General features: G+C 41.3%; 1 pseudogene; it reads right to left on the reverse strand.

The window, feature by feature from the left end:
* Window positions 1-32711: 32711 nt before the first annotated feature.
* Window positions 32712-51123, reverse strand: LOC139014356 (RNA-binding E3 ubiquitin-protein ligase MEX3C pseudogene; annotated as a pseudogene).
* Between the last annotated feature and the right edge of the window lie 20966 nt (window positions 51124-72089).

Consider the following 72089-nt stretch of genomic DNA (forward strand, 5'->3'; position numbering starts at 1 on the left):
ACTGCATCTCATATTTCAGGGTGCCCTCTCAACACTTTGGTTTAAACCATAAAGTCCTATTTGGGGAAGATAACTTTGTGTGAAATGAATTTGATCAGCACTACTTTGGCATTCTTATAAAGGCCATTTGATTAATTCAGGGGGAAAAAAGAGAATTTCCTACAGACTCAGTCATTACTCTTGGCATTAACGCACCAGGATTGCAAGTGTTGGGTGTCATAGTAAAGTCTTTGAGAGATCACTCTTAAAAGAGTTTGGAGAACAATATTAAACAAATAATGTTACAAAAAATGTAAAGTAACTACTATGGTAAGAGTTTGCAGAGAGGGAGGTACTTGCCTAAGAAGGGTTAGGACAGGGAAGGTCAGGGAATATGTCACTGAGCAAGGATTGAACAAGAATTATTAAGCAAGGAAGCCAAAGAGAAGTAGGTGTGAGGTGGGATTGGGACTTGGGTTGAGAAACAGATGCTTAAACTGTAGTTCGAAGGCTTGATGGCCATTGGAATCCCCTGGGAACTTAGAAAGTACTGATACCTGATCTTAGCCCAGAGATCCTAATTTAATGAATCCGGAGTGTGGTCTTAGAACCTCCAAGTCATCCAAAATGTACATCCAAGCAGAAAGAAGTTCATGTGCAGAGACCCTGTGGCCTGGGGTTCCAGACAGATTCTAGGAGCTGAAAAAATCCTTGGCTGAAGGAGTCAGGACCTCTCAAGGTTTTCAACAGCCACACACCCTTACATTGGGATATGAATATGCCCCCTCTGGGATATTAGCACCCAAAGTATATCCAACATTTTACCTTGTGTTGAAAAGTACTCTATAGGAATTCAATATATATGAAGAGAGATTTCAGCAAAATTCAAAGGACCATCTCAGATGAAAAATAAGGAGTTTATAACTCATTTTTGCAACCCCTTACTCCCATCCTGCCCTGAGCCTTGGCCCAGACAGAAACATGTTTCTAATTTCTAACGTAATAATACGAGAAGGGCAAGAGAGCATTCCTAAAAGACAGGAAGAGGGCATCATTTAACCGCCTGTGCAATTTTCGTTTGGCCTTGTCCAATTGTGTGGTCGATGTTACATTCCAGACAGCATATAAAGAGCTCACTATTACTGACAGAGTGTGAATCATTCTCTTAATGGCATTTTGGTATCGGCTGCATACTTTGCATATAGCTGAGGTAATAAAGCTGATTGATTTGGGGTAATGCTGAAAAGTCTCTTTTGTCATGAAATGAGCTGATTGCTCCCAAATTGCCAAATCAGACAGGTTTATGCTACTTAACTCAGTCACTCTCTTCTATTGCTCAGCTTCAAATGGGCATAATTGCTGTTTTTCTAAAGCACCCCCCCCCTCCACCTCTGCATGTTCCTGCCTCAGGGACTTTGCACTCTCATCCCCTGCCCACCCCACCCCCCCACTCACCCTGGATCTTTTTCTCCCATATTCCCACCAATCACTTCCTCATTTCCCTCTGTCACCTTATCAGAGTCTCCCTGAACACTCAAGTAACAGCATGCTTTGATTTTATTTACAGCATTTATCACTCTGTGACGTATTATATACTGTTTATTTTTTGTCTGTCTTCCCAACCCAGCTTGTAAGCCCCTGAGGATCAGCAACTGTATCTGATTTTTTAAAATATGTTTTTATTGATTTTGGAGCCAAAGGGAAAGGGAATGAGAATCATTGATGGGCTGCTTTCTGCACGCCCCCTGTAAGGAATTGAACCCACAACCTGGGCATGTCCCTTGACCAGGAATATAACTGTGACCTCCTGGTTCATAAGGGGACGCTCAACCACTGAGCCACACTGACCGAGTTGTATCTGATTTGGCTGCTAATTCATTCTGTAGATTTGGAATAGTTGCTGGCACGTAGTTCGTGCTCAATATTTGCTTGTTAAGTAAATATATAAATATCAGTAGTAACATAAGAGAACAAAAAATATTTAAACAAAGAATACACTTTTCTGAAGAAGTTAAGTGAAAACTCAAAAATAGTTTATAGCTATTCTCTGGATAGTTAGTGATTAAATTTTATAGAATTTCAACCTTTATTGAAAATTGCTCTTTTATAGATGTGGCCACTAGAATAAAAGTTAAATTAGTTTTATGTAGTCTATTCCATTAAATTTTACAGGCATTTTATTTCATCAAGGCAAATAAAAATATGAATTGAAGCTGAACAGTTTTTCATCCTTCTGTGAGAAATCTCTGTGGAATAGACAGTGATATATATGTTGTGTATCAAAAAAGAAGTATATAATTTTAAATCAAAAAGTAATATACTGTACAAGGTATAAAGATGTTCAAAGTATGAAAATAAAAAGTGTGAATAAATATAGTTTTCAGTTCCATTTTTAGTTCTTCAGTTTCCCACTTTGGTATTGTATTAAGCTGACTACTGTAAAAGAAAATATATTTCAGTGCGATAAGAACTGAAATCCCTACCTCAGATACCCCATTTCTCAACACAGGCTTATGGAAACCTCCTGTAACACTTCTCGTTGATACTGGAGTAATCACATGTCACTACTATTTTGTGGATACAGTCATTGCTTAGATGCACTTAACTGTTAATTATTTGAAAAGAATCGTGGCAGTGTTTTTCAAAGTTGGGCAGGTGTGCACTAGAATTGATTGAAGGGCTGCTTACAACACAGATCGCTGGGCTCCACCCCAGGTATCTTGATTTAGAAGGTCTTGGGCAGGGTCTGAGAACCTGCATTTCTCTCAAGCTCCTGGAGGATGCTCCTGGTCATGGACCATCTTTGGAGTAACACCCAGTTGGGTTCTGAGGTGCCATTTCCTTCTTCTACCCCAGTTCTATTTCAGAGCCACTCCAGAAGGTGGAGCCACCAAATTCAATTGAGTTTCAGATATGCACATAACTACACATGAAAAGTATTTACTGTCATTTTTATGAGTGACAACACTTCTACAGAGATATTTTTTACACTCACTTTACCTATAAGTAGACCCTCTCTTGGTTTTGATTAGAGGCTGGCCTTCTTTGACAATTTGCTTGAACACTGAACAGGAGCCTCCTTGGCCCAGTTCACTGGGTTACTTGCTGACATTACCAACCCTGTTCTCATGACATTCCAAGAAAATGTCAATTTATTTGCATTGGTCGATGTAGTAACTCTCACATATGCACTTCTTTATTAAATGGTTAAGAGTTCTTTCTCATGCTTTTCTAGATAAAACTCACTGGCTATTTCATGTGTACAGAATATTTCTCATGAAATATTTTGAACTTGAGAAATGGTTACCAGACATATATCTCTACTACCCATTCCTTAAATAGATAATCCAAACACAATGGAATCCAGTGCTTTTCCACCCCCTCCCCTCTCACTTCTTCTTTCCTCTTCCCCCCACCTTCCCATAGGTAACCACAGGAGCTGGTAAAGGATATTTTATTGCATACATTTCTCAAACAAAGAATTTACTGTGTGTGTCTTCTTTACTTTAATTTTCATAAATAATATCATGTTTTATATATCTTCTCTCAACTTGCTTTCTTTTACTTAATATTTGGTTTTAAAGAACATTACTTACCCTATTTTTTATTATAGTATCTGGTGTATGATTCTACTAAATTTTCAGCTGATCTCTTGGTGAACATTTAAGATCTTTCCAATTTCTTTTCAATATGCCTATCCATGTGTCCTTGTACATATGGGCTAGAGATTTTATGAGTGGAAATATTGGGTCATAGAATATATGAATCGTCTATGTTACTTAATGAGTCAAATACACTGGACAAATGGTCCCAATTAATGGCCTCCCTTTATCCACACTCCTTTTCCTATAAAAGTGTAATCCTGAGGTTGGCCATGTGTTATTTGCTTCAGCCAGTTGGACAGTAGCAAATATAAAGCAAATATAAGCTTGAAAGTGATTGTGCATTTCTGCTTGCATCCTTGCATGACTAAACTTGCTCACTATTGTTTCTCTGAGACTTGCAGGAGAATGTGCCTAGCTTTCTGGAGGGATATAATGGACACATATGAGAGACATGTGGAGGAGAGCCCAGGCATCTCATCAGCCATCCTAGATCAGCTGTCAACCAGCCAAAAAGCAACCATGTGATGCTGCTAGACTTATTAGACTTGTCTAGCTGACCACACATGCATGAGTGAGTGAGCCCATCAGAAGCAATAAATGGTTCTTGTTTTAAGACACTGAGTGGCCCTAACCAGTTTTGCTCAGTGGATAGAGTGTCAGCCTGCAGACTGAAAGGTCCCGTGTTCGATTCCGGTCAAGGGCATGTACCTTGGTTGCGGGCACATCCCCAGTGGGGGGTGTACAGGAGGCAGCTGATCGATGTGTCTCTCTCATCGATGTTTCTAACTCTCTATCCCTCTCCTTTCCTCTCTGTAAAAATCAATAAAATATATTTTTTTAAAAAGACACTGAGTATTGGGTGGTTTGTTATAGTATCATTAAGTAATGATTAAATTGAAAGCAGTTGAACCAATATATGATCCCCTCAGCAATAGTTTCCCACATCTACGTAATACTCGATGATAGTAAGAGATAATTGATACACCTGATATTGTTAAATATTTCCCCAAAGTGAGTGACTGCTAATGAGTAAAGATTTCTTTTTTTGGTGGTGATATAAATGTTCTGAAATAAGATAGTGCTGGTGGTTACCCAACATTGTGAATATTCTAAAAACAACCAAATTGTACAATTTGATTAGAGGCTGGCCTTCTTTGACAATTTGATTAGCCATTGTAACTATTTACGTAATTATTTAGTAACTCTTATCTCAATTTAAAAAAATTTTATCTCAATTTAAAAAACCTTATCTCAATTTTAAAAAAATTTTAAAACCCTTATTTTAAAACCTTTAGAAAGTAGTGAGAAGCAGTACAAAATAGAATTAAATACATATGACTTAGAATCCATCAAGACTGGTTTCAAATCTGGGCTCCATTCAGTTGAGCTGGGCCACTGGACATAACTGCTTTCACTCAGTTTCTCATCTAGTGAAGTGCCAACCTCACAATATGAAGGTGAAGTGCAAGCGTGTGTGCAAGAAGCTATGCATACTGCCTGATACATGATGCACATTCAATAAATAATGATTAAATTGAAAGCAGTTGAACCAATTTATGATCCCCTCAGCAATAGTTTCCCACCTCTACGTAATATTCGATAGTATCAAATTTAAATGCCTTTGCCAATAACATGCTTGTGAAACTATACCTTATTACAGCTTTAATTTCATCCTTATAATTGCTGGTGAGTAAGAGCATATTTTTGGCCATCCATCCCTTTGAATTTTTTTTTTCTTTGCCTCAGCATGAATTAACAAGAGTTGAAACTGCTCTAAAATCTTTAAAAATTAGACTTTCTGATAAAAGAATTGGAATATAATCAATGGGGTCATTTTCCTAAAGACCCACTGGATTGTCAACAATTACTGTGATTGGTAGTAACAAGAATTGTGTGTGTGTGTGTGTGTGTGTGTGTGTGTGTAAGACAGATGTAACTACGATATCTAATTTAAATGTGGGGTAACATTGTAAGATTTTCCATACACAGTGCCGACAATAACATTCTTAGTGTTTATCTAAAGCAGACAATTGCAAGCTGATTCCACTTATTTCAATATTCTTATTTTGCAATTGCAAGAATTGAAGTACTATACCCAGTTAGTGACAAAAGAGCCAAATTCTCTGACTCTAGGACTAGAAGCCTTGTCACTGATTGTGAACGGTTACCTTCATCTGCTCCTTAATAGACCAATTTGCAGTAGCTCCATGTAAAAGCATTATCCAGATATATAACGGTCACCCATTTAGACATCAATGCTTTTTGTTTTGCATTTACTATATTAAAGGAAATATTTTTAACTTACATATACATTATTACTTTTATGGATGTATAATTTTTAAAAATAGTATTTTCCAGATAACCCAAGGGCCCTTTTCTCAGTGAAAATTACACTGATATTTCTTCAAAGACTCTGAAAGTATTTAGACATTTTGTTCCCTCACGGAACCATAAAGCATTATTTATTCATGTTCTTTCTATGGCACACATCTTGGACAGTGCCTCACATTTATTCGATGGCCAAAAATGGCAATAAAAGCAGTAATAGCATTAGAACAGTGGTATCAGAAGGGGGGGAGGGGCAAAGAACAACACTTATGATTTCATTTTACAACACCCCCGCCCTTACAGCATTGCAGTCACTTTTGCTTTCTATCACTTCACTTTCTGAGGGAGGGCTTTGGTGTGTCCCCATCTTTCTGGTAGAATAGCATGCATGTCTCCTATGACATCTGTCTGTTGTTCTGAAGTCTTCACATTTCTGACCCTATTGCTGGTTAAGGATTCAGGAAGTTCAGTGTGCAGTGAAATGGAGAGGTGGTGCATGTCAATCAGGAAAATTGTTTCAGTGGGTGCCAAAGAAAACTGGGAAATGCCCAGAGGTATAGCATGAAAGAGGTCATGGGAAGATGTCATAAATGTTTCCTTCCACGTCCTGCGTGGTTGAGGGTTCAGGATCTGGAAGAGGAGCCGCACACAAATGAAAGAGAAGATACAAGAGATAATTTGGAAATATTGGGGGGCCAGGTGGGTAAGTCCAACTGAAGAGGAAGGACTTCCCCCCGTGCTCAGGCCGCACCGACCTTTTATAGTCAGAGGTAAACAAGGCAGTGGTTACCATAGTTACACAGTTCCTGTGAGTTTCACCTGTTTTGACCATAGTTACACTCCCTGCACTTCCCTTAGCCCATTAGCTTCCCAGGTAAGATCTGGGGAGTGTTATAAGGTCAAGCCTAATTATGCTAAGAGGACTGAGCCCTCTAAGCTGGGACTTGTTTGTGACTTTGCCGGCAAGTCAGTCCGAGGCTCAACCCTATATCGGTTTCCCACAGGAAGAAGCTCAAGACAAATAGCAAACCCTTAAATGTCATGGTGGGCATTTTTCTGAGAGCTTTCCATAAAGTATCTTATTTAATCCTCACCGAAATAAATAATCAAAACAGAAACTGCTATTATCTCCATTTTACAAACAGGGAAATGGAGACACAGAGGTATTAAGAAATGTGCCAAGTTCACAATGAACAGGATCTGAGTGGGGCCAACTCACTGTTTCTCCCTGTAGAGCACTTTCTAACCCTTTACTCCGTGCATGGAGTCCCCAAGATCTTTGTGTGTGTGTGTGTGGGGGGGGGGGGGGGGGGGGGGAGGGGAGGGAGTGTTGCTTAGTTTTGAACCACTAGGACAGTGCTGAATTGCTAAATTTTGATAAATCTCACTCACATCAGACATAGAACAAGATCAGCACTCCTGGCTACCAATAATAAACAGCTAACAATGGTGAGCTTGATTAGTGCTCACCATTTGCATTCTGCTCACAGGGCTTCTAGGGGCCTACAACACCTGGAGGCAACGGGTGTGGCAAAGCCATCCTTTACCTGGTGAGCTCCCTGCAGCTAGTCCTCAGCGTAGTCACACTACCCCTCCTCAGGCCAGGCCTATCTTCTGCAAAGATTTGGCTACCAAATGCCAATGAACCTTTCCATCTATGTAGCGGAATGATACTTTCCTGAATCAGTTGTAAGCAATGCCTCATAGGGGATGCGCATTTTGTAGACCACTCTACTTACTACACCTATGGGCCCCTTACCTACCCCACCTGCTGGTGTTGAGTGGGAAGTAGAAGATCACATTCTAGAAACACAGTGATTACAGCCTAAAGAGTTCAAGAGAAGAAATGGTTGGAAGATGAATTGTTCTATTTTTAATCTATAAAATTCCAAATTGTAAACTCAACCTGACCAGAAAACAGTGATCATGCATATTTCCCTGCATTCTCTGGGTATGACTTAAAATTGTGGTTGTCTTCGATGAAGCACAACAACCTTTGAAAGAGCCATTGAAAACACAATGGATGATGCAACACAATGGAGTGAAGAAGTAACCACCAGTAAATAAATGGTATTAGGAAACTGCAGAGTCAAAAAGGGCCTATATTGTTTCAAAATGTCACTAACAAGCAGATCCTAAAAAGCAATGGTTCTCTGAGAGTTGCTACCCTTTTTTTTTCAGCGAGAAATACAACACACACACCCCAAATGGCACATCTAACAATAAAGAACAGGAAGAGCTGGTTTCTGAACCTGAACAGAAAGAGATGGGTTATGCAGACTCTTTCCACGCACTGAGTGGACAACAAATACATAAGAACCTCTTCTCCACCTATTAATCTAAATATTCATCAATATATTACTATAACTGTCACATGGAACCATGAATTTTATAACCCATTTTATAATCGAAATGTCTATATAGACAGAGACCCCGCAAAAAAAAAAAAAAAAAAAAAAAAAAAAAATTGCTGGGAGTCCTACATACTCTTGGCACAGTTTTGAACCATCATTTTATTGGCCCCAAAAGAAAACATTGTTAAACTCATGTCAAAGAGAGAAACAAGTCACTCACACATGGTCTAGAGAGAACACTGCAAAACCATATGGGGGGAAGAAAAGGATAAAGGGAGGGATAAAGATTGGGGATGATTATTGCAATTTAACACAGTTTATATAGTCCCAGTCTATTTGACTTCTTCCTGATTACACAGTTTCTTGAAATTTTGCATCTCCAAGTTGCTTCACTTGTTTTTGGTACTTCTTCACTAGGTATTGGGTACAAAATTGTCCTCATGGTACTGAGCCTCTGGAGTATCTGTTTCCAAAGTCTCTCCGTCTCCCCCCCTCCCCTCTCCCCTCAATCAACAAATATTTATTAAAGGTCTACATGTGCCAATACTGCAGTGAAGACACTGGCCATAGCTGCTATCTTGTACCTACCACAGAGAAAGACATTTAACAGGTAATTGTAACTTTTCTGGCAATTACAGTAGCCAGCTATAGTTTTATGATCACATCAAGTACCTTGGAACTTAAGGCACAACTTAATATATTTAAGTTGCTATTTTTAAGGTTAATATTGATTCCTGTCCTTGGTCTAGAGCCAAAGCCACATTTTCTATTTCTCATTCTCTCCACAGTATAGATGAACACATACACATTTAAAAAAATAATACATTTAATTGTGAATCTGAACATAGTGTCACATTCATTTTAATCTTGTGGAAAACCTGGTTAAACCTCTGTGTCATAACATCATCTTCCATGTGAGAGAGTTCACATTTCTTTTATGTTATGGGGTTATGAGTAAATAGCTGCTCAGGAAAATGATATTTAGTTAAAGGGAAAAAATATTGGTGCAAGAAAGATAGATTTGTGCAGTATAAATGCCTAGGCCAATTTCTGATCTGAAGAATAGAATATAAATTATGTAATGAGCAGAAAGGAAAAGGGGCTGGGGAAAATCCCAAATGAGAAGTAATGTAGACACCAAGGCATGGAAATTTTAATTATATGTGTCCCCTATAGCAGAAAAGGGAAGGTGCCTTTTATGCCTAACATATATCAGATAATGACATATAATGAAATGCACACATCTTCTGGGGAAAAAAGAGAAGCTATTATATTCAATTGAGAGACATAATGTATCAAAGAACTAAAAGGCTCCCTTCAATGCCATAATTTTCTGCAAAAAAATTTCTGGAAGCATTTCACCACTGTAAAATATACCCATTAAGACTAATTTGTCTACAATCATTTGGAAGACTATAGATTGAACTTGAACATAATCCCTCACGTATATTCCCTTGCATACTGATAAGAAGAGAATGACAACAAATTGTGTGTGCCATAATACATACTGCCAGAAATTCATAATAGTTCCACATTTCTCTATGGATGCTTTATGGTCACTTATTTTATCATCCATCCCTCCACTACTATTCAACGTGTACTAGTATATATTAAAAACCTACTGTGTGTCAAGCATTTGTCTAGGATTAAAGATAAATGGTGAAAAGAAGGATAAAATTTTAGGCTTTGTGAAGCTTAAATTGATTGGCTAGAGAGGTATTAAACTTATCAAGAAATAAATTCAAGGAGTAGTAAGTGCTCCAAGGAAATAAAATAGAGCAATGGATAGAGAGTGGGAGATGGAGATTGAAAGGGCCGGGGGGGCACGTGGCCCCGCAGGCATCCGGCAGGGAGGATGACGGGCAGCCATGGCCGAGGCAGCGCCTGACCAGATAGGCGCAGGCCCGCGGATGCCCAGAAGGACCCGGGCCACCCTCCTCGGCCTCCGAGTCACTTTCGGGCCGAGCAGCGGGCAACCCAAGGGCCAGGTGGGGTGGTGGGCGGCCCGCCTCCCGGTGACGCCCACGGCGGCAGGCCTTGCATGGGAGCCGAGTGGCTGGCTTCCCATCCATTAAGGGACCTCCATTTTGTATGGAACCATGTGCTCAGCGAAGGCTCCTTCCCCCTCGGAAGGAGCCTCTGCTAGCCACACCCACCATTTCTCTGGACTAACCAATGGTAATCAAGGGAAGTGCACGCCATCGCTATGACCACATCCTGTGTAATGGGTCACCAGCTCGCACCTGGCCAATCGGCGGGGGGCACAGCCCCCTCTCCCGCCCCTACTCCAACCCTCTATGAAACCCCTGGTTCGAGCAGACTGTTTTCTCTTTGCCACCTGCTGCTGCGTCAGTAAGGAAGGTAGAGGAGCTAAGCCCGGGCTTAAAATAAAAGACTCTTTGCTTTTGCATCGGATTGGATGGCTCCCTGGTGGCTTCTTGGGAATCTTGAAATCTGGGCATAACAGAGATGAGCCTACATTGGACAGGGTGGTCACAGAAGGCCTCTTTGAAGGGGTCAGATGAAGGATGAAAGAGGCAGCTATGTGGACCTGTGGGGAAGGAGTATTTGGAACTCAGACATGGAATACACATGTGGCTGTGAAAGGTTTGAGAAAATGTATTCCTTCCAAGACCTATTCACTGTAGTGGTGAATGTGGGTAACCTGCCCTAATACCAACACCAGCTTCCTAAATTCCTTTTTTTTAAGAATTGGTTTCTATTAGTTTCTTATTTTTTTTTTAAATGGTTTTATTGATTTTTAGAGAGAGGGAAAAGGAGAGGGCTAGAAAGAGAGAAACATCCATGAGAGAGAAACATCATTGATTTACTGCCTCCTGCACACACCCTACTGGGAATCAAGCCTGGAACCCAGGCATGTGCCCTGACCAGGAATCTAACCTGTGACCTCTTGGTTCCTGGGTCCATGCTCAACCACTGAGCCACACCGGCCAGGCAACTTCCTCCGTTCTTTACCTCTAACACTTTGTACCTACAGTTTTACTCAGAGGTCTTAAGGCACAAAATCAGAAGTTTATGTCTCCTGAGAGGAGCAGAAGATAGTGACTGACTAATACAGGGGCCTGAAGGCCCAGTCCTGTGGCCCTGAAGGGGGAAGTCTCCCAGGGTAATTTGCATTCCTGAGATTCCCCCCTGGAATCAGGCTCAGGCTGAAACTTTGCCTGAAGTCATATCCTTGCTCAGTTCCCTTCTCTTCTTTGACCTGCTTCTCCTGTACCCTCACTGTTTTCCCCTGGGAGCACATTTTAAATGAATCACCTTCACTCAAATTCTCATTGTAAGAAGTAACCTAATACCTCCTGCACTCCAGCATGAACAACTGAAACCATGTCATGGCATATGGTGAATTATCCTGGTAATTTTGAGTGGCAGTGGAGTTGTGGAAAGAAACATGGATGATGACGGTGGGTTCCATCATGTAATTGCATCTCCCTGGACAAAGTCTCAACTCTGGATTTCAGTTCTTCATCTATAAAATGGGGATGTTGAGCCTAAGATGGCCTCCAGGGAACTTTTTCTAGTATAAAAAAGATGCTACATGTATGCATGGGAAGAGATGACATATTGATACACAATCACATAAGCTGCATGCATCTAGAGAGATAATCTCATGCCCGATGGGATATGGAGGGGTTAGTGATTTTTTCCTGTAAGTGGTCTTCACTGGGTTTACTGCTATGAACAGTAGTGAAGAGCAGCTGGTTGAAGCCAAGGGCAATGTTTAAAGGAGTTTCACTGGGAGTCAGATGTTGTGGTGCATCGGTAGTGGTTTTACCTTCGACCTGAGTAAAACTGAAAGGTGGACAACACAATCAAATAAAGGGGAAGAAGGAGGAACCAAATGAGAGCACATTTGAGAAACATCTGTTTTCTGGGTGGGAAAAGTGCAAGCTGAGAGGAACCATGACAAAAACTGACAACCATGATTGCTGTTGAGGCACTGGAGCCAGACACAGTCACAAATTCCTGCCACACCATAGCTGAAAAGTCTCTATCAAAGCTTTAAAAGGGGGAGAAACTGAGAACAAGAAAAAGGAAGCTCCACTTTGCACAATCAAAGGAAATAACTCTTTATGTAACAGGTATTCAGAAGTTATTACTGAACATGACCTTAAAAAGCATTACAGTTAGAAAAAGATAATTCTAAAATTAGCTGTGTGATATCAGCCACAACATTGCGTCTCAGATTTCCAACTCTGAAAAATTACCTGCAATTCAAAGGGATCTAGAAAGGGTATAGAGTGGAGAAAGAGCTGGCATGGGAGGTACCACAGCAGGAAATAAATGGTTCAGAATCAAATGAGTGTGAGCCCTGGCTCCCTACACCTCATTCTCTGTGTGACCTCAGACAAGTCGCCTAGCTTTGAGTCTGGTTTCCTCAATTGTAATATGAGGCAATAATTATACATACTTTATGGAATTGTTATATCGCCTCAATAATGAGATATGCACTCAACAAAGATCAGTTCCTTTTGGCCACGTTTGTTAACCAAACTTTCTCTGGAATACATAACCTATGTCAATAAGCAACCCATCCAGTGCTTACTAAGCTCCTCCCCCCCTTACTGTGCCTTATTTCTTCTTATCTCATGGCTGGTACTGTCCTCACCACTCACCTGACTTTGATAAATTACCGATGTTTGACATGTTTTTATAGTTTACTTTTCATACTTTCCTTCACAGCATAGATCCTGACATCACACCTCACTTAACACATGGTTGCCATGGATATGAGAGACCCTGCATGCTGCCACTCTGTGGTCTCCGGACTCTATTAGCCAGGCATGTCAACATCAGAGAGGGGTGCCTGACATCGATTGTCCAGCTCTTGCCTTCTGTTCAACCCAAGTGAAAATCTTAACTTAGCCTGTGTTTCCTGCAAGCATTTTTATATAATTTGATCTCGTAAGGGAGGGAAAAATCACATCTTTATATCCCCAGGCATTTTGTGTTCTTATCTAAAATTAGCACAGTGGCTGCTCTGCTATTTTAGGAAATCCAGGACATCCTTCACTCTTCAGACCTACCAGCTTAGCCAATTGGGGAGCATTATGCAATATGGAATATGTAAGTTCAGCACCAAACTGTAGAGCCACATAGTTGCTCTTCCTACTCCAGATTATTCATATAGTTAAAGAGTGTATAATTAGGAGGGTGAAAGAACAGGACAAACATGATATGGAGGTAAAGATGTAAATGAAAGAGAGAAAACCCCAGAAAGATGATGTCTTAGGCCGTGGTCCCTAGAATCAGAACATGAGATGGGGATTCTTGGCAAATGTTGGAATGTTTTCAGGAGGAACCTATTGGGGCCTGAGGAAAGCAGGGTAAAACAAGAAAAGAAGGAAAACAAACATGTAGTTTCAGGTGAAGTCTGGTCTCAGCTCAAGCCCATGGGGAGTTCTAAGATGTCAATCAGTCTGTCAGGTGGCTGAAGGCTGCCTCAAGAGAAGGGCACAACCTGTAGACATTTCTAGATGATGCAGCTCCTGGAAGCCTCAGGCAATTCTCTCAGCAGAAGGGGGCAGCTGTGAGCCAGTAACAGCCAACACTCCAGCAGCTGGGAGAAGGGGCCCCTTCAGGGTGAAAGGGATTCATGTACACACCAACACTGGTGGTAAAAAATATAAAGAAAATGTCAGAGCAATTTTTTGAAAAGTTATGGAATCCTTAAATTCAGGGATTATATCTTAAACATGTGTTAAAATCTCCATCACTAAATTGATACTTCTGTAAATTAGATACTCAGTGGTAGATAATCAACGATTAAAAAAATAGCAATTTATTTGAGATGGAGTGAACCAGAAGAAGAAATAGTTATTAATCTGAGTTATGAACTCTGGGGATATCAGAGTTAATAGATGACAGAGTTTTTTTATTTCAAGAAGAAGGGAAAATTATACCTAGTCAAGTGTTAGGATTCTGTCTTGATTTATCTTCTCTTCCTTCAACAGTAGATAAACTATGTGGTAAGGAAGAAAAGTCTTGGTCTTGGTATAAAAAAAAGAGAGTTCTAATCTTAGGTTAGTCATCTACTAATTTGTATCTCTGTAGTTTAGTCTGAAATGAACAGAATCTGTTAATTCACCTCCAAAATAGAAATTGTAATAACTGTGATGCCTGACTTATGGTGTTCTTGTGAGGCTCAAATGTGTCAATACACTGGGAAAGAAACCTTGTTTTTGAATGTGAGAGACAGACCCTAAGTCCCCAGGTGCAGGGGAAAGAGTGACTGTATAGATACCACAGCTGCATAGGGCATGGGACCACCTGGCCACACGTGCTGGCACCAGTCACTTGCAAATCATGAGGATTCCCTCACTAATGTCAATTTCATTCTCATGGATTGGACTGCTTTTCTCAAGAGACTGGAAACATAACAGTCAAGGGTACCTTCTTCTCTTGGTTCTTACTAAAAAAAAATTGCTCACTAGAATTATTTTATCTTAGTTGCATGGATTGTAATACCTGTGAAAGAGATGTCAGTAGGGCAGAGTGTCTGTCAGCCACTCTGTGATGTTTATTTGTAATTGGGGAAGAAATCCTTTCCCAAAGGGAGGGCTGGTCCCAGGAGAAAAGAAGATCTTGGGGAGATAAAAAATAGATATCCACTGGGGTGCTAGATGCGGTGTCAGAAGATATAAGCTCACATGTCTATTTTAATGTATTGTGTCTTTGAGCACATCAATAAATCTATCTTAACATCTTTATCTACAAAATGGGAATATGCATCTATATTTCACAGGTTGTTTGAGTATTAAAATAGGTATTTATAGGTAAAGACTAGAGGCTCGATGCACGAAATTCGTGCAAGAGTAGGCCTTCCTTCCCCCGGCTGCTGGCACTGGCTTCCCTCTGGCACCCGGGACCTAGGCTTCTCTTGCAGCCCAGGCTTCATCTGGAAGGTCATTTGGTCTAATTAGCATATTACACTTTTATTATTATAGATGCTTTATAAAATGTAATATGCTTTTGCCCTGGCTGGTGTGGCTCAGGTGGTTAGAGCAGGGGTCCTCAAACTTTCTAAACAGGGGGCCAGTTCACTGTCCCTCAGACTGTTGGAGGGCCAGACTATAGTTTAAAAAAAAAACTATGAACAAATTCCTATGCACACTACACATATCTTATTTTGAAGTAAAAGAAACAAAACGGGAACAAATACAATATTTGTATTTGCATGTGCCCCGCGGGCCATACTTTAAGGACCCCTGGGTTAAAGTGTTGTCTCAGGCACCTAAGGGTTGTGGGTCTGATTCCCAGTCAGGGCACATACCCAGTTTGGGGGTTCAATCCCCGGTCAGGGCACATACAGAAAGAAACCAATTGATCAATGTTTCTCTCTCACATTAATGTTTCTCTCTCTCTTTATCTCCCTCTCCCTCCCTCTATCTCTAGAATCAATGAAAAACATATCCTTGCACAGGATTTTAAAAAATGTAACATGCTCTTGAAAATTACAATAAGGTGTTATAAATTATTGTGCATTAAGTACAGAGCACTTCCCAAGATTATATGCATTTTAGATTAATTTTTAAAATAAAAAATAAAGGAAATGTTTGATGCCTGCCTTCTGGAAGTTTGCAGCTGCATCCACCGCACAGTAAGAAAATGCAGACAAGCACTCCAAGGAAACAGCCTTGGCTGAAGGTGGCACTGCTCTCAATCAGTTGTTCCTCAGAACAGTTCTCTGAAGGGAGTGACACCAGGTACTGTTTAGAGAGGTGTCAGTTCTATAGCGTTTTCTCCTTTCATTCTGTGAAATCAAAAGTGATCCCAGCATAAAGCATTTGCAGCTGTGTTGGGAAATGAGCTAGTCACGCCCCAGCAATTTATGGCCAATTTTCTATTAATAAGAGAGAATGGAATATGGTTCAATCACTTTACAAACCAAACACTTGTTCTTAAGAATTGGGGAGAGAGAATACAATAGTTTTGTTCTGTTTCTGAAAGAGATTTAACTCAATATTGTGTACCTTTGGAGAAAAACATTTAGATGGCTTTAAGTGGTAGGGAGGTAAGTTTTACAGGAAAATACTCATAAAGACATGCATTAGAAATACCACCTAAAGTCTACATGTGACAGAAGAGCCTAAGACCATGACCATAGAACAAGTAAGAGGAAAGGTAGGGAGAAATAGAGAGAGCATTGGAAGTGGGAAAGGAAGTTTCAGGGTCTAAATCCAGGACAGAGGTCTCAGCTAAGGGGTGATTCCTATAGTTAGGGGCCCAGAACCACAGGTAAATCAAAGATCTGGGAGAAGCAGAGCCAAGAGTCAGGATGGAAACAGAAATTGGAACACAGATGATGCCAAAGGGCCAGTATGACCAGTTTGTAAAGTTCAAGGCAAATGGAGAGTTAAAAAGATGAACGAGGGGTACAAGGACAGACAAGACACCATTCAAATTCTTGTCCCAGCCAGAAGTGTGTAACATATTCCCCAAGATGTGTCTTCCTTGCAATAAGAAAGGCAAAATGTTGGTTGCAAGGAAACACCATTTGTGTAGAAAACATGTAGAAATTATATGACAGTCTGAGGAGGGAGAGACTAAATTAGATTTCCTAGAACAGTGGAAGGTTTCTTATGTAGCTTACATTTAACCCACTCACCTGATTGATTCTCTCAGTTCTCTCTACACAGCATATTGAGTGGTTCTTTTCAGTTCAGGTTCCCCAAAAGAAGACCTAGAGTCAAGAATTTGGATGCAAGTTGGTGATTTGGTAGGTCATACTAGGAAGACCCATGAGGGAATGGGGAAGGGAAGCCAGAAGAAGAAGCAAATAAAGGGGCAATTAATGAGCAGGTGACTTACACGGGCACTTGAGAACTGAGCAGAATCTGCCTCAGAACCATCCCCCTGAGGACAAGAAAGCTGCAGTATTTACCCATCAACCCCTATCACCTGTAAGTCTCAGTCATTATGGGTGGCTCCTGGGGTGCTGGCCCTCCAGCACTTCCCGACTCTCCTTAGGTAAGGAGGCATGGCCCAAGAGGCAGGAAGCCACCAAAGCTCCAGGTGACCTCTAAAGTGACCCCAGGAACCAAGGTGGGCACCGCCAGCATCTGCCACAGAGCCCCAAACATCCACACCCCTCATTCAAAGGTCTCTCTCTAGTAAACCATTGCACTTCTACTGTCACTTGATTGATAAATTAGCAATATTACCAAGAATCAGCTGTGTTTATGGTCAAACATGTTAGAGTTATAATTGGCATTGATATTATGTTAGCAAATTAATCTTAAATAAATTAAATGTATGCAATCAGTGAATTATTGAGTGCACAAGAAGATGTGTCAATGAAAAATCAGTTGAATTCTTCAGAATGGTTTGATGAAAGCAAGCCATTAAACATTTATAGAAACCATTGAATTAGGTGGGGAGAAGTGTTAACAATCAAGGGAGATTACTCAATCAGATTGCTTTGCACCACTTTAATTCTTGCTCCCATGTAAAGAAACTGAAGTTTAAAATCTTAGGGGAAGCATTATGAATGTGATTTCTTGAGAAACAACATATAATGCCAATTAGGAGAAAAGATTGGTAAGTGAATGTCAATTTATATGTTTTAAGTTAAAATAAAAATGTTTAAGGTATATATGAATCATTTTTATGACCCCTTGCTTTCAATGATTTTTTCTTAATAATCAACCAAGTGCTAGCCTTGCATGTGTTGCATAAGAAGCACCTCAACTCTACTCCCAGGAAAATACTCTGAAATTAAAACTCGATTCCTCTTACAAAGTCAGCTTCCAGGAGTTTTTAAATGTCCAGGAAAATTGAAATACAAGGAACTAGCACTTTCTAGGCAGCTCAGAAATTGGGATTAAGGTTCAAAAAAGTTAGTTCAATCTGGGAAGTGTTTAGCTCAATTACAAAGAATAATAGGAGAGAACAGCTAATGAAGTGAAGACTTAGGAAGGTGAATATTTGAGCTGCAGTTACAAGGGGCCCAGCATTATAGCTTCAAGGATGAAAAGGGGAAGGCCCGACAAACAAACTTTTAACTAATCTATATATATAAAAGGCTAATGTGCTAAGTGTCCCTCCCTCCACCCGACCAGTTGCTATGATGCACACTGACCACCAGGGGGCAGATGCTCAATGCAGGAGCTGCCAAGCTGCAGCAACTTGGCAGCAGTGGTTCTCGGGTGACACACCCCAAACCAGAGAGGAGGGAGCCCAATTCCTTATGGGGCCACACGATTCCACCTTTGGCCATGGGTTATGTTGTTGCTGGGGCACTGTTGGCCCTGAATCTGGTTGATTGCACACTTGCATTTGCTTTCCACACCCTGTACAACAGCAACTTTGCAGAGTGCCCTCTCACACTCTGGGACCCCTCGGGGGATGTTGGAGAGCCAGTTTCACCCCAATCCCTGCAGGCCAGGCCGAAGAACCCCACCTGCCAGAGGGACCCCACTCACTCTGCAGACGCATTTCGAGCCACAGCACCACCGCAGGAGGTTGGCTTCAGGGTGTGTCCAGCCCATCTCACCCAGTCCCACCCCTCCAGCCACCTTCTAATTAATTTACTTTCAATGTGCATGAATCCGTGCACCAGGTTACTAGTTTCCAAATAAGAATGAAACCAAGTTCCTAAAGGCCTGAGAGGCAGATGCTTAAACTTCAGAGACTGCCTGGAGTTCTGTCTTCTTGTCATTAAACACCAAAATCAGTTCATTTAAGCTTTGGCTACCTGGACACTTGTCACTTTAGAGAAATTCACTTCATGCCTCTTCAGGTGGACAAGACTGAGAATCACTGAGGTTGGGTACCAAGCAGGAGAACAAAGAGCCTGCCTTCCCATCCTTGTGTTCTTATTACCCTGGAAATGTTCTAGCAACATCAAGATAAGTGTAATAGATTTTGTTACTCACAGGGACTCAAATTTTCAGGATAACTAGGTAACTGTAGTACCAAAACATAGGCCATCCTATATGTGATTAACTAAAATAAAAATGCAATACTATATTTCTGAGCTTATATGTATGAAGAAGAACATTTCCAGTAAAGTTTATTAGATTATTTTATTTATTCCCCATTTTGTCTCAGAAACAATTAAATCCAACCTATAAAGCAGTATAAAATGCAGCAAGAGATCAGAAACATCTATGATTTCATTTCTCAAAAATATCAAAGAACTTAAAGGATTTGGGTTGAAATGTCAATTAACATTCTTTTAACTAAAAATTTAAAACATACATCCCCTTCTTCCTATGAAGTGGTGTAGACTGTCCCTAATGCTGTGAGACCTTCTGGTTCATAGGCCAACAATCAACCACGAAGCCATGCCAGCCGGGCATGCTCTACCTACAACTCTTAAGGCCAGTGCCTCCCCCTTGACTTCCCAACTGAGTGAATGAATAAATCCCTAACTTGGTTTCTGTCATTTCTATATTTCAAAAAATCTTGACTAATATAAGAAGTTTCTAATTAATATGGTCAGCATCCCTTGTATAATTTATTCTTTCTCTGTATTAGCCCTGTCATTCTAAGGAATGGAAATTATCTAATTGGAAAAATACTTGTACATTCTAGGAAGTATAAAGAAACACAATTTTAAAGGTTTTTATTTTTTCTTAAGGGATTCTAGAACCTGTTGGTATAATTAGCCAGGACAAAGCATCTCTCAGTGGCTGAGATTGTGTACCCCAGAATTCTGTGCTTCCTTTCACCTTACTTTCACAATTTGATTAGACTACTCTTATGAGTCTGAGAAGGAAATATATAACTATACCCCAAAGATGCATTATTCATGATTACTTATGGTTATGGGGGCCATTTACATGGTTATATTAGATGTTATATCATATATATTATGTGAGAATACTCTTTGGGAACATTACAGATTTTCAAAGAAAAGGTATTTTGCCAAGATTTTTCCTAGCACTTCAATGGAGTGTAATATCATTGTATTAGAACTGTTTTCCAGTAAGATAATCAGAAGTCATGTCAGAAACAAGACTCCTTTGCCCTTGGAAAAAAATGGACCAAAGGTAGGTCTCTCTGAGACCATGAGCTAGGGAATTTGTTAACAGCAAAACCAAAAGAACAACTGTTTCACAACTTTTCATTCATATCACGACTTGATACAAAGTTCCTGGGTAATGCATCAGGAAGTACTGGGGATCTTCCGCAGGAAGTGAAATGTCCAGTCGCTCCTAATTCTCACCTGCATCTTCACAGACACAGAGGGAAATGAAGTACCTTCTCTTCCTCCTCCCTCTGTTCAGAAGAACAGTCAATAGAACTTTAACCTGAGGCTATTATAGGTCCTATCAAAAATGCAGTCTGAAACCCTGAAAGCCTGGCCAGAGTGGCTCAGTTGGTTGAACGTCATCCTGTGCACCTAACATCATCCATTGCTGGTTTGATTCCTGGTCAGGGCACATGACTTGGTTGTGGGTTTGATCCCCGCTTAGGGAGCATAAGAAGGGCAGCTGAGTATGAAAAATCCCCTTCATATAGAACTCTCTTTCAACATCTGTCCATATTTTAGGTTAGTTGGGAACATTTTTTTAATACACTATAATTTTTAACATGTATTTTATTGATTTCAGAGAGGAAAGGAGAGGGAGAGAGAGAGATAAAAACATCAGTGATGAGTGAGAGCAAGCCCACAGAATGAGCATGTGCCCTGATCAGGAATTGAACTGTGACCTCCTGGTTCATACGTCTACACTCAACCACTGAGCAACACTGGCTAGGCTACAATTTTTTTAAATCATTAAAATATTTCCTTCTACTGTTAATTGTGGATAGTTTACTTGCTGTCCAAATGGAAACAGAGGGTTGGAATATACCATCACTCAAAGTCCATTCCAGTGACATTAATTTGTGACAATAAGACCCAGTGAAAATAACAGTCTAGTCCAGTTACAGTGCTACAGAGATTTGTTCACCTCACACAAGCCTATAAAATGGTGGACAACAACACAAATTAAGTTAGAAAGGCTTTCTGATAATATTAACAATTGACCTTAACTTTGGAAAAATAAAGAGAAAGTATTGCGAAGTGTGTGTGTGTGTGTGTGTGTGTGTGTGCGCGCGCGCGCGCGCGCGCGCGCGCGCGCGCGCGCGCGCCGCATGTGTGTGAGTTTCTGGGGTGGGCTGTCTTAAATTAGAAATATGTAAATGTTGGCTGAAGGAAATTCTGGCTTTTGTCTCCAAAGACTTAAATCCAATGAGGGGAGATATGATTAGAAACAATAAATGGAGTGATCTGAAGAAGCAGGGAACTTTCCTATCCAGATGAGCTAAATAAAAGGTTCCCCCTAAGCTTTGAAGGAGGGTAGATAGAGGTGGGTGGGTACAAGTATTTGTGAACTAAGATCTCATTAGATTTAGGTGGGAAGCGTCTATGAGGTTATCGAGGTGAGCAGGGGTATTCTAGCCAGATGTTTCTCTACCAACATTGAAGCAAAAGCTTCAAAAAATTGGGTTTTTGAATCCATGGTGAGAAGAAAGGGGGAACCAGCCTAACATTTACTCCACCTTCTGGCCCTGAGGTGCAAACAGCTTCAGTTTGATGGGCTCTGTAGTAGAGCCTCATCCTACTTTCTTGTTTTCTCTGTTGCACTCGTCCCCAGACCCCACTTCCATTCCTTGGATCACTTTCCACAATAAACTCCCTGCACTCAAGCTCTTTCCTTGGGCTCTGGTTTGAAGGGATCAGGGGGAAATGCAGATCAGGACAACAGCAGAGGTAAGTTTGACTTGAGTAGCTTTCAGACCCATTTTTAAAATATCTGACTTTACCACAAATCACTCTTTGCTCCTGTTCCATATGGTTTCCCAAAACTCTGGTCAATTTGGAAAGTCCCTTCCTGGATGTCAAATTCAACCAGATGCTCTCAATTTCCATTCTCCTTGAACCTCTTCAGTAACTGACAGAAATGACTTGATAATTCCTTAAAGTGTGGTCTTCTTTGCTTTGCAGCAGAGGGCAAGACTGCACTTCCCCTCTTCCCCTCTTCTCCCCCTCCTCAACTCCCCCCCCCTCCCGCCCCCCCAACCCCTCCACCCCCTCCGTCCTAACATGCCTCCTCTGGCTCTCTCTGTCTTGTTCCAATTATCCACAAGAATGGGCTCTTTAACCTAATCTCTCTTTGACTACTTTCATCCAGTTTGGCATCTTGAAACCTATCACTGTCTTTTTATGAGTGGGTTTCAAATATAGATTTCTCCAGGAACCCAGATATTTCCCCTTGTACGCCAAGCCCAAATGTATGCCCACCTGATGAAAATTCCACCCTGAACATTATATACAAACTCAGTCTATCCAGAACTAACCCAAAAAATATTCTAACTAGAAATGCAAAAATTTAAACAACAACAAAACAAGGATGAATATAAAAGGAAAAAAAGACTGAAATAAATGGCACAAGCAAAGGTCTAATGTTAGGAAAAGATAAGAGGCAAGGAAATGGAAAGAATCTTAGGTAGAATGTTGCAGGCTGGTAAATTGGAAGAATGGTGACATTTCTGGAGAGGGTTGGGGGAGTTGAGAGAAAAATAATTTGAGGATGAAAGAAAAGATGAAGTGTTCTGTTTGGATTGCATTAGGTTTCTGTACTGCGTAATTTTTCAGCTCAGTTTTATATGTATCAGAAGACCTGGGCCCTTCCCTATTTTTCTTATTGATCTTGGTCACACATGACCTCTTCGATTTCTATATTCTTCAGTCTCATGGAGATTTCTTGAAGAAAATAAATGTCACCAACTTCCAAAACAGTATTTCCTTTAGTTCTCTCCTGGAACCAAACTTGTTACTTTTGTAAACAAAACAGAAGAAATATATATAGGCAATGATCCGCATCCAGCATGTCCAGCGTGAATCTGAGAAGGGCCTGTGAAGGATTAAAGAAGACAGACAAGAGAATACAGTTGGGGCTAGGTAGGATCACTGTGCCTGGATGAGTCACAACCTGTAAGCTGAAACTTTATTTTATAGTCAGAGCACACAAAGCAAAACAAGGGGAGTGGTCAAGATGTTTACAATGTTCTTGCCAGTTTCAAATCTATTTCATTACTCAAGCCTTGTTTTGGCAGCACTTGCTGCACCTCCCACCCCACATTAGCTACCTAGGAATAACAGACTATAGGTCAAGCTTAATTGTGCTAGAAGGGCTCTGCCTTCCAAGCTGGGACTTGTTTGTGGCCCTGCTACAGGTCAGTCCAAGGCTTGACCCTATAGCCATTCTCTACAATGTAATATATAGAATATATTAAAATCATAATAAAATCAAAATTAAAAATAATAAATATTAAAATATACAACATATAAAGCAACAACTAAAACTTCCAACTAGAATCTTATAGCAATCAAATCTTCTATCTTCTAAAACCACTCCTTACTTCCCAGAAATGACTTACATGTTTGCTTTCTATTATTTGAATAGTGAGATGCACCAGTAAAATGCCATACTTTAAGCGTTTCAGCTAGACAATGTAAGGCCAGAGGCAGAAAGCAGGTCTACAAATTCACATGAAGAAATCATATATTTTCTTTTATTTTTAAATCCTTCATGCCTCCTACTCTGTTTGGAGGTCTGAAAACAGCCACCTTCCTAACAGCCTGTTTTACTTGTCACCCACCTTTGTGACATTGGAAACCTGTTCATTGCTGTCTTGGTAACAAAGGGAAACACACCATTGTGCCACTAATAAAACAGTGTGAATTGCTTCCCCTCCAAAATACATATAATGGCTTTAATTGATTTTATTTTCTTCCAAAAAGAAACAGAGAGGCACAATCAGGGTGAGGTCTGCCCTCATTAATGGAGATGCATTACTGCTTTAAGATGAAAATTGAAGTCTGGTAAATATCCATCTTGCAGCTTCCCAGCCTACAACAGACACAGAATCTGGTGTGTGAGCTTCTCTTGTTCCTCTCCCCACTCAGCTTACCCCCTCCTGGGACCCAATAAAGGACTTGGGAGCAGGTAAGAAGCTGCACGTTATTCTGTAGCTTTATCCTGGCTGCACTTTGGAAAACAGATTTGCAAGCTCTGAACCAACAGGCAATAAGTCACTCAGCCCATTTACTGGGAATTGCGGCTGCACTGTTACTGTTTGCTTCCCAATAACTCCACAGCCAGGATGGTAACAAATACGCAGAGACATTTCCTTCTCTGCACGTCAGAAAGCTGCACCTCCGTGAATATCTCTTCCTTAGCTTATTTCCCAATCTAATTTTTTCATGTCAGAACTAGGAATCTGTGTGACAGGGTATTTGGTGCATTTCCATAAAGCAAGGATCAGCCACATTCACGCTGATTCCAGGCAGCGTGGAGGTACAGCTTCACAGCGTGAGCCTGTGATCATTAGCTGGATCCTCAGATCTGGGAGGGGTCCTATTAATGAGAGCCAGACTATAAAAGAAAACTGAGGGGCAACTATTAACGGTGAGAATTCGATACAGTCCTGCTTTGAGCTGTTGGAGGAGTTCTGTGATAGAAGTTTCATCCATTCAACAAATGTTTACTAGTATTGTGCAGCACCAACTCTGTGTTTATTGAGCACCTACAATAATGCCATGTGGGTATAGAGCTGTAAACAAGTCCCTCGCATTCCTGCTCTCCTGGAAATTGCACACTGGCAGGGAGTGAGATTAAAATTATGCAGTGAAATAAATGCATTAACACAGAGAGTCCAGGTAATGGTGCTACGAGGAAAATCAGAGAGGTATTGCGATAGTGATTCTGGGCAGTTGCGAGGGCTGCTTAATAGGAGATGTCCAGGCAGAGCCTCTCTGAGGGGCTGACATTCAAGATGATGTGGAAGTTTCAAAATGTGGTCTCCAAATTCTTTTATATAAGAGACGGAGTCTAGCCCTCACCAATTGGCTCAGTGGATAGAGTGTTGGCCTGCAGATTGAAGCGTCCCCGATTTTATTCCAGTCAAGGGCACATGCCTTGGTTGCAGGCTCCTCCTCATCCCGGGCCCTGGTCAGGGCTCGTGCAGAAGGCAACCAATCGATGTGTTTCTCTCACATCAATATTTCTCTCTGTCTTTCTCTCTCTCTTCCATTGTCTCTAAAAATTAATGGAAAAATATCCTCGGATGAGGTTTAAAAAAAAAATAAAAAGAGATGGAGCCCTTGTCCCTTGAATCTGGATTTTCTAACTGCTTGACAAAAAGATGATTGACAACAGAATAAAGCAGAAGTGCACTGTGGGAAGCCGCCTATTGTCTTCACTAGCAGAGAGGTGTGGACAAGGAACCTGGAAGATTGGTGACCCTTGAAGCCCTAGCAAAGGTCAGAGCTATGCACCCACTGTTTATCCAGACAATGGTAGCTGAAGCAACTTCCCCACCAGATAGTCATGTAAATCCTTACTGATAGTCTGTTACTGGAATGTGCCTGCCTAAGGGCTATGGGTGTAACCCAAACTGAATACAAAGATGGCAAGGCCTGAGCACAAGCGGAGTCCATCCTCTTGGGATGGGCTCTCACCTGGCTCCCCAATTTCCAAATTATTATTACTTGTCTCATCTCTTTCATTTGTGTGCGGCCCCTCTTCCAGATCCTGAACCCTGAACCACACGGGACGTGTGGGGAAATACAAACATACACACTTACACAGTGCACCATGCCAGTTCTGGAGCCTGGGCCTTAAGAAACTGGCAGCTTCCACTTCCTGTGTCTGGGGAGGTGCTTGCTCTTAGACTGGGTCACCACACTGTGAGAAAGCCCAAGCAGGACACCATGAACATTCTACCTTCTAGAGATCAGCCCCACATTGTGGTTCCCTGCCACATGTCATCTCCAAAAGCGGAGTTCACTGATTTATATAGCCTGTCATTGATTTATACAGCCCCTTCCTAACCAAAATGCCACTTATCAAGGTCGTGTAGAAATGTAGTTGCCGAGATGTAATTCTGTCTTCCAGCCTATTTGATACATATTGGACCAATTTATTGGTCGAAATATTTATGGTCCATCAAAATGTGTTATTCTTTGCATAGAAAAAGGACACTATAACCCTGCCACCACTGGGGTATAAACTTTGAGTGGCAGGCAAGTGACAGGTCAGCATAAGAAATACCTTGAGGTCAGACAAGCCCTTGAGCAGCCTTCAGAGGTATGGCCCCTTGTCGGCAAATGTGTGCTTTCCTTCAATACATCCATGCTCATCTCCGGGATAAGACAAAGGGAAGTCAAACCCAGCTGCCTCTCCTTCTTGGAATGTCATAAGTTGAATGCTTTGTCAGGATTTTAAATGGTGACTCCAGACTCTTTTTCATCTATTCTAGGATGAGCTGATTAAGTCATTTTGCTTCATGAGCAATGAAGGGTTTAGGGTTGATTTTTCTCCTGGCAATAGTTCATTCTGGTGAAACAACATCATGAAGATATTGACAGAGAACAGCAATATTAATCCATCACACATTGTTTATTAGTGATGTGTTATATAACAAATACAAGTCATAAATTTAATGAAATGCAATGTCATTAATCATTCACCATTTATAATGAAGGCCCAGAGAACTTCATTTGAACATTCTCACAATCTGCTTATTACAAGCTCCGCTGTAGCTGCCTTTTCTATTCTGTGACAAATCCCCTTTCCTTCTTTACTTCCTAATTACTAATCCTCCTTTACAATTCTAAGGAAAGTAACTGCTTTCTCTGTTGCCATGGCTTCCCAGCCTAAAGCAAGCTCTTTATGCTGAGAATAACGGGATTATTTTTCCCCCAGGCAGCAATGCGCCCAACCTCCAAAGGACAAATCCTAATTGATCTAAGACTCTAAGCCAATCAAAAATCCTTTCTATTTCACCTGTGCTTTGTCTAGAAGTAAATAATGTAACAAGTTCTAGCCAATAAAATGGAAGGAGAATTATGCTGGGGCATTTGGGTAAGATTTTCCACCCTGAATAGACAATATTAGGTAAAAAAAAAAAAACCCTTTTGATACCTTCTTGCTTCTTGCTCAGGGCACTATCATGGGACAATGTGATGTTTGGAGCTGAGGCATCTTGTGAACACAGGGAGAGCCATCTCTCCCTCTGAGGATGACAGATGAGAAGGAAGGAAAGTGCCTGAGACGTTGATACTATACTGAGTTGCCCAACCAACCCTGAGCCTGCCTGACAACAGGATTCTTATCACAGAAGCAGTACTCTTCATGGGTTTAATCCATATTTATTCAGGTATTTGGACTAATGAGGCTGTATTCAGCAAGCCGGGTGAGAGGAAAAAAAAAAAAAAAGGCAGGGCTATTTCTATTACTTGTGAGACCCAGGCCAATATACCATATGCCTAAGTCTTAAAAGTTACAAATTAAGTTACTAACTGATAAATAAAATATGTTTTGTCTTCATGCCTTGGAAAATATTATGCTATCATATGACCTGAAAAGTAACATTGACATTTTAAATGTTTGGAATCCTTTAGGTGCATCATGCTAGCATATGGTAGTCATGCTGGAACATGGTAGTCATGATAGAGCATGGTGGTCAAGTCAGCCTGTTGTACCCCGCGAATCACAGAAGGACACCTCAAGAAGTCGAATTAAAGAGTCACATTTATTGCAATCCGGGACTATGAGGGGGCATCTTGCTTTCCCAAATCTCATAGTACCAAGATGGTCGCAGCTCCACGGTTATATAGGCAAAAATCACAAAGGTATTGATTACATCCCAGGGTTTGGAATGAGGAACCTGGTTCACAAAAAAGCAGTTTACAGAAGCAGAATTAAGCATGTTAATTACAGTTTTGGGTCTCCGGATCACTGAGTTGATAGAAACATATCATCTGGGACCGCTGGGTTGACAGGAACACATTATCTAGAGCCCTCGGATCTCAAGACCACTGAGTTGTCAGGAATTCATTATCTAGAGCCATCGAGGCAATTTAGAGTAATTGCACTGTCCTGGTCTTGGGACCAGAGTCAACTGGAACGCATTATCTGTGGCCACTAAGACAATTTAGGATAATTGTGCTATCCTGTTTCCCAGGTACAGAAGAATGTGCTTTCTAAAACCAGTAAGATAATAATCAATGGGATAGTCATAGTTAAACTATAGTTTCTACCTGAGATGATTGCTACCATACTTCAAGCCTGCCCCAGTCCCAGAACCATGGGTCAGGCTTCTTCCTTTCCCACCCATAGCTCTGTCCTACCTGTAAGGTGTCTTGAGAGAACATCTTTAGACATTTTAAACTGTAAGTTCATTTTTTACCCACATTTTTCCATATTCCAAATAGCCTTCTTGTCTACCCTTGGGCCTCAGGATATGTACACTTTGGAAAGGTGGGCCTCAAGGAGAGGCACATGTGGATCTGAAAGCAAATTTCTGTGGCCCTTCAGAAAGAAACTTTAGGGATCCAGGGGTCTGAAGAATGATCTAGATGTAGTCTCTGGAACATAGCAGGTATGAATCCCTCCAAAGCATGTGGCTTAGAGCAGAGGTCCCTCTTGGCTAGGGCTAAGGTGGTATTGAAGAAGAGCCCATTAACAGATGATGTCCACACAAACATGACAGGTAGATGGGCTGAATGCAAGATTCAATCACTATTTTTGTTTTCAGGAGCACCTAAGATGACTATTCTATTTTTTTACTTTGTTTATAAGATCATAATGTTAGTGATTTTTAGCAAATAAAAAGTAGTTCCCAGCTGGCATGACTCAGGAAAGCTGGTGGTATAATTCAGTGTGAATCAAAAGGCCTAAGAACCAGGGGACCACTGGTGTGAGTTCCAGAGATTGAAGTTCCCAGAACCAAGAGTTCTGAGGTTGGAAGGCAGGAGAAGATGAATGTTCCAGCTCAAAAAATATATAATTTCCCCTTCCTTTGCCTTTTATGATGCTATTTTATCCCCCAAAGACCTGGTAATGCATGCCCACATCAGTGAGGGTAGATCTCTTCACTCAGTCTACTGAATCAAATGCTAATCCCTTCTCAAAGCACCCTCACAGACACACCCAGAATTAAGGTTTTACCTGGGCATCCCTTAGTCAAGTTGACATATACAATGAAATATTGCAGAGAGTTGTGGTTACACAACATTTTTAATGTTTTCAATGCCAATGAGTTGTACATTTTAAAAAATGGATAGCTCTATCTGGTTTGGCTCAATGGATAGAGGATCAGCCTTCAGACTGAAGAGTCCCAGGTTCAATTCTGGTCAAAGGCACATCCTTGTGTTGAGGGCTTGATCCCCAGTAGGGGTTGTGCAGGAGGAAGCCAATCAATGATTCTCTCTCATCATTGATGTTCCAATCCCTCTCTCCCTCTCCTTCCTCTCTCTGAAATCAATAAAAATATTTTTAAAAAATGGATAAATGGTAAAATTTATCTTATGTATATTTTACTACAATAAAAGGGTTCCCAAATTTATCAGTTTCAGCCCCGACAAGATTAGAGTTTTCCCATGTTTGCCCTTCTTTCCAGTGCTGAGTCTCAGACTTAGGAGATGGTGACCGTGGCCAGGTACCCTGGGAGGAGGCAGCCAGGCTCCCTCAGCTCAATGCCTCTTAATTGCCTTCAAATATTTCTGCCTTTCTTCTTCTTTTCTTTTTTTCTTTAATGGAAACAAGTCTTTATTAAGTAACTTTTAACATCAGAAAAATAAAACTCTAATAATTCTCTTTATGCAAATATATAATATCAGTGCTTTGGCCATCTTTAAGTTAAAGTCCCTTTATCATAAAATATATGGTTTTAAACTTTACTCAAATTGAATTTATAATCCCTATGACTTCTCTATGACATAACAAAAGAGTGTAGTGAAAGTAGCAAATACTAAACTATATTGATAATTTATAATTCTTAATTTGTGGTTTTAGAAACAGTACCATGCACTTAATGTATAAGTTGATTCCTTGGCTTATTAGTTGTAGTGAACAATGCAACAAAATACAAAATACATGCTTGGTGAACATATGTTCATAACTACAAAATGGCAGCTAAAGAGTAGTTTTAATACTGACATTCAACTATTCTACAAGCAATTAGCATTACATCAAAATATACCATCAAGGCAATTTTTTATACTGAAAAAAATCAAAATAAAAACCATTGTTTATAAATTTTTATATGAAATGTAACTCTTCAAGTGGAAACAAAAAATAAAATGTGTCTATTTACTATTCAATATACATAAAATTTTTATTATTGTAATACTGAGGGGGAAAAAGCTCTTTTTTAAACAGGAATTTTTTATTGATATTTAGAGAGAGAAGAAGGGAGAGAGAGAGAAACATCAATGTGAGAGTGGAACATCAATAGGCTGCCTTCTGCATGGCCACTACCAGAGATCAAGGCCAAAACCCCAGCCTGGCATGTTCCCTGACTGGGAATTGAACCAGCAACCTTTTGGTGCACGGGATGATTCTGAACCAACTGAGCAACACCGGCCAGGGCAATAAAAGCTCTTTTGTGTTGGGAAAATAACACTTCAAAAATAATTAGTAGAAACTCCACCAGTATAATGTTTTGTCTTTCAATGCCAGCATGGATTTGGGAACATACTGAGGATAAAGCCATAGACATCCAAGGTTAAATGTAACAGTATGTCTTAAGGAAATCTTTCCTTGTGATTGGAAATAGTTTTGAAGTGAAGTAAATTGATCCAAGGTCATCACAGCTGCTTTGTGAATTATGCTAAGGGCAGTATTAGCCCTCCCCACCCCCCAGTTCCCTAAATTCCTAAAAAATAAAAACATCTTTATAATGTTCAAGGCAAGTATGGATTACACATAAAATGTTTCACATTTTGATCTAGAATCTAAAAATTAATCAATAGCTTGATCAGACTAATGAATGGAATGTTCACATCCTCAATTATTAGACAATATAAGCAAAGCCCAAATCCCTTTATGAATTGGAAAAACCCAGTGGCCATTTCCACATTCACAGAGGGAGGCAATGGGTAGAAATTCACAATAGAAGCAGTTGTATTCCTGACCCACTGTTCATACCAGCTGGGTGAGATGGTCAATATAGCAGTTTTTTGTCCCAGTTATAACCAGTGATTGAGTAAACTGCCATCAGCCCTATTATTACTAACTAGAGGCCTGATGCACAAATTCGTATACCAGTGGGGTCCCTCGGCCTGGCCTGCAGGATCGGGATGAAACCAGCTCTCCGACATCCCCCAAGGGGGCCCGGATTGTGAGAGGGTGCAGGCCAGGCTGAGGGACCCCACCGGTGCATGATCAGGGCCGGGGAGAGATGGGGGAGGTTGGCTAGCCAGGGAGGGACCATGGGAGGGCTCCAGGGCATGTTTGGCCCATCTGGCTCAGTCCTGATCTGCTGGACCCCAGCAGCAAGCTAACCTACCAGTCAGAGTGTCTTCCTCCTGGTGGTCAGTGCACCTCATAGTGACTGGTCAACCAGTTGACTGACTGCCCCGTGGTGATCAGTGCATGTCATAGCAAGTGGTTGAGCAGCCTTAGCATATCATTGGCATATTATGCTTTGATTGGTTGAATGGCCAACCAGTTGATCAGACACTTAGCATATTAGGTTTTTATTATATAGGACTAGAGGCCCGGTGCACAAAAATTTGTGCACTGGCAGGGTGGGGGGGGGGGGGGGCAGTGTCCCTCAGCCCCACTTGTGCCCTCTCACAGTCTGGGACCTCTCGGGAGATAATGACCTGCTGGCTTAGGCGTGCTCTCGGTTGGCAGAGGGCAAGCCCAATCCCTAGGTACAGCCCCTGGTCGGGCTCAGAGCAGGACCGATTGGGGAGTTAGGGCACCGCCCCCTGTCATGCACAGAGCAAGGTGGATCAGGAGGTTGCGATGCCACACCCAGTCATGCTCAGGGTAGGGCCAACTGGGGGGTTGGGGCACCATCCCCTGTCACACTCAAGGCAGGGTCGATGGGGAGGTTGCGGCACCACCCCCTGTCACTCACAGAGCAGGGCCAATCAGGGGGTTGGGGCGCTGCCCCCTGTCATGCACAGAGCAGGGCTGATCAGGGGGTTGGGGAGATCCCCCCTGTCATGCACAGAGCACAGCCCATCAGGGGTTTGGGGAGCTCCCCCCTGTCACGCACAGAGTAGGGCCAATAGGGGAGTTGGGGCACCGCCCCCTGTCACCCACAGAGCAGGGCTGATCAGGGGGTTGGGGCACTGCTGCTGTCACACTCAGGGCAGGGCCGATGGGGAGGTTATGGCTCTACCCCGTCACACACAGAGCAGGGCCCATGGGGGGTTCGGGCGCCTTCCCCTGTCACACACAGAGCAGGGCCAATCAGGGGGTTGGGGAGCTCCCCCCATCAGGCACAGAGGAGGGCCGATCAGGGGGTTGGGGAGCTCCCCCCTATCAGGCATAGAGCAGGGCCGATCAGGGGATTGGGGCGCCTTCCCCTGTCAGGAACAGAGCAGGGCGGATAGGGAGGTTGTGGCCCCACCCCCTGTCACACACAGAGCCGCAGGGTGATCAGGGGGTTTGGGCGCTGCCCCCTGTCATGCTGCTCCAGGGGCCAGGAGGTGTGCTAGAGGTGTGCTAGAGATGGAGCCTCCACCACTGGAAGATGGGTAACTACTAGTGTTAGTACCCTTAGAAAAAGCAGGGGTGTATATTGGAACCAGGCCAACATAGTTGCCTGTACCAGGTGGGTCGCTCCTAATCCTCCAAGGAAATGGGTGTTCAATGCTCTCAGGAAATGTAGGAGGTAGACTTCCTCTACGCTGAGTTTTCATGTCACCAGAAGGATGACCCCCCAAAGCCAGAGAGTGGGTTAACTGCTTCAAATGGAGTCCAAATAGTTTGCATGGATGTTGGTAAAGAGTTAAAGGTAGGAGGATCAGCTGCAAGATCTTCTGAGCCTACAGAGATGGTATTGTATCTCCAGAATAAAAGTTCCCTGTGGTAAAGGGGCTTGTTGGATAAAGTCAGCCAGTCTATTGTTTCTAGTAGAATCTGTGGAACCCCCACCCAGAGGACTGGGACTATCATTTCGATAATTGGGTATCATTCTTGCAAGGCTAGGTGGAGCTGGATTGGAGGTGAGCCACTCAGAGCTAAGAGTGCCACTTTCAAAGCTCTATCAGTACCTTTGTAATGGAAATCATTCTCTTCTTTGAGCTCAGTGTAGTTTCCTGTATGCATGACAGTATGCATTTCTATTTCTAGGCATCCCAGTTACTTCAGAGACAGGCTCCTTATCTCTGCTCAGTTACTATTATGCGTGGGTTTGCTGCTGAATCACTTGAATAGTTGCTCCTTTGGGTCCAACTACTAATCCTACCACACCACGTGGGACCCTCAGTTGAACAGTGGTTTGGCGGGCAGATTAGGACTTGATAACACTCGCAGGGCAGGGCCACTTTTGTTTCCAGGTGCAGCGATCATGGAGAAGTGCTCTGCAGTCAAGAGGATTTCTCTTGGCCAGGGCAGCATCTATCCATTGCGTAATAACAAAAATGGGCTCTTCACCACGATCAGGTGTCTTGATATATGTGTTTGTCTTGGCTCTCAGTCCCCTTCTTTTACAAGCCTAGCCACTGACAGTCTCAGTGACACGCTCAGAACAGGTACAGGAATGCACTTGGTGGTGTTGACACTCTTCTCAGCAGGTCGCCTGCTCCCCGTTCAGGCAGGCCACCGCCCCACAGCTGCGGGGCTGCAGGCATGGAACAGCATCGCTGCCATCATGCCCTGGGTTTCGTCCCTCTGTAGAGTAACCGTGTCTTTCTCTTCAGTGTCCACCCAGGTGCTTCACCATGCTTTGCCATGTGCACTTGAATATTTTGGGAACCTAATGAAAAAGCAAATCCTGGCTCAACACCTCTGATAATCTGTGATTCTAACAAAGTCATTGGTGTTGATGCTGCTGAAGTGGGTAGAGACTCAGAATCATTTGACCTGGTCCCTCAAACAGTGGTCCAGAGACCAAAACCCTGAGCATCACTTGGGGACTTGTTGGAAATGCAGTTCCTTGGATCCCCTTCAGACTTACAGAATCAGAATCTCGGTGGGAGGGGGATGCCCAGGGACCTAGTTCTTGTACACATGAAAATACTGGTCTGGAACTTGTGTAACATGTGTGTTATCAGATTCAGTTTCATTTCCCCCTGTCTGTCATGAAAGGTTGAGGGAAGGAAGACATGTATGTGATAAATCATATTAGCATCAATGAACACCAAGAACATTTAAGGGACCCCCATGCGTCTCTGTGATCCTATCAGATGAGTGAGCTCATGCATGCCAACGGAAGGGAAGGAGGACAGGGACCAATCCTAGACCCCTCCAAACCCATGTAGCTTGCACAGCATGCTGCTTGGCCCCAGACGATACAGACAGTCAGCAATCTGAGATGAAGGCAGGGACCCTGATCAGGAGAACAGGAACTCTCACTCATCACGGCAGGAAAATAATTGTCCTGAGGATATGCTGGACCTGCAGGAGGGCTCCTCTCTCTTTCCTTTAAATGACTTTTCAATGATTGCAAAAGAGACACTTTATATTTGTAGATTATTTAGAGAATATAGAAAGTCACAAAGAGAATAAATATTATCCACAATGCTACTTTCCAGATATGACCACTTTATCCATTTGATATTTTGGTGTATATTCTATATCCTATCTACACACACACACACACACACACACACACAAACACTGCTATATAGATTAGAAATATTTTTTATAAATATAAATATACACATATTTACATATTTACATATGTTACATTTAAAATGTAAATATGCATACAAACTTATGGTATATGGTATACATGCATCTATAAAGACACTATATTTATATGATACTAATATGTGTCATAGATACATATGTAAAATATGTTTAAAATATGAAGTGTATATGTATATGTTATACATATAACATTTATATAAATATATGCATATATTATATATAAATTATGTATTTTACATGCATATATATGCACAGGTATCTATATATACCATAAATATAAAATATATAGAACATATAAGATATACAATAAATATAAATAAATTTTCTATAAATGTAAATATACATATACAACTTTGTAACCTACTTCTTTTATACTTAGCACTATATTGCACTTAACCAACCTAAATGGAACAGTTATAAAGTGCAAATTTAAAATTCCCCAGGTGTCCCCCACTGACCATTCCCCTCTTACCCGCCCCCACCCCCTCACAACTAGTGGTTATAAAGATTTGTAAATTACTCAGCAGAAAGTGAAGAGGTAAAACCAACCCTTCCTTCCCATTAGAACCAGTGAGGCAGGTAATTGCATTGGGAGAGCCAGCTCTGGTCACAGGGTGCCGGGTCACCACCTGTCACATTGACGGCCTTCACACCCCAGCCCACATGCTCAGGACCAAGTCAGGAGACAGAGCCAAAGCAGCCAGCCTTGCTAATGCTTCCCGGTATGTTTCAGTTCAGCCCCCCGCCCCGACCTTCCAGGACTGTGCTCAGCCTAAAAATTTGAAGTGAACTGAAATTAATTGTGTTTTGAGCTAACAGGGGATCCACTTTGGAGTCCTTAAAAGGGTTAGAAAGCATGGTCATAAAACCACACACAGGTTGACCGTCGTTTTGTCTCTGATCTACCACAAAACCTACACTCCTCTTTCCTTTGTCTTTATTAAGTCTTTCCAGGCAGAGTCTAAAAATTTTAAAATGAAATGATGCAGGCTTTCATTAAGATCCTTTAAAAATAAATCATTTCACAGAGCTCATTTCCATGTTTATTCTATTGATTCAATTGAAAACAAATTGTAGCACAGAGCTCATAATAAGCCCAAACAGTCCGGGTATCATTTTCATTTTTGGAATAATAAGTCTTACTTTTTTCCCCCTCTACTGCTGCAATTATGATAGAATAGAAAATTAGGCTTTAATTAATCAGCAAGTGCTTCTCTCTTTCAATCGCTGGAAATTTCGAGGCTGTAAAACTACAGTGCAGAGGAGTAACAGGGCTCCAAAAATGGCTGGGGAAAAATGATTTCTTCACCTGGTGCTTTTTTAAAAAAGCAATTCAAAGCAAGTTTTTCAAGCTTGGGTGAAAACCTCATGCCGGGGCCAAGCAGGCACCCATAGTCCCTCCTAAGAGCTCAGAGGGGCAGCTTAGCTGCTTTCCTTATTAAAGGAGCTTGAGCCAGCGGACTTGCCGCCCTGAGACACCTGCTTCTGTCACCAGGAGCCAACTTAGTATGTGGTAAGCATGCAACTGTAAATGCCCTTTCTCCACCTCTCAGCTCTCTCTTCCCAGCTGCCCCAATGATCTCCTTTGTCTCAGGTACTGCCATTAGAAGCCTTATTAATTATAGATCAATCTCTAATTTGAAGGTAGGAGCCAAGACTGTAGGGGGTCTCATTAACATAAGATTAAAAGCTGACTTAAGAACTAATTATTTTGTAACCAAAAAAAAAAAAAAAAAATCAGGTTGGGTTTCTGTTTGAGCAAAGCAGTTTCTCCCCAATGAGCACATCAGTAAAGCATATTTTAAGATACACATGCCATTTTTGAGTTTTTCTGTGACACTACTGTTTGTTTAATTCTTTCCTTGCTGATGGATAAATGAGCATATGTGTGTTTATATAGACACATGTATCAGGACACAGCAAGTGAGAGCAATTTATGAACTGGTCAAAGGAACTTTGAAGGGAAGGTGTTGACTAAACTTAGAGGTCTAGTGTGAGCCAGGAAGATACACAGTCAAATTCAAACATAAGTATGAAAAGTTAAATGAGTTTTATCCATTAGTAATTAGTGATGTAAGCTACATAGAGACTACTCAGTAAATAAATATCTTGGTTTGCCTGAACTATGAGTCTGTCTGAAGATGTCTGGAGATCTCTGACAAGTTTTCACTCATCTTCATCAGAATAGGAAGCAAAGATGTTTTGGAAGCTACATTTAGTCGATTAAATTTTTCTGCCTTTTTGTGTAGGTTACTAGTAAAATGCCCTTTATTTTATACCATGATAATGATGGAAGGTGGTAGTTTTATAGTTTTCTTATGTTGCTGGGGTTTATTTATTTATTATTATTTTTTATGTTCTAACTTAAGAGAAAGAAACCTGGTGACGTTAGGTTACTTGCTGTGGGTTTTTAAAATTATTATTATTATTATCATTATACAGATAAGTTGGTTATCATTTAGAAGTGATATTGGCTATAATTAACAGACAACTCAATTCACTATGGCTCAAAGAATAAATATAACTACCCTGCATAATGCAGCATCTGGGGTAGGGGGCTATTGGCATTGGCTTTGTGTTTCTAATTGGCTACTCATCCATCTTTATTTTGTTGGCCCATTGCCTTTAGGTATGTAAGCTTGTGGTCCCATGAAGGCTGCTTTAGTTCCAGGCATTGTATCTGTGCTCCAAGCCAGAGAAAAAGAAAATACAGTGCTTCAAGTGCTATTAGGCAGAGCACAGATGCGTGAAATCAAGGTTTGACTCATATCCCAATATTTTACAAGCCTTGATCCCTGAACGGGCAGCATTAGCATCAACTGGGAATTTGCTGAGAAAGATAAGTTCTGGGACACTATCCTAAACCAAGGGAATCAAAAGCTGGGGTGATGCCCAATAGTCAGGTGATTCTGATGCAGAGAACCACTGCTTTAGCTACTGCCCACAGTCATTTCCTGGCAGAGATTCTTAATGGAGGGGTGAGAGCATGCCTTCCAGGAAAATGTCAAAACATTCACCTGGGGGGCAAGGGGTGTTTCAAGTGACAATTGACTTTAAGATCGCATATAGAATCTTAAGTCAGCCTCCACATCACATTCACAGGTTCCCTGCTGCAGGGGGAACCTACTTACTCCTGGACCTTTTACACAGATTGTGTTGACCACCAGCTTTTAAACTTGAACTTCAAGAAAGACTTTTCTGGGCCCAGCCCCAGACTCTCTATAGGGTTAGAAAACATGGTCATATTGTAAGTCCAGGTTGGGGACTCAAACTTTGCTTTTCTATTAATTACCAGGTAAGGTCGATGCTGCTGGGCCCAAATAGAAAGTGTGGGCAGCAGACTCAGGACAGTGGCATCCCCTTGAGGGCTTGTTAGAAATGCAGTTTTTCTGGCCCCACCCCCAGCCTACTGAAGCAGAATCTCTGCGGCAGGGCCAGATATCTGTATTTTAACAAACTCTCAAGGTCCCTGAGAGTTTGAGAGCCACTGTCCTAGACTAGCGCCTCTCAAACTTTCTTATATGTATGAATTACCCGTAGATCTTGTTGAAAATGCATATTCTGCCCTGGCAGGGTGGCTCAGTTAGTTGAAGCATCATCCTGTACAGCAAAAAGGTCGTGGGTTCGATTCCAGGTCAGCACATATACCTAGGCTGCAGGTTCAAATGCCCAGTTGAGGAGTATGCAGAAGACAACCAATCAATATTTCTCTCTCTCTCCCTCTCTCTTTCTCTTTTCCTCTCTCTCTTAAGAAATCAAGAAAAACTTATCCTCAGGTGAGGATTAAAAACAAATGAGAATCCTAATTTAATTGGCATATTAGTCTACCAGGGTGCTGCCATCACAAAGTGCCACAGACTGGGTGGCCTAGCCAACAAAAATTTATTTGTTCACAATTCTAGAGGCTTAAAGCCCAAAATTAAAGTGTGGGTAGGATTGTTTTCTCCTGAGGCCTCTCTCCTTGGCTTATGGATGGCCACCTTTTCCTGCTTCACACACACATTGTGTCCCAATTTCCTCTTCCTATAATGACACCAGTCATACTGGATCAGGCCCACCCGAAAGATCTCATTTTAACCTAAGAACTTCTTAAAGTTTCTGAGCTGCTGGAGATTCAACTTCAACGTAGAAATTTGAGGGGGACACAATTCAGCCCATAACAGTAGATGCAGAGTAAAGTCTGAAATTCTACATTTCTACAGAGCTCCCAGGGGAGATCCATGCTATCGATCTGTGGACCATCCTTTGAATGACAGTGGTCTAGGAGAGAGCAGCTGCCCCTTCTAGAATGCTGCCAGTATGAACTACTGTTACTAATGGAAGGGTGTCCTATTCCCCAGGTGTGTTGAAGTGAAATAAATTGCCATTGTTTTGGAGCAATTACTCTCCACCTTTAGTGTGCATCAAAGTCACCTGGAGAACTTGTCAAAAATGTAAATTTCTGAGACCCATCCCCAAAGAGTCTAATTAAGTGGGCTGTGAAGGGCCAAATATATCCTTTCTTTTACCAAGTATTGAAGGTCACTCAAATGCAAATGGTCCTCCAGGCTACACTTTGAGAAGCACTGATCTACCAAGTTTGTATCTTGCCTCCTCAACCATGGTGAGCTCTTCAAGGCAGGAACCATTTCTACACTGCTATCTCTCAAATGTAATATACATGCACTTCCCTGGAAATGCTGTAAAAATGCAGATTCAGATGCAGTAGGTCTGGGATGGAGTTTGAGATGCTGCAGTTCTAAAAAGCTCCCAGGTATTGTCAATGCTGCTGGTCTGTGGACCACACTCTGAGTGACAGTGACAAGCTTTTACATCTCAAATTATGCCCGGGCAGGGATTGGTCTCACAGTCTTGTTTAAGGAACTCTTTGTATAATTCATACATTGACCATTTATCTTTCATACATCTTTACACTTTAATGCAGTGCATAATATAATAAACCTTCCATTATCTGATCTTCTCCAAATTGATTCCTCCCAGAGTTCATATAATTCTTAATTCAATTGTCCTGGGGACTCTCCTTGACTAATGGGAATTAGAATTTTGGGCTGCAGGATCAGAATTCTAAGTAACTTTGACAAATTGGAGAAATGTTACATTCTAAATGAACAGGATAAAGTCCGAGAGGGATAGGTGCAAGACAGTGCCCTGAGGCATGACAACTAAAGGCTACACCATGAGGAGACCTATAAAGCACACAGTGGAAATCCAGAAGCTCAAGATGAGAAATTACATAAAAAATGAGCTCAAGGCAAGAAATTGCAGAGGAGCAAGACAGAAAGTGCCTCTTTTATAATGTGAAGCCTAAGTTAAGAAGAAATATATAACTAGGTATTAAAATTACTCACATGTTCCTAAGTTTTAAATGTTATACAGTGATAATTCTATTTGCATGGCTTCTAACCTGATTTTGACAGTATTTTCTACTCAGGTTACCCCCTACTATACACTTCTTAGCCTTAATAGTTGTGAAAATCATTCCTGGCATGTTAGAATCACTTGGGCCACTTTTAAAACTACCAGTAGCCAAACCAATCTGTATTAATTTATTAGGGCTGTTGTGACAAAGTACCACAAACTGGGTGACTTAGAACATAAAAAATGTATTGTCTCACTGTTCCAGAGACTAGAATTTCAAAATCTAGGTGGCAGCCATACTCCCTCTGAGAACCATAAGGGAAGGACCCCTTCTTACCTGGCCCAGCTTCTTTTGTTTTTGTATGTGTTTTTGTGTTTTGTTTTGTTTTATTTCAGAGAGAGGAAGGTAGAGGGAGAAAGAGATAGAAACATCAATGATGAGAGAGAATCATTGATTGGCTGCCTCCTTCAGGGCCCCTATGGAGGATCGAGCCTGTAACCTGGGCATGTGTCCTGACCAGGAATTGAACAGTGACCTCCTGGTTCATAGTTCGACACTCAACCACTGAGCCACACTAGCCAGCTGTCCCAGCTTTTGGTAGATCTAGATATTCCTTGTGCCAGCATAACTCCATCTTAACAAGGTCATCTCTTTATGTCTCTTCACATAATCTTTTCTTAGTACATGTCTTGTATTCAAATTACTCCTTTTTATGAAGACTAGTCCTATCAGATTATGGTCACTCTAACAACTTTAGTTTAACTTGATTACATCTTTAAAGATACTATTTCTAAATAAAGTCATATTCTAAAGTACCTGGGGTTAGAATTTCAACATAACTTTTTTTGAGAGACACCATCCCATAATACCATCCCAGACCATAGAAGTCTCTGGGTGCAGTTCAGACATCAGTATGTTGTTAAGTGCCAGGAGATTCTAATCCACAGCTAGGGTTGAGAATCACTGTCCTGAGAGAAGGTCTGCAACAGCCACCATTGTCAGGGAATGGCCTGTTCCGATAGTCATGACTGATGAGTGGGATGTTATCTGTTGTCTCAGAATTTTGGCTAAAGCACCAAAGCTGAGGCAATAGGAAACAAATAACTAACATTTTGAAACAGTGGTTCTCAAACTTGAACACACCTGGGATAACCTAGGAGCTTTAAAAGAATCCTGAATACTGGGTGCACCCCAGAGGTTCTGCTGTAAGCAGTCTCGGGTGAGACTTGGGCATGGAGAATTTGAACAGCTCCCCAAGGCCACCTTACTGTGCAATCAAGATGAGAACTACTATTTACAAAAAACGACATGTATGAAGTGGCCAAACAGGTCCTCAAGGCTGGACACACTGGAACCAGGACCACAGGCTCCCAACTCCAGGACTTTGCTCTTTCCACTCTTCCTTTTTGACCAATTATCTTACAACAATAAGCTGAAGAATCTTTAAGTACCTGTCCATTCCTTATATAATGGTGAGCAAATATTTTTCATCTAAAAATATAATTTCCCCTAACCCTACTTCCCAATCAATTCCCCTTTCTCCCCTTACTATCAGCAAAGCTTTGGGAAATATTATCCTAAACTCATTTTTGTCAATTCTCACCTCCAGGTGGTTCATAAGCCTCTGTAACATGATTTCTGACCCGAGCTTTTCCCAAAATTGAACTGAAAAAGGCTCCTAGTTGCCAAATACAAAGGCGATTTGGTCCTCATCTTATGCGAACACTACTGTATGGTATTCAAGACCTTTTGCCTGTTCCCTTCCTCTTTTGTACTCCCCCTTTGCCTTCCATAGGCCATTCTTTTCCATTTCCTTTGGAAATTCTTCTTGTTCACCTGCCAATTAAGTAAATTTTGGTATCCATTTTAGACCTATTTTTGTTTCATTGGTGATTAGGTTGCAGTATACAAAATTATAATTTTTGTAGACCAAAATAGTTGAATATTGGCTAAATTTAATCTAAAGCTGCCCTAGTACAATGTTAACCAAACTACCAATGGTTAACAATGGTTTCAGCTATTGCCTGGTATAATGCTGATACTCATAACAGTTATAAAACATTGTAATATTTTCTACCAATTAGTAAGTAGTTGGTGCCCATTGCCCTCCCCACCCCCCCACATCCTCTCATTATTCTGACTGTCCTGCTTCTTTTCCTGGGACTCCTGACAGCTCCCAATAATCCAATAACTAAGGGGTAAGGCCACATAACAAGGGACTCCTGAGATTCTGCTTTGAGGCTATAAGCAGTATCTGTTCTAATTAGTTGCTGTACTGATGGTGAAATATTCTCATATTGCCCCTATATATTCATGATTTCGAAATGTATTTATCCAGCTAAATCACTTATACTTAGCCTCAGACCCATATTGTCACCTGACTCTTCCTACTTTGATATCACATAGATCCATCAGAGTCAATATGCCCAAGATGCAACACCAACATGCCCCCCCACCACCACGATGTGACAGGCTTTAACTTTGGTGGCTGCACACACTGACTCAGGGCTTGGCCATCAGACTTGGTTTGGCCAGTGGAATATTAGGAAACATGATAGAAACAGAGGCTTAAGCAATGTGTATCCTCTAGGAAAACTTGCTCTTGAGGCATCTGCCAAACTCTTAAGCTCAGACTAATCTTCTGCACGATGAGACCACGTTGAGAGAGAGGCCAGAGGGAGGCAGATTGAGGCCCCAAGGTGTCATAGAGCATCCCCACTCCATCCTATTAAATGTCTGACCTACAGAATTCTGAGAAGTAAAATGGTTGTTGTGTGTGGGTGTGAGTAAAAACATTTAGATTTATTTATTTATTTATTTATTTATTCGTTTGTTTGTTCATTTTAAGAAATTGGCGAATATGATGATGGAGGCTGACAAGTCCCAAGATCTGCAAGGTGAGTCGGCACCTTGGAGACCAAGGAGGGCCAATGGTGAGCTGGTGGTGTGGTTCCAGTCCAAAGGCCAGGAAGTTCATGACCCACAAAGAGCCGATGTTTCAGAAGGCAAGAAAAAGTCAATGTCCTAGTTCCAAGGTGATCAGGCAGAAGGACTTCTCTCTGACTCAGGGGTGGGAGGATGGAGATGATTGGAGGGAGGTAGACAGTCAGCGTTTTTGTTTTATTCAAGCTTTCAGCTGATTGGATGAAGCCCACCCACATTAGAGAGGCCACAATCTATGGCCGAAACCGGTTTGGCTCAGTGGATAGAGCGTTGGCCTGTGGACTGAAAGGTCCCAGGTTCGATTCCGGTCAAGGGCATGTACCTGGGTTGCGGGCACATCCCCAGTAGGAGATGTGCAGGAGGCAGCTGATCGATGTCTCTCTCTTTCATCAATGTTTCTCTCTATCTCTCTCCCTTCCTCTTTGTAAAAAATCAATAAAATATATTTAAAAAAAAAAAGATGTTAATCTCACAGAAACACCAGAATAATGCTTGACCAAATATCTGGGCAGCCCAGGGCCCAGTAAAGTTGACATAAAATTTACTATCACAGCTTCTAAGCTTTTGGATGGTTTGTTATGCACCAACAGAGGACAAGAAAAACAATGTGCTCTTTCTATAATAGGATAAAGGACCTACCTATATAATAGAGGTTCAAATCTAATATGTATATAATAACAATAGAATGGTGAAGAAATGATATTGTCACTCATCTGTTACCTGAATCCAAATTCTAGGATTATTCTAGAATAATAGTTTGCCTTTATTTGCACTTCATCACCAATACTTTTTAAATTCTGCCTCTTAATTGATTTCAAAAACTCTTTAACTTCACTGCTGCTGCCCTTGACAGGACAAAGATGGCAAATATCTGGCCCTGTGTTGTCTGCCACTCCTCCCTCCAAAGACCATGTGAACATGGCCGATCCAACAAGGCTCTGTGTTCACCTCAGCCAGGAAAGTGGCCACATTATTCACCTCAACACACCTCTCCAGGCATTCACTACAAGTCAGTCACACCATGGGTAACTTCTTTGCCATTCCTTCTGATTCATCACTTCTTAAGGCAAAAGCCATTTTGCTGGTTATACCACCCTCTCTGACCATTGCCTACATCAATCTATCCTCCACCTTTTTAGAAGGATTGCCAAATCAATCTTTCTAAAATGAAGTTAACCTCATCTGAGTTGCCAACCTATCCTCACCCCAGGACTAAGAGGTGGATGGGGTATGTGGCAATTAGATTGACTGCACAGATGGCTCCAATTCCCTGACTTTCCCATATCCATGTCCCTTGTGATTTTATGGCTCCTCTCAGTAAGAGAGAAAATCTACTTCTTCACCTCTTGGATCTGACTGGTCTGCTGACTTGCTCTGAACAGGAGAAGTGACATTGTAAAGGTTCTGAGCCTGGGCCTCAAGAGACTTTGAGCACTTGCTCTCGCTCTTGGAACTCTGGCACTGCCTTGAGAGAAATCCTGGGGTAGCCTGCTGGAGAATGAGAGGGGACATGGAGTGGAGCCATGGGCCTCCAGCCAAGCCCATCAGACATGTCAGATGGCACAGCCGAGATCAACAAAACCACCAACTACCCACAACTGACCACAGCTGTAGCCACTCAGGTGGCCCACAGACTCTTGTTTGCTTCATACACAGCTTTTAATGGCCAAACGTAGTCAATACAAGGTTTATAGGAAGGACTGGGAAGCAGGTCTCTTTGCATGATAAACTAAAAAAAACTACCGCAGGAAAACTGCTCCAATTGAGTCAAGGAATCCAAAATAGCAGCCAGCAAAATCTATAGGCTGCTATTGTAGGAAAACCTTTACAAGATATAAAAACACAAAGCGGCACCTGCAGACCCAACAATGCTGGTGCTAGCACTTTCATCACTAGTGGAGACAAAGCCTTCATCAGCACCTGAGACCCCAGAATCTTCAAAAGCATTTGCCAGCATCAGCAGCCTTGGCAGCTGACATCCCTGCAGGGAACTGAAGCAGGGAAAATGGTAGACACCACACGGTAGCTATGATTGTGATTGTGGGAATATTTGAGACACCTCAGGGGACTACCAGAAAGAAAAGAAGGCACCTTGGAAAGGTCTGCCAGAGAAAGAGTGCTTTGTGCTAATGTTTTTAGCTCTATATTATCCCACAACAAGTCCTGGTGTGGACTTGGAAAAAAAAGATTTATAAATGTCTAAAATTGTTCCATAATTCTCCTTTGCCCTAAAAAATAAAATAAAATAAAACTGGTTAACACTGAAATACAAGTTTATTCATCTCTCACCTTATATGTGTGCATGCCCACACATTCACACTCACAATTTTCACCTGCATCATTTCTACACATTTCTACCTACTCTCCCCACACCTCTTAAATCATAAGGTTTCTCATTTCCTCCCACATCAACTGGAGAGGTATATCCTCGCTTTCTAAAAGAGGGTTTCATAGGCCCCACAGTTGACCTCATTGTGCAACACAAAGTTTTATGCAAGAAATGGAAGCTATAGTTCTATCCTTCAGGCTACAGTGTAAACAAGAGAAAGGTGTTCTCTTCTCTCCAGCAGCAGCAGTAATATTGAACTAGCAGTGGAATGCAAAAAAAATTAAAATTTAAAAAATAGCCGTAAACACATTGCAGTTCTTGCCTTTCATAGTGAAGTCTGATCCAACCTTCGAATCTGAGCTTGGCTATATGACTTGCTTTGGCCAATGGGACATAAGCAAATGTAATGCAAAGAGTGGCCAGAAAAGTGCTTGCACACTGAGACTTGCTCTTTTGTGTTGTACTTGAAACTAGGAGATAGCAGTTTGAAGGAGCCCAAGCTAACCTGCTGGAGAAGCCAAGTAGAGGGGGGAAAAAAAGTTCCCTAGCCTTCAGCCTGCTGACCACCAGACATGGGAGTGAAGTCATTCTCAACCATCCAGTTCCAGCTCAGCTGCCAGGTGCAGCTGCTACAAAGGTGAACTTAGGTAAAACAAGCTGAAGAATGGCCCTGTCTAGTCTAGCTCAGTTTACCAATCCCATGATATGCGAGCAAATAAATGGTTATTTGGTGTAAGCCACGAAGCTTTGGAATAGCTTGTGTATGCAGCAAAGGCTAATGGGGGCATCACTGAATAGAAGGTGCACAGTATCAGAGGTGAATGCTGCATGGGGACTCATAACATCTCGTGTAAGATGAGCTTTCCAAACCACAGCGATTTGCTAAGGGGATAGGCTGGGAGAATGTATTTCTGTCTCTATCATCAGAATCTGATTTTTAAAGCCCACAGGGGAAGAAAGAGCAAAAAACAAACAAACAAACAAAAACAGCAAAATACAAAAAAAAATTAAAACAAAGCTTTCTTTCAAATCTTAGAAAATAAAACAGGTGTTTTTATTTTTTTCTGAGAAGAGTGGTTGTGCTTATGTAAACTGTGTAGCTATTCGTTTCTTCTTCTTTGATTAAAAATTTTTCAAATCCAATTTAACTCTTGTTCTAACAAGTGACTAGGACTTTTCAGAATTCAATGTATTGGTCATTATTTACTAGTATTATGGGGATCACAATTTCCACATATTATACATATTTACCTCTATTCTACTGCCTATTATATTTGTCTTTAAAGCATTCCAAATGCCTTTCAAATGAAGACTTGATATATGTAACTTTACTTATTGATTTGCTCTATTTTGACTGAAAAGTAAACCATAAATTGAGCCAATCACAAAAGCCATTCTTTTTTGTTTTCTGCTTCTACCTTTCTCCATGAAGCCATGGATAGAGTCATGAGAAGGGAGGAGGAAGTGGGAAATAGAGGTGGTAAAACATTTTGCAATTTTCCAAGTGCTAGGTATAATCTAAGAGATGTACATTTTTTAGTGAAATAGTTTCCCCCATAACAATACACACTCTTATTAGAACCGTATTTTTGTTGACAGAGCTCAGAGTTGCTTCACTCAGCATCCTGCATATAGAAGGGGGAAAAACAAAAACACAAAAGATCTCATCACTGTGAGATAAATACACTTTGTTTCTCTGGTCTCTTATTTATTTTTTAGAGAACCCCAGTCTTCCTTGACACTTCCAAAGGGCTCTGGGACCAGCTGCATTTGAACCAAGTTATTCGATTTTGATCTATGTCTTTAATCAGGCACATTTTTTTGAATACATTAGTGTGAATAGTAGAATCAAATGGGTATTGTTTTTTTCTGTTATGCGAGTAAAGAAATTAATTGGATTTAGGGATTAGCTTGAATATCTTCTTTTCTGTAACCTAGATAATGTAGTGTCTTATTATTATTATTGCATTCCTAACAATAAAGCATAGTGTTTTCCAATGAGTTAAAACAATAGCTATATAAATACAAAACATATTACTGGTATCTGTTGTGTATTATTGGCCCATTATGAATATTAATCATCTTTTCTTTCTTCCAGGGAGCTTACTGTCCCATATATTTTACAATCAAATCTGTCAAGAATTATAACACTACTCTATGTGATCTCTATAAAAAGAGATATAAATGCCAATCAAAAGGCTCATTGGCTGGTTCATTTATATTCAAAGTGCTTCTGCCTGTAGATGACATTAATAGTTTATAGTCGCCATACCTAGTCTGAGAAGGAGCTCAAATCATGTCCTTTCATTCTTATAACCCCTGCTTGAGAAGGAAGCAACCCTGGGTCTGTCATCCCCTTTGCCCTATACCCTTGTCCCTGCTAACATGGAGAACTGCCACCTTCTGCCACAGACATCCCCAGATTCAGGGTCCTGAAGCAAGGGGGAACTATGTGGACTTGTGTGCTTTTGAGTTGACTCCAGTGTCACATCCCAGGTGCTGTCACAATCCTGTCCACAAACTTGAAGATATTTGGATCCATGGCTCTTGTTTCTCTTTATTTTGGCAGGAGGAAAATATTTGCCAATTATATACATTGAAATGTCATAAGTTCATCTAAGAACAGACTCAATTTGAACTTCTGGAACAAGATATCTGATGATGGGGTCTATGCATTCCAACCTGATACAACTTGTATTCTTTAGTGAGTAATATTTAAGTGAAATTCAAGAACACATCCAATTTAGAGCATTCTTTACTAACCTACCTTGAAATGCCACTACTTTATTCCAAACACCTCTGGAGAATGTACGAATAAGCTCAAGGCAGACAACCTAAGTAAAGACCAGAATTGCCCAATCAACTGCCCAATAAAGTTTAAATTAATTGTCTCCCTGCCTTCTTCCCATTTTCTAAGACATATGAATTGCAAACATTGAAGATGATTTACAGGTCAACTTCTTCAGATGACAAAACACAGAAAGATTAGGCAGATACGCAGAGGTTTACTGTCCGAGCTGTGCCTCATCTCCTGGGCATCCCCTGGGATTTTTCCTCTTTCTGTTCTTTTAATTCCTGGCTCTCACTGGAGACAGGAGCAGCATTGTGGGAGCAGAATTTAAGAACCAGATTGGCTGGCACTGTTACTCTGTAGATGAGGAGAGGGGGGTCATTGTGAAAAAGTGACTGTAAGTGGAATGCAGCTGGTTTATTGTTGATTTTTTTTTTCAATTGAGAAAGTTTAAAACCACTTTCTTTATTTACAGAGAGTGTCTGTACCTGGCTCTGCACTCAGGACCCGAGGACCAAAGTAAATGAGAACAAATGGTGACTTACATCTTCTGAGGGCAAATGGTCATTAATTTACTAAAATAAAAATGTATTGAGTCCACACTATGTGCCAGGTACTCTTCTCGCTCTGGAAAAACAGCAATGAATAAAACAGACCAAATGCCTTCCCTTAATGGACACTTACAATTTAATGGAAGGAACAGTAAAATAAATAAATAAGCAAACAGCATGTTGATGGTTTCAATTCGATGGTGAAAAAGAAAGCAGGTAAGAGGTAAGGAAGTGGGGCGAGTTTTCACTTTGCACAGAACACCCAGGGAAGACCTTGCTGAGAAGAAACTATTTGGGTGAAGAACCCAAATTGAGAATATGGACCAAGTGCATATCTGAGGGAAGAGCATTCTACACAAAGAGAAAGCAAAGGCCAAGCCCTGGGAGGAAGCATGCCTGGCGTAACAGGAATAATCATGGATTTTATATTCCACCGTAAGATTCCTCTCCAGTGTGACCTTCCAGAGCCTTGCCATCCGCTGGCCTGAATTAAGAAGTGGGATCTAAGTGTCCTGCTCTTGAACCTGGACAGGCCTTTGTGACTCCCCCAGAGTGTGGAGCATGGCGAGTATGAACGAAGTGACACGAGGTGACTTACAGGCTGGGTCATAAAAGGCAGCACAGCATCTGCTCAGCTCTCTCCCTTAGGAACCCGGACACCATGCTTGAGGAAGCCAGGCCCGATGAGGCCTAGGTGGAGAGGGTCGAGGCTGAGCCTCCAGGTGACAGCCAGAGCTGTGTGAAGGAGTGGTCCTGGAAGCAGGTCCTCCAGTCCCCAGCTGAACCTTGTCAACTGACACCATGTACAGCAGCAATGAGTCTTCTCCAGTGACCCCTGATTAAACGGCGGGGCTGTAAGCAAAATCAATGCTTGCTCTTTTCTTTTTAACCGCTCTATTTGGGGATAGTCATAAACAGGGCTTGGTAACCAAAACAAGGGAGAAAGGCCTTGTTGTTAGAACTAGTTGGCTTGGGAGACAGTGGGAGGAGAGGGAGGACAGATCTTCAAGGGTTTTATAGATGATTGCAAATCCTTTACCTTTCACTCTGATGGGAAAGCCCCTGGACCAAGTAATTGGGTCCTAGGCGTCATCAAGAAGACAGCCTGCAGAGGGCACACAACTCCCTGAACACCTTCCAGCAGAGATTTTTCTTTTTTCTAAGAGAGAGGCATTCCTTCCTTCTCCTTCTCACCGGCAACATTTTGCATTCATGGTGACAAACTCACTCACAGACTGATCTGACAAGCCCGTTTCCTGTCACAAAATTGTAACGTTTGCCTCTATGTGAGCACTGGCCCTCAGGATGCTGAGAGAATGTTGGCTGCCTGCTGCCCCATTCCTGGGAGACTTCAATCTCCACGCATGTGTAGCTCTCAGCCAACTTAGACCTAGAAATGACCGAATGGGGTAAGAGGAAGGGCGCTTTCCATGGAGGCTCCTGGGCTTTGTGTTCCCCTTGGATTAATAAGCCTTTAGTTTGCTGACTGTGAGGGACTGCAGCCTGGCCCATCTGCCGTGGAGGCATTTGCTCACTGTGTGGGAGGACAGCATTTGCTGTCCCAGAAGCAAAGAGTTTCTCAGGGCTGAGAGGCTCTGAAAGATGAGCATTGCAAGAATCCATCCTTGCTGATGGTTCAGCCAGGTTAACGCACCACTGTGAGGGGCAGTGTCTGCCCCCGCTTTGGGGCCGAGTTTATCTAAGTGCTCAGTTTGCCAGTTTGTAAAGCTGGGCAGCCTCCAAACTATGGGGCAAGGCGAAGCCCCATGATGATGGTGGTGAGGTGAGTCTGGAGGAAATGGGCCACCACTCCTGAGTCACAGGGATTAGGGTTCTGTCTGCCCCTAGGGCCAATGCCAAGGGCTCTGGATTGAGGTCTAGGATTCGCCTGAACAAGCATTCTATTACTCACTTGTTCAGTCTGAGGGAACTAGTGATAAATTTCCAAATGTTACATTATGTTCCCGGGCAGATTCAAAGGGAACATTTGGGTAGGTGGATGAGCAGTAGGATTTAACAAAATGCTCTTTAGATTAGGCCCAGTCAGGAAGAACTAACCACTTCTGTTCTCATTGTTTTGTTATGTTTTAACAAAACTCAGGGTCATAGGTAGGATGGCTATGTGCTAGGTACTGTCTTACAGAGGTTAAAGGTCTTACAGAGTTGCCTTGAGAACCTCAATATTCTCAGCCACGATGAGATGAAGGCGAGCCGTGCTGGCACCAGACCAATAGAAGAATAATGGCATCGTTTTGGGGTTTGGATTTGCCCTCAGAGATTTAAAATCATACCATTCCATCAGAGGGATGTTTTTTAAGAGAAAGAACATTCTTTCAAAATATTCTTCTCATTTCACAGATGAGAACTCTGAGGCCCAAAAGAGTTAAATACTTGTGCAAGGCCCTGTGTTCTCTGGGGTCCAATAATCATAGAGTTTACATCCTAGAGTTTAGGATCTTTAACACTATTTACTGTAGTGGCTGATACATAAGCCAGTTACTCCAACATCACCAGCTTCAGTACCTGGTATACAAAAGTCACTCAGTCATGCTGGTCTCCCCACACAAGCCTGAAAGACCTTTGATGGTAGGGCTGGATCTTGTTTATGCATAATTCCCCACTGCCTGGCACATTGCCTTCCATATAACAGGGGCTTATTTTAAATAGATAAATAGACAAATGTTGTACCACACATCCATTCAAATGTTAACATTTTAGTTGTTTCTTATACCGAAACACCAGTCCATTAAGTATTTATTGATGGCCTATTCTTTTTCATTCATTCTCTAGATGTTATTGAGCATATTCTATGTGTTAAGTGCTACAGAATGAGGCAAGCAGATGGACTCCCTGGCCTCATGGAGCTGACATTTCTGTGACTCTCCGGCTATAGCTGAGCAGACAGAACAGTTCACCTGGCTTTACCCAGACTCACAGGCCAATCAGCTGAGGCAAGATGGCATAGCTAACAGAACCAGGCAGCTATTTAAGACAGAACAGTATGAGTAGGTTTAGATAATAAGTTCAGGGGATGAAAGAATTGGTGTAGCCCAAACAGTCAAGACACATGAAAGACGGTACTGAGCAGTTTTTTGAGAACATACAGTGGGGCCTTGACTTACGATTTTAATTCGTTCCAAGACCAAGCTCTTTAAGGAGCTCGTTAACTCAAATTACTCTATCAACTCAATGCAAAAAATCGGCGGAGAGACAGCTGGTATCTCAAAAAACTCGTTAGTCGCGACACTCGTAAGTCAAGGCCCCACTTTAGTAGGATTTTAAAGAGAAGAGAAGAGAGGAGGAGAGTAGCATATGTGGGAGATGGAGTAACAGGGAGGCACTACATGATCATGAATAAGGGACCAGGAATGACTCCAGTCAAGCCAGATTTTAGGCCAGAGAGGGTGAGGTTAAGTAGAAAAGGGAGGGCCAAGTGGTAAAGGTACCAATTCAGGAAAAGGCCAAAGACAAAACAGGATCTTAATATTCACTTTGAGGATTGACTCAAAAGTGAATGATGGGTCATCTGAAGATGTATAATCTGTTTCAATGTGTTTGTGCCCAGATTGAAGGTATACGGAAGGAATTACTACTCCATTACCCTTCCATCCTCTTTAGAACAATACTTTTCAGGTAAGGAAACCCACAGAAATATAGCAAGGCTCTTCTGATACGAATTGTCAAAATGTGAGAGATTAAATATCCCTAATCATTTTCTTAGCATATTCTCCAGATCTCACTTCACAATTTATACTCCACAGTGAAACCTTTAGAAAATGAATTTTAAATATGTGCTTTTACTTGCCCATCTATCTGTTGTCCTACACTACGTAAATTTAGTCCATGCACAAATATAATAGAAGTGAATTAGGATTTTAAAAATAGGAATAGGGCCCTGGCTGGAGTTGCTCAGTGGTTTGGGCATCATCCCATGCTCCAAAATATTGCTGGTTCAATTCCTGGTCAAGGCACGTGCCACGGGTTGTAAGCAAAATCCTGTGCAGGAGGCAGCTGATTGATTTTCTGCTCTCAAATGGATGTTTCTCTTTTCCTCTCCCTCTCCCTTTCTCTTTCTCTAAAAATCAATAAAAATATTTTTAAAAAATAGGGATAGGTACATGTTGCATATAAATATGTGTAGGCCATCTTATAGGCCAAAGTTCAAATACTGTCCATCATGAAGAGGTGTGAATGAGGGGAGGGACAATGAAAAGATCTGTGAATCAAATATTTAAGTCTTAAATTACCACTTTGATGAGTCCATTGTTCTAATATAAAGTTAGGGATTTAGATCTAAGTGAAAGATTGAATGCATTCTTGGCCTCAATTATTGACCTCCCTCTATCAATCCACATGGCCCTCTAACTTTTGAGTCCCTTCCTGGACTGACTCTGGCCAACCTGTTACTTGCTTTGGCTAATAGAATGTGGTAGAAGGAAGCCCTACCAGTTCTGAGCCTAGAACTCAAGAGATGTTGTCTGTTTCTACTCTATTTCTTAGAACCTGCCAAGCCATCATCTGAAAATTCTGGGTTAGCCTGGAGGATGAGAGACCACATTGAGCAGAAACCAATCATCGCAGCCCCAGCCACCTTAGATCAGTTAGTCAATAGCCAGCTGAACCCCAACCATACAAGAACCTAGCCAAGATTAGCAGAACCGCCTACCCAAGACACAGTCCCTCCCCGCCCCCGCCCCCCAATGTCTGAGTAAGCCCAGCCTAGACCAAAAATACTAGTTAGTATCTGTCCAGCTGACCCTCGGACTCCAGAGTAATAAGTGCTTGCTGTTTTAAACCATTGAGCTTTGGGTGGATTACTGAATAACATCAGAGTAGATCCTGGCTGTACATTATAGTCTCCTGGGAGTTCTAAAACATACCAATGCTTGTTCCCTTTCTCTATGCTAAGATTCTGTTTAATCCACCGAAGTATTTTTGTTTTGTTTTGTTTTGTTTTCTTTGAGTTTCCCATGTTTCTAGTGCAACCAGAGTTAAAACTTTCTGGCTAGAAAAATCCTCACCCCTTCTTCAAATATTAAAACTCTCAGTGGATGGGGCATGTCTTGACTTAGGTCTGGCTAATGCTAAAGTGTGTTTGCTTTTGCACATGCATCACTGAGAAGAAGATGAATCCGTCTTCTTACATACAAAACGAGCCTCTAGATCAGTGGTTCTCAACCTTCCTAATGCTGCGACCCTTTAATACAGTTCCTCATGTTGTTGTGACCCCCAACCATAAAATTATTTTCGTTGCTACTTCATAACTGTAATTTTGCTACTGTAAACAATATGTAATTATGTGTGTGTTTTCCGATGGTCTTAGGCGACCCCTGTGAAAGGGTCGTTCGACCCCCAAAGGGGTCGCGAACCACAGGTTGAGAATCGCTGCTCTAGATGTTCATCTGTTTGTCCAGGCAATAAGATTTCTGTCCCAAAAGCCCATACCCAAAGCTATTACTTATGGGATGAGTGAGATAACCTGTTTCCCAGCGGCCCCTTTATTTTCCCTCCTGATGCTGGCTGTAACACATATACACCCCTTTGCTACTTAATATTTAGTTTAGTCTATGAATCTGGAACAACCAGGCATAAAAGGAATATGAGAGCAATAGACCATTGGAGGTGTGTGTTGGGGGCGGGATTTCTGAGGGGGTTACACTGTTTTCACATTCTAATTAATATCTGTCAGAGAGTTGGTTTGTGAGAGTGAATGACCAAGGAGGGGAGAGGGGAGTTTAAAAATGAGCATTTTATTAGAGAGTCAGAAGATCTGTGTGGTAGATCGCATGGTGACCTGTCCCAATCCCCTATCCTGGGCAGGTATACCCCTCCTCTATCTGTGTCAGTGTTGGTTGCCAATGGCTCACACCTGCCTGCTTTGCCAGAGAATTATTTTCAGCAGATGCAAGCCACCAGCCTGGAAATACATACCTGGGGGTTATGCCCTCCCCCACCCTACTTGAAGGCAACCTGAAGCTGGCTAATGACTGATGGACACAGGATACAAATGCCTGGCTTCTTTCCCTCATTAAAAACAGTGCTTTGGTGCCATTCACATTCTACACTCCCCCAAGGGATCTGGCTGAGGCTCAGCTTCAGCAGAAAACCTGTACTCAATGATTTCTTCCCTGGCCCTACCCTGCTTCTCTCCCTCCCCTTGCACCTGAGAGCTCTCCCTCAATGACTCACCTGTTCCAGAACCCCAATCTCAGGCTCCGTTTCCAGGAAACCCAACCTAAGAACATCTGCTCTCTGGAAAAGGCTCTAGCCACCCATCAGAAGCCCTGTCAATATATCCCTATCCCTTCTTCCCTCCCACTGGCTCTGAGGAAGAGGCACTCCTCTTCTAGTGCAATGTTAATCACTTATCTTTACACAGGGATTGTTGCTGGGCCACCACTTTCCTCGGAATCTTTAAAGTCTCTCTTTCTACTAAACTTCCTCTGACTTCATGCATCTCTAGTAAGTTCCATCTCAGGGAGGACCCTAATCATCTGTCTCTGCCTCCAGGCTCCACTCCTATCTAGAAAGTACTCAAGGTCAAAATCGAGCCCAAATTCTTTCAGAAAACCTACTCTCCAACTCTAGCCCTCACAGATCTCTTTCACCTTTGGGTCTTAACATCTACTCATGCAGTTTAGCACTGGGAGGAATCCCTATGTGCAGTCATGAGGCACAATGCTTCCCTTCACTATTTGTTTTATTCATTTGTCTCATATCGCCAGCAAAATAGCAGATCTTCATGGATAGGATCTGGCTCTTTCTTATAAATTTGTATTTCATAGAATCCTATTCTACAGATACATATGACTGATTAGCTAAAGAGAAATGTCAACTATTATACTTAGCCTTCAGAGTGCAAAGTGTATACAATCTAACTTGCTGTCAGAGCACAACAATGGTTAATTAGGTGTTGAGACTTGCCATGTCAGAATATCACATCTTTACCAACAATATTCTGTATAATAATGACCCAACAGACTGCAGTAATCAATGCCAGTTTCATAGTTAATTGTAAAGATAGATACTTTTCCCACCTTTGCAAAAGCTACTGTTATTTCACATAATGATTTTAACTGTAATGCAAATGAGGCTAGACAAATCAACTTTTAGCCCTTAGCAAGTTAAATTTGTCAATATAGAATGTGAACATGAATAGAGATTGTAGTTACTACTACAGTTTTATTCCAATATAATAATACCCTTTGTTTCTCTTTCCCAATTAAATTCAAAATCTTTTGTAATTACCACAAGTTATATACAACTTTTCTATACCGTGTACCATATACTAAGGTATAAAGGCCTTTTATAAACCATGTTTTCTACTTGGGCCTTAAATTTTTCCCTCCCAAAATATTCATGTTATGTATTTTAAGTGATAGCAATTAAATTCCAATCAGCATCCTTACCTTGGCCTTAAATATATTTCTCAGAAATGAAGATTCATTACAGTAATAAAAAAAAATAAAACTGTAACTGAGTTGTACTCATCTGAAGGTTAGTCTTCCACCAAGAAACTCAATTCTAGAAAACAGCAGTCATAGCTGAGTAATCCAAAGTCAGTTTATAAAGAGAAAGAAATAAAGAAAGAAAGGAAAGAAAGAAGTAACAGAGGAAGGAAGGATGGAAGGAAGGATGGAAAGAAGGAAGGAAGGATGAAAAGAAGGAAGGAAGGAAGGAAGGAAGGAAGGAAGGAAGGAAGGAAGGAAGGAAGGAAGGAAGGAAGGAGTCACTCTGAGTCATTGAAATAATTGTGATCATGGTTTAACAGATGAACCCTCAGTTCAGCATCCTCAGCCTGTTGACATATTTTGCATATAGTTGTTACATATTTGGTTATCTAACTTCCCATCCCCAGCCAATTCAAGTCAACACATTGTTAAGGCAGGAGAGCTGCAGGAGACTAGCTAGCACCTATAAAGCCATAGCCTGAAACAGAAAAGAACAGATAATCGCTGTATGGCACAAAATATACTTTTTGTGTATTTGCAATGGTGATTGTGACTTATCAAAAAAGGATACATTTAGTTCTGAATTTTTATTTAATAAGGAACAGAAATGTCTAATACATTTTTGAAAGATTTCAGCAAACATTTCAAAAATCGGTCATGCTTTCAAAAGAAAACCTTTGGAAACTTACATTTTCATGAATCTTTATAGTTACCTTGATTCTGTAAATCAATTTCCATTTCAGGTACTCTGACCTTGATCCTCATAAACTAAAGAAATGTTGCCCAGATGTTTGAGCCTTCCCCTTAGACCAAAAATGTTTTACTTATAAAGTAGGATGACTCTAATTATTAAAAAGAGCTTATTACTCAAGATGGGGGGAAGGCAGCAAGAGGTGCAATATCGGAAAGAAAAAGATTACCAAGTACAATGTGGCCACATGTCCAGTTAGTCCACATGGAGGACATATGGGCCTCAGAAGCAGTTGGGTAAAGATGAGAAAATAAAGGAAGAAATATACCCACATGCCAACTTACTCCACGAATTTTCTATCTAAATTGAAGTAGATTATTTCAGATCTCCCTTACACATCTACCTTGTCATCGTCTCTAAAATAATGCAACTGTGCTCTCCAGCCCATGAGTGGTGGCCATGGTGTAAGTGACAAAGAAGGAAATAGGCTGAAGATGCAGCACCTTTAAAGACACAAAGGCATTTTAGTGCTTCATATGGTTGTAGCCAAATCAAGGAGTGGGTGGGTACGGGACAAGACTTCCAGAACTATAGAAGTGTTTGTGGTGTGAAGTGACTATGAGAGACTGATTAGTCGAGCTCTGCTGGATTTGGTACCCAGTGGAACAAAAAATAACCAAAAGGATGAGAGTGTTGAGCAAGTGGACTGTGAGGACTCAAGTTTGGCTACCTGGGATAAAGAAGGCATTGTTAGTAGGCACAGGAAGTAAGGAGATGGGGTGGTAGTGGTGAGCGCAGTCTTACACCTAAGACTCTGGTAGGAACAACTTTTTCCACCAGCTTGAAGGGCTGCTGTATCTTAGGCTGCATCGGGGGCATCAGAAACATCAGTTTTGAGCTTTTGAGAAAGATCTAGGATGTGGCATCATCTATTTAGATATGATCATCTGAGTTCCAGAACAGCGCCACTCCCAGTATGGCCCACAGAACAGTCACAACATCTGGAAGAATATTAGAAATGCACTTTCTTGACCTTCACCCCAGAACTACTGAGTCAGAGTCTCTAAAGTGGGAGGTGCTCCATTTTAACAAACTCTCCTGATGATTTTATGGGCACTAAAGTTTGAGAAGCACTGGGCTAGATCATGGAAGAAGAAAGTGTGTACCCCAAAGAAAAGAAGTTTGTACATTGGATAATTCCTTTAGGGGCTGAAAAGCAAAAGAAACAAGCAACAGCATATGAAAACTCTCAAAGGAGTATGAGAAAATTTATGGTGTAATTCAATGTAAATATCAAGGGAAAATGTAATATTTGTGTACTTGTTTTAAGCTTCCTGATGAGTTGTTAAATTCTTTAAGTGGTGGAACTAGTTATGGATTCAGGTAAGAGTTAGAGTCAGTAGCTCTAAGAATAGTCTCTTATTGATTATTGACAAATCATAACTGTCCTATACAAAATAGGGCTTTGGTCACCTTTGGATAAAATATACACACTAATATTGCAATATTCTAGCAAAGTGTCAAATCCTTTGGTTGTATTTTTGCTCTTATGCCAGGAACATGTCATGTGTCTTTAATCCCACACTCAAACAGATAAATCATTCATGTAAAAAGCCACAACACAGGAAACACTGAGAATCCGCAGTGAGTTCCAGAAGGAATAAACAAAAGAGCTCCCTGGTCTTGCTCACCTGTAATTTATCAATTTTATTATTTCTCACACAAATATTAAATTACAGTGTTTTAATAACTTTCCTCCAGCAAATGAATTCTCTCCTGTGTAGACTAATAACAGGCACAGAACAAGTTTTCCGTAGTCTCTGATGCTGAGAGAAAATTGCTTCCAGCCATTATAGCTCAGTAATGACAGCGTTTAGTGTATATCCCACCATCAAAGCCATCACAAGATCATCCAGAAAGTACCTATTTTCACAAAGCACTGACCTAGGCTCATGCTTCCAGAGTGAAGGTGTCTGGCTTTCATGCACGGCAGAGGTTTGCATCCTCCGGCAGACTAATTGCTTCTCTAAACTGATGTGGGTAAAGGACGTGTCATTTGGGAGGGAGGCCACGCCCAGTGTATTTTTACTCTACCACAGAAACTTGTAAGTTCCATTTCCAAGGCTAAAGAGGTCTTTGTTCAGTGAGCATGTTCTTTCTAGCAGCCTCTGTGCTCGCTGGCTCAATATCACAGTTAGAAAAACCAAGGTTGGTGAAATTTCCAATTAAGTACATAGACTGTTGGCTCTAATACCTAAGGAAATAGTGGACATACATGTTTTAAATATATAAAAAAATTTAAACGGATAAATAAACTCTCTGATTATTTACTTTTTTCCCTACAAAACATTGTCCTTTCTCCTACCCCATTCAATACTCCACACCAAAAAGAAAGTATAAAATTAGAGTCCAGAAATAATCAAAATACAGAATTTTAGGTGTATAAAAAGACAACAGCAGAATGTTAGGAAGGTGAGGTCAGGGGTCAGAGATACCTGGTTTCCAACCCCAACTCTGATACTCACTGTGTGGCCTTGACTAAGTCACTTATCTAGAGAAGCCTCCATGTTTTGATCTGAAAAAGGGGAATAAAAATTCCATCTCCAACAAGAGTAGTTTATGGATTAAATGAGAATATATATTTAGTATTCAATAAATGATATACTTCTGTTATTGTCCAGCACAGGTTCCATATGTTACCATACAGATGGCAGAGTAGAAGAGATGGCCCTAGATTCAAATTCTGCTCCTACAATGTTTTAGCCAGGATTTCTTGATTAAGTCACCTGACTCTCAGGACCTCTCTTTTTCACCAGCAAAATGAAGGGGATGGGTTATCATATTCTTAAATTCTTTTTATATAAAATATTTCACATACCCAGATACTTTTACTAATTGCTCTGAGACTTTCCTGCCTTCACAATTAATAAAAAATAAGCTGTTATTTAAATTATGTAAAGGGATTTCATAGCTGTAACTTCATTTCTCTGAGTTTTTAAAGTAAAGCCATTTTATTGAAATGAGACATTCTAACAGAAAAAAATGACAAATTAAACTTCAGTAGTTTGGATGGTAACCTGTATAATCACCATCCAAATCAACAATAGATCTGGACCAGCACCCCAGGGCCTCAGACCATTATAATCTCTTTTATGTACATAGAGAATATCTGTTAAGTACAGACAAGAAACTGTTGACTTAGAGGTTTTGCTTCTAATTAAAACAACAACAATAAAAACTAAGTTTAAAGAAGAGCCAGCTGGATAAAAAGCATTCTGGATGGGGGGGGGGGGGGGGGGATGGAAATGGATCAAAATAAATAATCTTCACATTGAAACCTACTACAAAGCTAACCTCTAGGATCTTGTTATGTCCTTACTGATTGGCCACCTAGAAAAAATCCAACGGCAGCATCCCATTCAGAATAAGCCCCATTTCTTTAAGTGACTATCACCACTGCTGGCTTCATGAGGTCCCTCCCCTGAATCTAAGCTGTTTGCATTTTACAGTTTGCTTCTCAGATTTGCAGCTTTTCCCCCTGGCTGATGGTGGAAAAACTTTCAGTACAGACAGACCTGCATGTACTTGGAAATGGCAGTCAGCACACTGAAATAGAGCTTCCTTCCGGGCTCATCATTATCTCTTCAATATACCCATATGCTGAGTTCCAGATAATGGTTTTCAACATATTCACTTTCCCCACTATCATATACTAGCTTTAAACATAAATGGACTCCATTAAAGTCACAATAATAGTCTCTCATTTGGTAGAAAGTGCAAATGTTTGTTTTAGCTTAAAAAGTTTTTAAAAAGAGAGAAACTTTTAGATGCTGTTGACAATTGAGCAAAAATAAAAAAGAAAAGAAAAGAAAAAGAACAAGAAGAAGACAAGACTATGGGTTTTCTGAGAATGCTATCTATTTGAATTTGGGGGAGACAAGATGAAATGTTTGAGTTTATTTATCTTGCTTAATCCCATTGTCCCAGCTGCCAGAGATATAATAATGCAGGGAACCAAGAATATTGGAGGAGATGGAAGAAAAAGAGAAAGGAGAGTGAGAGGAGGAGGAAGAGCAAACCGGATGTGTATAAGGGCTAGTCTAAGAGTTATATGCGTTCATTGGTCTCGAGCATGCACTGGCCATGATAGATTGAAACATTATCCAATATGTTTTCATTCCTAGCGATTCTCACCACATCCTTGATCAATTTTCCTCCCACTAACATTGAGGAATCCATTGCTGAAGGTGGAGTTGAACCCAAGGAAGAGGAAAAAACTCGGAGCTCAGATCCTGTTTCCAAAGTTGCCTCTGGAAGTCCATTTTAGGGAGAGAAAAGAGTAGTTGTTCAAACCAAAGCTTTCATTTGCAAAACCAGAAAAGAAAAAAAAAGCTTGGAGGGCTCAAAGAAGAAGGGGAGTATTTTTATTTTTGTTTGTTTTGCTAACTGAAAGCCATACAGTAAGGAAGATTCAGGACAGGGTGTGACTTGGGGACATTTCCTGAACCACTAGCTCTAAAAGGAGCCTTCCTCTGCTGGGGCTGATGGGAGGACCCAAGGAATCTCTCAGTAGAGGAGAGGCACCTGGGTTTCCATTTGGAAGTCGGAGGAGAATCTCCTAGGAGATCCCACTGACTGTAGGACAGCCTCAGGTGTGGCAGGCAGACCCTATTTGGGCAAAGGTCATGATCTCCCACCTCAACCTACCTCACTTTCCCCTACCTATGGCACAAGGAGATCCAGAAAGCCTTGAGAGAATGGATTGAGAGCTGACCCTCAACCAAGCAAGAAAGGCAGAAGCTCCAACTGGAAGCCATGACCCGGGACCACAGCAATGAGCAGTAAATGCCAGGGCGCATCCAATGGCCAGAGGAGATGTGAATGGAGGTAAAGGCAGTCTGACCCCCACATAGAAGACAGAGAAGACTAGAGGATAAGCATGTACTAGATCCCTTCCTCTCATTCCAGATGCATCCCCTGAACCCAGTTATCCTCCTTGGAAAGAAGGGGAGGAAGGCCCTGGAGAGGGGAGAATGGCCCTGCTCGGAAAGGAAGGCTTAGAAGCCTGAATCACCTTATTTACCTCCGAGAGGTTGCATTTTAAATCAGAGGATCAGAATTACCTTAAATGGGGGCCTGATGAGCAAGCTGAGTTCAGTTACTGATAAAATGAAAGCTGTGCTTCTGCATATCTTCACCCTAACATGTCTACACCACAGCAACTTTAAGAGCCTTTACGGTAACTGCTTCTTCTTATCCCCACCTTCCTAGGAAAGGCACCCCTGGGAGGCAAGAAGGCTCAGTGGTTGTAACTCAGCAGTCATGATAGTTCGATCAGCCCTCCAGCCAGGGGAGGGGAGCAGTCCCCATAGAAGCTGGAGATCACCCTTTAGACTGGCAACCAGTTTGCCTATCACCCACAATCTTCATTCAAACGGCTGAAGATGTTCAGGAAGCCCCTCTCCCAACTCAGCTGAGGACTTACATAAACTTAAATTTCATAACTTGTGGGCCAACACTGGGACTTGTTTGCAGCTTGAGCTTTGAAGCTGCTTACAGAGCAAGACTTTTCCCTTTTGGGCTTTGAAACTGCCTGCAAAGCAAGGGGCCCCCTTGTGCTGATTGTACTGTTTGAAAAATGTGACTCCTTGCGTCATTGTTAAATAATACTCCCTGTACTGAGATTGTGTGATCAAAGCCAGCCTTTTTGTTTTACAGGCCTGGGTTGAAACCAGGATGTTGATAAATGCTTAATCATATGTTACCCATTGTTCTCACCTCACAACTGCACTTGTTGATCACTGAGTCAGCCAACCATTAAAAGTCCAGTAGCCCCCATTAGTCAGAAAACTAATGAGAAAGTTTATGGTCATGTTTCCTCTAGCAAACCATCTCTTTGATCAAATGCTCCTTGAAACTTTTGTCTTTATAAACACTGCCCTATCCGCTTCATTTTGGAACGTATACTGAGGGCTGCATTTCCTGATATGCAAGTCACTATCTGAATAAATGCTCCTTAAATTTATTTTTAAAAAAGGTATCCCCAGGCTTTTGTTTACACACACCTGTACCACAATATCGTGCAGAGCCACCCTCAATTCTTCTCTCCATTTCACCTGGGGGCTGAATGGAAAAGAAATGACCCAACCCTCCCCATGGCTCACCCACCCTTTCACCTTTACCCAAACGAGCTTTGCAGCAATCTATGAAGTCTATGGAGAAGCTCCCATTCAGATGGTCCTTTCCTGGCTTTTAGAAGAGTGCGGTCAAACCCAGCAACATCACCTGGTTAGATGCTGGTTAGAACGCAAATTCTTGAGATCCCACCTAAACCTACTGATCAGAAAACTCTAGGGTAGAAATACGTTGGAACAACTATCCCACTCTCAACCCCAACCTATGCATGTTCAGCTTGAGATGCACTGTCTTTAGAGACCTAAGCGGCCCTGTGTATTGAGCTTCATTGAAAGTTGAAGGTATCGTCTGACATGAGCCTTAAGATCCAGCAGCATCTCAGCAGGCCTACTTCAGGCCTCTAGGAGGAACCTCTGTTCATCTAATAGTCATTGAGGATCTGCCATGCTTCAACTCTAAGTTTTCTTTCTGTGGCTTCCAACCTCATTACTATGGCTTAATGATATGAAGAAACAGAAGAGGCCAAATATGTGGGACATTCAATGCAGTCTACTTGCCTAAACTTTTATTCCAGAAAAGGGGTAGCCCACCGGAGTTTGGGAAGCTTATCCAGCTTCCTCTTCCTTATTGCAAACAACATTCCAGTCCATGGGTAATCTTATCCCCAACTGCCTAGCTCATTTTGCTACACAAAGTGTGGTCCAAGGAACAACAGCATCAGAATCATCCGGGAACTTGCTAGAAATTCAGTATCAGATTTCACCCCAGACCTATAGAATCAAAATCTGAATTTTACGCAGGAACCCAAGGGATTTGTATGCTCATTAAAGTTTGAGAGCAATAGTCTAGCTTGGCAATTCTAGGTCCAGGCTGCACATGGAAGTCACCTGGGAATATGTTACAAAAGCACTAGTGTGCTCCAGAAATTCTTATTTAACTGATTTAACTGGTCTGGGGTGATTCTTGGTCATCAGTATATATATATATTTCCCTCAGGTGATCCTGGGTGGAGAACTTATGCACTGACTAAACCAACAGACCCAGAAATGTCAGATCTCTCTGATTGAAAACCTGTATGTGGCTCAAAAAACGGGGAGAGGTGGGTGGACTTGCCAGACACGTTACAAATATTAGCCCATTTGATTCTGTGAATAACACCAAGAATGTGCTATCAGTTGATCCTTTTAACCAATAAAGGAAACTAGCTTAAAAGTTTAACTTAGACAAGACTCCCAAATTAGCAAGTTGTGAAGCCAAGATTTAAAAGTCTGAATTGAAAACAAGCATCTTCTTTGCTAAACACAGAAACTAAGTGATACGAAATGAAAAAATAAAAAAATAAAAGCATGAAGCAAAATATCCTGAAATAAACCAAGGTTCTATCTAACATGTGGAACTTCCCCATACACAAGATTCCAAACTAGTTCACTCTACAAATAACACAAAATGTCAGACTAAAGGGGGCTTCCTTTAATTCTTCACATAAAATTTTCAAGATGTGTGTTCTCTCTCCAACTCTCCTTCTCAGGCATTGATGGGGGGGTGCCCTCACCAGTGACAGATGTATAGGCTATGGGTTAACAAAACCACTCTGTAGGACACTTGCAGTGTAAGGAATGCTGAGCAGTAGGACAATGCACTTTTTCATACAGCCCAGTGATGGGTCTCCCATGCCACCTTCTTGCACCCTGATTCTCAGAGTTGAGTGTCTCCCTGGGGGCAATGGGAAGGCAGTATGGTAGGCAAAAGGAACATATACTCCCCCTCAATTCTGCTTGAAGCCCCAGGCCAACTCTTTCACTTACTATGTGACTGTGGACAGGGTACTCAACCTTGGCATGCCTCAAGTCACTCATCTCTAAAATGGAGGAAAGGACATTGCAACATTACCCTCCTTACCTGGCTGTTGTAAAGACTGTGAGGATATATATATCATGAAAGACAATGTCGATGATGGAAATTATTATTGTTTTATGACTTAGAATAGTCTCCTGCCCCCTTCTTCCTTCATTAACATTGAAACCCTTACTCCATCAACATGGACACTTCCTGACAATCCCTCCACACAGAGTGAGATGCCCCAGGCTCACCACTAGCACACCATAGAACATATTGCAAAAATAACCTAATAAACTTCACTGAATAAAGGTAGCCATGCATAGCTGCTTCTGTCACTTGATCTTGAGCTCCCTGAAGACAAGGGCTGTATTGTTCCCAGTAAACTCCCAGCCTTTAGCCCAGTACCTGCTCAAGCATAATAGGGTCTCAATAAACAGCTGTAGAATAAATGAACAAAATGTAAATATTTGGGGATGATCCTCCTGGAAATGGCTGGTGTTTCCCCAAACCTCAAAAAATTCCCTGTTGGGTCTCTGGATAGAACTGAGGCATTATCACTCATCATCTTCTCTACAGCTCTATCTATCTATCCCTGGCCCACCAGTCTGGACCCCTACATGGCTGTTTTCTGCTCATAACTAAGGTAAGACTAAGTTTCAGGCTCTCCCCCCAAACTCTCCCATGAAGTCCTTGGGAAAGATGGTTCCCATCCACCTGGTGCAATGGACGAACATTGGAGAGATTCTCCATCATTCAAACCAATTTCTGCCCCACAAATTATATTATGAATACACACAACTTCATTCTGAGAAACATTCCTTGGGTTTCCTTCAAATGGTCTATTCTTGATAACCATGTATATGCCACATATCTCATTTCATCTCCGTATTACTCCATCAGGATAAGTATTTTATACTCGTTAAGGATGAGGAAGATATTCCTGGAAGCCTTCCCAAATGTCCTTGCCTTAGTCCTCAAAAAAGAAGCATAAAAAAATCCTAATTACTTTCCCACTCCTTGCTTGAAACTAAGACATAGGAATATGTCACAATTTTGGCCAATGGAACCTGAAGGGAAGTCTTCCAGGGGAGGGGTAAGAGATAGGGAGAGCCTTTTCACCTTGATAAATACAGATTCAAGGAAGAAACATTATTCTTCAGCTGGATGTTGTTATGGCTACAGGTGATACCTGGAATGGTAGCAGCAATCTTGCAACCACAAGGAGAAAGAGCTAAAGCATCAACTCAATATGGTAAAGATGGGGAGCAGAAAAAAGTCCTTGATGATACCATTGCGCCACTGTCCCAACCCTGGGACCACCTATCTCTAGGCTTGTTGCTATGTGACAAAATAAACATTCTGGTTGTTTAAGCTACTTTTAGGTTAGCATTAGGTTTGCCTGTAGCTGAAACATTCTACATTTGTGTGGACATGAGGATGTGAACATGAGAAGCCTATTACCTTGGCCAAGAAGACCACCTTGCCATTAGCAAAAGAAAGGAACTAAGATAATAGCAGAGGAAAGAAACTAACATTATCAACCCATCCTGAGCAACACACTCTATCAGGAGCAATAAATAAAAGAAAACTCAGAGAGAGCAGTTAAGTAACATACCCCTGGTCAAGCAGGAAGTGGCAATTTTGGTGTTCCAACCTAAGCTGGTATGACTCCAAAGTCAGGAGGGATTTTCCATGCTACCTGCATGCAGAGTTGGTTTTCCATTCACTCATCTTTTTGTTGTGTGACTGTGCTCCTCAGGTATTTTCCTATAAAATAATTTTTCTAGAAAGAATTTAAGGCGTAAGGGGAGGCAATGGTGTCCTCAGGAAGACAAGGAAGACGGGGGTAAAGGGATAATGGTAGAACACTGAAAGCTACCTGGGAAGACTTCAAACATTACTCAGAGCAGACCAGATAAACACTGCCCTTTCACTGTAAAATATGCATATGCACACACATGCACACACACAATAAATATGTTGCAGTCTTTATTACCTATGTGTTATTTGCTATAATTATGGCATAATTAAGAAAAACTTTCACAAGTGAATTGGATCTAGTTATGGCTGAATAATAATATATCTATTTACTTTTGTTAGATCTTAGAAATTTCAATACACTGTAATTGTATTTCTAATGACAGAAGATTCAACTCGGCTCACAGTGGATGCATTTCATTATTCACCGCACATTTATAGTTGAGTAAATGAACTTGTTCATTATACATTGCAATCTTTTTGTTGCACAATGTTTCCTTTTTCGAAAGCCATCTAATCACTTCATTGTGGTGCTGGCAATTGTCACTATATAATATATAAAATTTCAAAAGGATGCAATTTAAGAATTTTGATCTTGCAGCATAAATATATGCATGACACGTAATACAGATACACTTACTCCAGATGGTTGCTTAAAACAGATAAATCAAATTTCCCAGTGTTAACAAACTAAATTTTCACCAAATATAGTCCTTTTTCACTGATTAAAGGGGCCGAACATTCATGTCACTCCAAACATAAATGTGACAAAATAGGGGAAGGTCATGCTAAAATGAAATTAGATTTTCTGGTCATTTTAAGAGTTCCTTGGGGGCTACTGGAAATGAGGGCTCTCCCATTTGAAAAAGTCCAGGTTTTAGTTCAGTTCCTGCCATATTTCAAAAGAGAGCAAGCTCAGCATGTTTGGGGTTCATGGGAAAAGAATTGGCTGCAGTGAATTTAATCCAACAAGATGAAATTGGCAATACATCTCCCTTCTATGACACCTTCAAGCTGTATTTACAAGCCTTTCAGACATAGGCAAAAACAGAAACTACAGAAAATGTTAACTAGAAAAAACACATTGGCTCAATAGAACAAATAACCCTCAAAGCCAGGGAACTGCGTGTTTATTGACTCCAGCCCTGCCTCGAGTAGTTCCAGTGTGGCCCAAGCACATTCACAGACAGCCTAGCTCTTTCTGCTCTGTCACTAGCGACCTTCCTGCTTTCAGCAGCTAGTAAAATTAAACCTCTTCCAAATAATTCTCATGTGCACACACTGTAAAGGGGATGTAAATTAAAGTAATACATTACCCAAAACTTCAACTTCTTTAGAGAGCTGCCTGCTAGTCCCACTTTTACAAATATTTTGCATTTACTCTTCATGCAAACGCAGAAACCCACTTTTGCCTCCCAACCCCCATCACATAACCAACTTACCTGGCCCGATGTGTCCCCAATATGCATGCTGCTGACATCATTCAAGGACTAAGCTCAACACGTTTTGTATATAAAATCTTTCTGATAAATTAGAAAGAATAGCAAAAATAACAATGGAAAAAGAGTTGATGTTCATGAACAGGTCAGAAAGAACAGAGAGAGACACAAATGACCAATAAATCTAAGACAAAAATGTGGCATTTCAGTTGTGATCAACTAAATGTAAACAAAAATAGGTAGGTGTGATTTTTAAAAGGGGTGAAATTAACTAAGATTTTTTTTTGAACTGAAAAACATTTATTTGATTAGTTGAGTAAGATACTGATTTTTATATTGTAAAAATCATACTATTATTGATATTAAAAATTTAACAGAACGTTTCTAAGAAAAGTCTACATGTAGAAAATAATGGACCCTAACTGGTTTGGGTCAGTGGATAAAGCATCAGCCCTTGGACTGAAGGGTCCCAGGTTTGATTCCGGTCAAGGGCATGTACCTTGGTTGCGGGCACATCCCCAATAGGGAGTGTGAAGGAGGCAGCTGATCGATGTTTCTCTCTCATCGATGTTTCTAATTCTCTATCCTTCTCCCTTCCTCTCTGTAAAAAATCAATAAAATATATTTTTAAAAGAAAATAATGGAATTTTGACAGTTATGTTAATACTGTTCCATCTTGAACACGAGGAAGAAAAATGGGTGAACTTCAAATATCGCTGCTTGTGGCAGTGTAAATTGGCATCACAATTGAAAATAAGGGAAACTCACTAAATGACCCATTAGCTCCCCTCCCATAACTAAATTCTGCCCTTACCAGTCAGAGTTACACACAGCCATGACCACCCACCCTAAGCCATAGGGCCCCATTAATGCAAAAGCCTGGACTAAATTTTGATCATCAATCAATTAGTCCAAACCAGAAACACTAGGGACATTAAAAATTCTCAGTTTACCAATAACTTTAGTCAATGCCAAATTATACCATCTGGTACTTACTATATTCATTAATCCTCATATAAGATTATATTACAAGGAGCATATTCAATCAATTTCTCATATCATATCTAATGGGTATTGTAACAGCATAAATATTCTGCATAGGAGGAGCCTATTCACCCACTGATGCTTGACAAATGTTTGCCTGTGACTTTCATTAATGCTTAACAAAGTCACGTTTAAACTCCAGCACACAGTGAAAGACTATAATCCTGTGGCTTTTCATGCAGAGATAGCTAAAGCAAATTCGGAGCGCACCCATCACTGATGTAGAATATAAATGCTCATTAGATTGTCTCCCATAGCAATCCCAGAAGTAAATATGATTACTGTATCACATCCGAAACATCTGCAGAGATACACCGGTGGCCAACATAGGCCCAGATACACTAAGGAAATGTTTGACGCTGTCATTTGCAAGCCATTATCCTTTCTCACCAGCATCTCTGCCGAGGTGAGTTCTGTAAATTGAATAGAAGCAAGAGGTGCGAGTTGCTTGGTTACATGAAATCAGGCTGCACAGTGTCCCACCTGGGCCTCATCACCACCTTTTAGGAAACTTGTCATTTTTTAAGAAAAGGGAGCTGCTATTGCTGGGCAGCCATGACTGTTATCTGCACGACAGGTCATGGCTGAGCCACGTTTTCTGCTAATTAAATTCACTGTGGGAGATTCCTAACGTGTGTCTCCATGGAAAGTGGATCTGAAAAGCTGGATGATGCCGCTAATTGCTTCTGGTAACAAGGTTACGAAACCTGGGCTCTCATACCTAGAGAAAGCAGAACTCAGCTAAGTGGGCCTATTCTCGGACCATATGGGCTTCTTCAGCATGCAGCTAGAAAAACGAAACTTGGGCTCAGCTGCAACAGGGCACTTCCCAAACAAGGCCTGTCACTTTGCATTTTTCAATTATTTACCTGGAAATGTAGCAAGCAGGCAAGTGTGACAAAGCACAATGGTAAACTGGCAGGTGCTATCCCTAACCTAGGCTGGGAGATCAGCTCTGGCCTCGTTTAAGGCGGGGCTACTCAATGTTTAGTCAACAGATTGGCAACATCAGCATCACCTGAGGCCACACCTATTGAATCAGAATATTTGAGGATGGAGCCCAGAAACCTGGGCAATCTGTCCAGGAGATTCTGAAGCCCACTGAAGTCTGTGAAGGCCTGGTCTCAAGTACACTGAAATTACACATCAGTCCAGAAACATGTCTCTCTTTCTGGCCCTTGGGGAGCTGACTTAGGCTCCTTGATCTCAGTTTCCTTGTTGTTCTGGTTACGTACTGCTGTGTACGTAACCACTGCAAAATCTAGCAGCTCAAATGAGCAAAAAATGGTTCTGTGAGTTGGCTGAACTCAGCTGGGAAGGTTTCACTGGGCCAAGGGGGGGAGGGGCGGGGGGGTTCTCTTACGTGGTTGAAGTCAGGTGGTGGCTAGAGCAAGTCATCTGAATGATCCACTCAACTGGAAGTCCAAAGTTTTTGCTTCACTCACATGCCTGGCATTGAACTGAAATGGCTAGCAGCTGGCTGGGTATCTCTATGTAGCCTGTCCACATGGCTAGCTTGGGCTTCCTCCCAGCATGGTCACCTCAGAATAGCTGTACCTCTCCAGATGGTATTCTGAGAGACCAAGGCAGAAGCTGCCAGGTCTTTTAAGGCTTAGGCCTGTGTCTAGTACAATACCACTTCTGGTGCATTCTCTGGGTAAATGGCAAGTCATAGGGCCAGCCTAGATTCAAACAGAGGGTCTTACAAAGAGTGGGATTGCAAAAGATTGGGAGTGGGCGGGACATTTTAGAGACAAGTTTCTGCACTGATAAAATGAAGGAGGTGGTCTAATATCTGTCCTTCATGTTTTTATTTTTAAGACCATTGCCACTCATTTAGCACTAAGTACCTGCAGTCTTGCATTAAGATTTACCTTTCAAGGGTAGTTTATCTGACTTCTCAACTTGATTATAAGATCCTCAAGACCTTTATATCTTCTTGAAACTCCATTACCTGGTGCAGTGACCTGTACATCATATTAGGCTCTCAATGAAGATGTGATGATGATGATGATGATGATGATACAATCACTGCATTAAATTACCTTATCTACTTGGATGAGTACAAAATAACCACTTATGAAGTTGAAAATAACACCACGTGCTTTTTGTAGTTTCTATAAGTTTTTTTTTTTATAAATAGGCTTCTAATGACAGACAAAATGGAGCTGTAAATATTACTTTTACTGAGCTACAATTTAAGTGCACACCCTCCCTTTTTAAAATCCCCCAGTACAGAGGGGACAGGATTCTGTGGTCATGAAAGCTTTCAATTTCCTCCTAGCCATACAGGAAGGCTACATTTCTTAAACCTCTTGAACCTAGGTAGGACCACAAAACTGAATTCTGATGCATAATCTTAGTCAGCCATACCCCACCAAAGGAAGACAGAGAGTGAAGGTCCCATGTGAATTGTCATGTTCTCACCAACTCTGCTCTCAACTGGGTGGTGACAGGTGACCTTATAAGGCAACCTTGAAACTTAGAAACAACTTGATCCGGGATTCACTGCTTGAAGCAGAGCCATCCAACCAAAAATATCCTCTTTGCATTTTGCATGAGCGACAGACTTCCACGGGGTTGGGACTTTGGAATTCAGTGTTTGTTTGTTATAGCAGCTAACCTACATTGACTGATATATCTAGTGTATTCCAAGCATTAATCCTGTGAGACATGGTTCTACATCAATAGTTAAATTGACATTTAAATTTAATGTTTTTATCAATAAGTACATTTCTACAAAGTATTTTTAATGGAAACCTATTTGTTTAAATATTTTACATTTTATTCAATCAAATTCATAACATTGTATATTTAGGGCAATGTTTTAGTACCAAAACAAAGCTGATCTCTTCCA

The sequence above is a fragment of the Myotis yumanensis genome, unplaced genomic scaffold (genome assembly GCF_028538775.1).
Source record: "Myotis yumanensis isolate MYYU_CA2020_CCGP unplaced genomic scaffold, mMyoYum1.0.hap1 SCAF_7, whole genome shotgun sequence".
Taxonomy (NCBI): Eukaryota; Metazoa; Chordata; class Mammalia; order Chiroptera; family Vespertilionidae; genus Myotis; species Myotis yumanensis.